General features: G+C 34.7%; 1 pseudogene; it reads left to right on the top strand.

Annotated features, from left to right (window-relative positions):
- The first annotated feature begins 70,959 nt into the window (after nt 1-70,959).
- LOC117015414 (cytochrome c 2-like) lies at nt 70,960-71,277 on the top strand (annotated as a pseudogene).
- The last annotated feature ends 812 nt before the right edge of the window (nt 71,278-72,089 follow it).

Here is a 72,089-nt window from a genome sequence, read left to right as displayed (position 1 = left end):
TGATGGTGCATGACTTATGATGCTAAGTGGTAATACTGGAAATGGTAGCATCTGCCTCTCTTGCTCTCTCTTGGATCACTCAGTCTTTGATAAGCCAGCTACTGTGTCATGAGGGCATATAGTATTCCTATGAAGAGGCCCATATTGCAGGGAAACGATCTTTCCGACAATAGCTATGTGAGTGAGCTGTGTTATAAGCAGATCCTCCATCTCCTGTCAAGACAGCAGATTTCTGTAACCCTCATCAGGTCTCTTAAGAAAGGCTATGAGATATAACCACTTAGGTATATTGTTCATGAATCCCTAACTCATAGAAACTGTGAGGTACTGAGTATTTATTTAGTCATTCATACTTGGGAATAATTTGTCTTATATTAATAGGTAACTAATACACTTCTCACAATTAATGTGCTAAGTGCTAGTTTAGTGTATATTTGAATAACCTTCTAACAATCAGATGACTCCAGCACAAGAGTCTAGGTGATTGCCTTCCACCATAAAGGCCAAAAAAAAGGACAGACATTCATTTTTCCAGAACCTTCTAACACCCAACATTGCAGCCTGGACACCTATATGTGACGAAACTCATGCACTTTTCCCTCAGACTTTGAGTCAGAAGTTAGTTGTTTAAAAAATCAAAGGTAATGGAAAACAAACTTTAGTGATAGCTGCAGAGACCACCACAGCCTCAGGTGTCCTGGTGTGCCAGTGGCAGCAAAGCCAGCAGCAATACCCAGTGGCTAATGCCTGCAGCAGTCAAAAATGACAGTTTCCAGTGTTCAGCTGTGAAAACAGAAGTGTCTTCACCCAACTGACTCAGTGGTGAGGTTGGGCTGTGGTTTTTACTTTTACTTTTCCATTATTGCTGCCAGTGTTCCAAGACTGATCATCTAGAATTCCAGCAAATCTATCAGATATTTATCAGGTAAGGTAACTGCAGCTGCTTTAATAAATCACTCAAAACTTCAGTGGCTTAAAACATGAAGCTCATTTCTCATCAACTCAGTGACCATAGAAAATATTCTGGTCAGTGGACGGCTCAGGCGATTTCCATCTTAATGCCCTACCACCCACTGGGACGTTGTCAGCATCTGCAGTTAGAGGAAGAAAAATGAGAATGAAGAAGTCAGCCCATTTTTAAAGCCATTCCATGGAAATGACATACATTACTTATGCCCACATTTCCTGATGAGACCCAGACACCAGACCCACCTGGATTCACAGGTGAAGGAAGAGGTAGTTCATAGCTTGCAGTCAGTTCTCAGCAACACTCTAGTCAACAGACTAAGTACAAAAGTCTGTTTATAGCTGTCCATCTCTGTCACATTGAGCTACAAGTATGAATATGTTACAATTTGTTGGTTTGTTTTGCTTAAATCAGTCAGAGGTAGCTTGCTTGCAACTGGAAAGCCTGCTTAATATAGCTGTGTTCTCAGTTACTTGATCAAAATCAACCTACAATTTGGCCAGTTAGTATAAATCAAGCTGAATTAACTCTTTCTTGCATTGTTAAATTTTCTGTGTTTTGAATAACAGGCTGTTTATCACTAAATAGTTCATGAAACCCACTCTTATCTGTAATGCTACGAAAAAGTTGCAAGCCTCTGCTTACAGCCTACATATTTAGAAACAAGGAAGGGCTCTAGTTATAAACCTTTTCACTTATGGCAACATTATATTCTAATAAAACCTAGAAGCATCTTATTTCTTTTACCTCCGTTAATCGACACATCAATAGCCGACACTACCACTAAGCACACTTTTTTTTCAGAAATAATTTCAGATAATGGAAAAACATTTTCCATTAGGGATTAATAATAGTTAAGGACTATTTAACAATATATTATTTATTAAATTTCTTTAGTAATTAAATAACTAGTCACAACATTGTAAATAATTATATCACAAAATTATAGTCACATGTTTTATTGCTATCGAGAATTTCTACAAATTATGAATACAACTTAAAATTGCTGTGTTCGTAATTTGTAGAAATTATGTATTGTTGGTCCTCAAATTTATTTTCTTGAAAAATAAATCACTGTTAAGAGAATAAAAAGACAAGACACAGACTGGGCGAAAATATTTGCAAATACGAAGCTGATAAAGTACTGGGATCCAAAATATATAAAGATCTTTTAAAACTCAAGAATAAGAAAACAATCCAATTAAGAAGTAGTCAACAGTTTTGAACAGACATCCCACCAAAGAACACATACAGATGGCAAATAAACACATGAAAAGATGCTCAACAAAATGTGGCACCAGGGAATTATAAATTAAAACAACGGGGGTTGGCTGGATGGCTTAGCTGGTTAGAGCGTGAGTTCTGAACAACAGGGTTGCCCGTTTGATTCCCGTTTGATTCCCGTTTGATGGGCCAGTGAGCGGGGCCCTCCACAACTAGATTCAAGGACAATGACTTGGAGTTGATGGGCCATGGAGAAACACACTATTCCCGAATAATATTTATTAAAAATATGTAAAAACAATGGATACCATACACATCTATTAGAATGACTAAAATGCAAAATATTGATAATACCAAATGCAGGCCTGGATGTAGAAAAACAGAAACTCTCATTCATTGCTGATGGGAATGCAAAATGGCACAGTGATTTGGAAGACAGTTTGGCAGTTTCTTACAAAACTAAACATACTCTTGATCCAGCAATTGGACTGTTCAGTATTTATCCAAAAGAGTTCAAAACATATGTCTAAACAAAAATCTGCACACAGTGTTTATAGCAATTTGTTGATAATAGCCCAAACTTGGAAGCAACCAAGATGTCTTTTGGTACGTGAATGGATGAATAAACTGTGCTGTATCCAGATAATGGAATATTATTCAGCACTAAAAAGAAATGAGCTATCAAGTCATGAAAAGACATGGAGAAAACTTAAATGCATAATGCTAAATGAAAGAAGCCTCAATGAAAAGACTCAATGAGTATATACTGTGTGATTCCAACTATATGCCATCCTAAAAAAGGCAAAATTATAGAGACAGTAGAAAGATCAGTGATTGTCAGTGTTGTGGAGGGAGAGATACAGAGGGATGAATAGGTGGAGCACAGGGATTTTTAGGGCATGAAGCTATTCTGTATGTTAAAGCAATACATGCCATTATAAATTTGTCAAAAGTCACAGAAGGTACAACACAAAAAGTTAAACTTACTATAAACAATGAATTTTTAGTTAGTGTATCATACTGGTTTATCAATTGTAATAAATGTACCACACTAATGCAAGATGTTGAAAATAGGGGAATTGGTGCATGTACGGATGAGGAGTTATATGGAAACTCTGATGTTTTGTTCACTTTTTCTGTAAACCTAAAACTGTTCTAAAAATTAAAGTGTATTAATTAAAAAATAAATAATTAAATTTAAGTAAGTAACAGGGTAACAAGTTCTGGGAAAGATCTTCACTATGCTTTATTTGTATGTAATTCATTTATCTAAAAAAAGAAAGGAAAGCTGTTATATTTCACTCTGAAACTAGATAGTTCTAAATATCTTGTAAAGTTCAGAGGTGATGGATAAAAAATCCCATCAAGCAGTCCAAATGATATTTCTGTCTATCACCAACTCATGCAATTTGCTTACTGACCTCTTAATTGGCCCGTATTTCATGTGTCCCTATTTTTTACAACTGCTTGATCCCTGGTTTATGTGTCTGGCTCATTTTCTAAGCTTCCCCACATCCTCCTTTAGTTTGGTTTTACTAACATTGACTACTAACTAGAATAACATTGAGTTTGTTCTAAGTTCCCATTGTTCTGTGTATCTTAGCTCTTAGTTCCTATTTCCCAGGGTGGGGGGTTGGGGGGGATGGAAATCCTGACACAGTGGGAACGTTATATTGTTCAGACTCCTGAAAAGTATTGTGACTTAATTATCTGATTTATTGACACTGGAAAAAGTCAAATGTGTTTTATACAATAAATGTATATTGAAAGAGTAAGAACAAATAATGATGAGTGTTATATTATATTATATTACATTGTAATATTGTATATTAGAAATATACTGGCAAGCAACTATATATGGGCTGTAGTATTGGATAGAACGAATGTAAGAATAAATAAGAGATGACCAGTTTCCTTAAGGTACTTCACAGTATAGTAGGGGAGACAGAAATGTAAACAGATAATTATGACAGTATGGTCTGTACAGTGTTGAATCTTTTAGCATAATGTGTCATCTCCAAATAGTATTAAAATATTATAAAGCTTTTGTTAAAATGCCACTGGAGGTAATTCTTAAACTTGAAACTAAAAGAAATCAAATAGAAAAGGACTCTATTGTCATCTAGTGGCAAAACTCATGCCTTCAAAATGGTTGAGTTACCTTGGATATCATCTATCTGTGAGAAGCTATTTTGGGGAGAAAAAGCAATTCAACACAATTTTTTGCAAGTTTTCTTCAGATCTTAATACATGAAGGAAAACTAATGCTCTAAAAATGAAGATAATATCAGTGTTCTTTCAGGAGCATTTTTTTTTTCACTCTCTCATCACAGATAGAAATGACTTCAATTTAAGAAACTGTCCCAGATTAAAGGAGGCTAAATAGACATGATGACTAAATGCAGTTTGTGACCTTGGATTGGATACTAGAAAAGTTAATGATATTTAAATAAGTCCTGTTGCTTATTTAAGAGTATTGTATCAGTATTAATTTCCTGGTTTAGATAATCATACTATGGTTATGTAAGACTTTTAAATTTTGGGAGGCTGAGTGAGTCAAGCACATAAGAATCTTGTGATTATTTTTGCAACATTTTATAAATCTGCATTTATTTTGAAATAAAGAATTTTTAATATTAAATAATAAAAATGTAATAAAAATTATAAAACTGGTTTAATAATGTATTTTACGTTACCCCAATCTAATAATATATCCTATAAATATTTAAGTATTCCAGTTTACCTATACTTATATTTCTCTCTAAATTAAACATTTTACAAGGTCAGTGTGAAAAAATGTAAGACAATATTTATAGTTTTTGATTTTTAATTTATGATGGAAAACTACTATTATTCAAGTCCAGCCATGATGGCAGTCTTTTTACAAGGAACCACAATTAATTTACCATTTTCTTCGTATTGTTAACGCCAATAAAACATGCTAGACTCTCAATCCAACAATGATATCTTCTAATGGTGATTTTAGTTTTCTATACTAGCATTGTACCCTAACATTTCATGAACTCAAAGAGCTATTAACTTTAAATCACCTTAATGGACTCCTTAGGAATCTTGGGGAAAAAAGATATCAACAAGGTCCATCAAACTGGACACAAAAACATAGGCAATGACCTGGAACTTCTCCAGTTTCTAATGGTAATATGCTGATGACTGACATGTTGTCTGGGACCACTATATGAGATGCACAATCTGTAGGAAATCTCTGACTTTCATCTTCTTCATTGGACAGGTGAAAGGATGAACAAAAATTAAAAGGCATATATTTGATAGTACAAGTATAGGAAGGGAGGTAATTATACTTGCTTAACACCAATCTCATAAAACATATTAATATTATGAAATCTTCCTCACTAAAAATAATGTTTTAGCCATCTGAATGCAAATACATTGCAAGATGGAAAATCCACTTTAGTCATTTACATTGACTTTTAAAAGTTAAAAAGTCTAATTCAAAATATCAATTAGGTAGCTATTTGTTCAATATCCAAGACTTTGTTGAATATAAAAGAGATGATGTTTTTGATTAAAGATGACAGTGGAATTTTGTCATTCCTTCTATTAAGAAGTGACATCAATTTCCCTTATTTCTCTTTGGCTCTACTTATTTCTTGCTTTAACCAACAGAAGCTGCTGGAAGTGATGCTATGTAACTTCCAAAGCTGTGCCTAAAGAGATTTGTGATTTCTACTTTACATAATCGGGACACTCCATTTTAGAATCCAACCTGTCATTTTTATGAAAAATGCAAGCTATAGGTAGAGGACCCCTTTACTAATAGGAAGAGAGACACTGCTGTCTTTAAAGCTATAGAAAAAGGCCTCACTCATGAAAACTACAGCACCTTGATCAACAGCCACAACTGAGTTCCCAGCCAACACCCATTACTAAACTGTCAGATGTGCAAGTCAGCCATCTTATGTATCTCAAGCTCAAAGTAGCTTCTAGGTGATAGCCCCAGTCAATGCAACATAGAACAGAATGTTCATCTAAATATGCTCAGACAAGCCACAAAACCAAGAACTACAGTAAATGGCTGTTGTTGGTTTAAGTTTTGAGGTTTATTATACAGCAATAGATAACCAAAATAGAAGGTATGTTCTGTTTTAACCTCCTCATCCCAGTATACAACTTCTGTGATCACAAAGGCAGCTCCCAATTTAATTGCCTCTATTATAATACAATGTCATGTTTTATTTCACCTCATTCTTAAAGCATTTTTCATATGCTTTTGATAACAGTTTTCTAATTTAAAATGCATTCTTCAAATTACGTTTATTTCAGTTCAAAATTATTTGTTGAATTTTGTGCTTACCACTCAATTTAGTGAAATAAGAAACAATAAAATATTACGACATAGCCCTTGTCATTAAGAGACTCCTTGCTATTATAGAGACATAAGGTATACTGTATATTTATTTAAAAACAATTACAAAGCAGTAAGAAAGAGATTATCAGTAAGTGCAAGAAGGAATTCAGAAATTTAAGTGGGATTGAAATGTTTCTGGAAGGCTTTGGGGATGAAGAAAATAAATGTTAAATCTTCAAAAATATGGAGAACTTGAAGAGTAAAAAGAAGAGAAGTGAGGGTGATGCAGATTGTGAAAGAACCATGTGCAAATGTAGGAGAATGGTCGTGGCCATTGGCAGGCAATGAGGAGATGAAGTTCCCTAAAGCAGAGAACAAAGGTGAAAAGACAGTAGGAGAACATAAACAAAAAGGCAACTGATTTATGTATGCAATTTGATTTGTTTCAAAAGTCTTTGTTCATAATTAAATATCTTTTTTGAACCTCACCAAAGAGAAATGTGGCTCTTGGCCATAACCACAAATTTTCTTGCATGGAAGCAAGCATGCCAGATTTGCCTTTAAAATTCAGGAAGCAAAATTTCATCATTTCACACAAGTCTGAGTTTGCAATGGCATAGATTCCTGACGGCAGAAATAGAGGTTGCTAGTTAGAAATATATAAAAAGTGAAGCATATAAATGATGATGAAATGCAAATTTGCTGAAATAGTATTACAAAGTTTTCTCCTTCCTTTTCAACTTCATTTTTTATATCCTTGACTGAAGACTACTTATCCTCCATCTGGAGAAATCATCCTCTGGTACTGTGTGGCAAAGCAAAAGGAATACTCATGAGCACTGAGCAAGGACATAGACACTTACAAGCCAACCAGATTACCACCAGCGTTCAGAAATATGAAAGATGGTTCAATTAAATCGTGCTTCCATGCATTTAGTTATGATATTACGATCATTCTGAATCCTGGCAAAAAATTCTAGCTATTCCAGGAAAACACAATTAGTATCTGAATAGGTATATTCTTTTTCTTGCACCATATGTATTGATTTATATCGAGTAAGCGACAAGGAAAATAGTTTATTACATAATCAGAGATTTGACTTAAAAAAACAATGGATGCTTACTCTATATTTGCTATTTAGCACTCTTAACAATTTCAAAAGTAAGAAAGAAGACTCCATGTTATTTCAGTCAAAGCTGCAAGTGTTCTTATTTTCTCAATAATAAATGATCACATTAATCATCTTTTTATCCATTATTCATTTACACCTATTGCTACTGTGGTAGGCACTGGGGTACAAAAATTAGATGTGATCTGTATGCATTTTACCAATTAATATTATTTTTAATCATTTAGCTCCATCTGGAAACAGTTAAGAGGCATTAACACACCTCACTTTTGATGCAAAAATGCAAGCACACAATTTCTTAGGTTGTCTGAACCCTGAAAAAATCATATTCATATGGCTCTTATATCTAGAGATTTGCTTCATATATATTTACCCTTTAAAGCACAATTACTGAGTACTTATTTACCAAACATAGAGCTAAATACTGAAGACATAAATAGGAATACGTTCCTATACTCAAGAAAATTTTATGGTCTAGTAAAAAGAATTCAGTCGTGCAAATAAATACAGGCAATAGGATATCAAAGTGCAAAAAAACAAAGCTTTGCACAGAAAAAAAAGTGGCCATTGCTACTCAGGAAGAGACAGAAGATGCTTTGTAAAAAATTGATACTTGATCTGAGATTTGAAAGCTAAAAATATATTCAGCAGGCAAAAAAGCACAACAGAATGGTTGAAACCCAAAACATGTTACTATCAGAGTAATTTGCAATTGCTTTTATAAGATGTAATATTTGAAAAATCATTGTTCATGTACATCAACATGAATGTATACATATGTACAAATGTCTGTATCATTGAGTGTCAGGTTATCCTTCCAAATAGGAAGGAAACCAGAAACCAGAAGACACTAGTGTTCTTGTTTGTGGATGTCACTAAAAATATTGAGTTTAATAATTTTAAAAAATATTTATAGATTCACAAATATGACTCATTAAGTCAGATATGCCTTGCTAACTTATTATTTTCCTTTAGGATTCTTATGTAATATTACCCCTAGTTTTTTTTTTAATTAAAATTTATTAGGGTGACAATGGATAGTAAAATTCCATAGGTTTCAAGTGTACAATTCTGTAATACATCATCTATATACCTTAATTATAGATATATACATATATAGATATATACCTTAATTATGTGATATATACATCATCTATATATCACATTTTGTGTCCATCACCCAGTCAGTTCTCCTTCCATTACCATATATTGGATCCTCTTTACCCTCATCTACGATCCTCCTCACCCCTTACCCTCTGGTAACCACTTAGCTATTGCCTGTGTCTATGAGTTTTGTTTCTTTATTTGCTTGTCTTGTTCCTTTGTTGCTTTCAGTTTTATATCATATCAGTGAAGTCATATGATTCTCCACTTTTTCTGTCTGACTTATTTTGTTTAACATGATAGTGCCATTTATGACAACATGGATGGATCTTGAGATTATTATTACTCCTAGTTTTTAAGAGTAATTGCATTCTTTGACATAAACCTCCACCATTTTAATATCTGTAAAATAGTGATAAGGACATCCACTTCCCAAAATTATTGAGAAAATTATTAGGAAGAATACTGTCAGATCTGAATATTTATGGATCTGATTTTAAAGAGAGAAATATGCATGGAAACTGTGTATATTATATAGAACTCCACTATTGACCTGGGAATGAAAGAAGGGGCTGTAAGAAACAACAACAAAAAACACCTAGCAATGAAGAAGATTCCTCTCTATTTATTTAAAACTATAATTAGAGAATTAGAAACAGCAATTATATTACCAGATGTCTATATACCAATGCACAGCCTATATGTGCTAAATATGAAATTATACAAAATGTTAAAATAGTATCATAGGTGCTTAGGCACTTTTTAAGACCAACCAAAAGCAACAAATAATGCCTAATTAAAAATAAACATATTCATTAGCAAAAGGTAGTTCTAGTATTGTATGAAAAGAAAGTATACTCTGTGAAAATCATGAGCAAGATAATTAAGGTACAATGGCACACATTTGGATGAAATTAAAGTGAAATTAGAAATTACATTTTTGTAAAAATGTGCTATGCAATAAATAAATAAAATTTTAAAATATTCTCTAAAGTTATATATATATATATATGTATATACATATATATGCAAAAAAAATATGCCATAAAGAGAAAGAGGAGTAGTGTGTATAAGATTTACGATGATAGCTACTTCAGATGAACTAGAAATAATCTGTATCTAATTATATGACATTCAATCTAATTATATGACATTCAAATCCTCCTATTGTTCTGTCTCATTGGTGAATATATCATATTTTATTTCATTCCAAATCCCTTTGCCAATTTATCTTATATGTTGCTTGTTAGTTGATATGAAAATGTGTTTATTTAATAGATGAGTTAAGCTTATTTGCACATATTGATATGATTGATACGAGTATGCTTGTCCTCTGTTCTGTACTAATCATTTTATATCACATTTTATTATGTGGTTTATTTATTTACTCACTCTTTATTTCTCTATTTAGGAAGTTTTTTTTTTTTTTTAATTTAACTACTTACTTTTGTATGAATAGCTCTGTATAAAGTCAATAATATTTTTTTTTCTCATTATTTATTGTCACCCTAGTATAAGCAATAAGGAAATTAGCTTTTACTCAGTAAATTTCTCTCCCTTCTCTTTCCATGGCACCTGATATAAAATAATAAATTTTACTCTCAATTGATAGCTATAAAGCAATCAAAAATTTATTCTATCTTTCCTGTGAGCACCTCACTTTCTTCTTATTTTTGATGGTTATAATCCTCCTATATCATCAGACATATGGTTATGACATACTTTACTTTATAACCATTAATATAACCTCTTATCTCTTCTATAACCATTATTTAGTCTTGGTTCTGAAAGAAAATGTACTTTTATGTTCATCATCAGTACTTAACGTTTATGTCTATTCTGTCATTTGGTAATCTAATCTAATTCTTTAACAGATTCCTCAGGAAGTATGCATGGAAATAATATTTCCTAAGGAAGTTATTGTGGAAATCTACTTGCATATTTATAACAGTGTGCAGTCTTTATATTTGAAAGTTGGATACAAAATTGTTGGCTCACATTTTCTTTCCTAGGTATTAAAGGTGCTATTCATTGTCCTCTGGTACAAAGTTATATTATTAAAATACCTGGTAATACTCTGATTTCCCTCACTTATAAATGACTTTTCCTAGAGGCCCAAAGGATATTTTACTGTTATTACATGTAGTAGTTTTATCAGAATGGCTGTGTTTAATGTTCCATATACATTTTCCCAGATATACAGTATACTGTTTCAATATTTCATTCTGGAACAATTTTTATGAGAAAGTATTTAAATTCAATTTTTAAATTTGAAACAAATTCAGGAATTTATTTTAAATGTACATTTATTTTTTAAATATTTTAAAAAATAAATTAATTTTTTTTTAATTCAGTACTTTTTTCTGTGCTATTGACTTCATCTACTTCTTTGAGGATTACTAACAGAGCTAATTTTTGTACTTGTAATGATAAATTAGTGTAAATTGATCCAACAAGAAATATGAAATGTAGGATGATTCCAAATAATAAGGCCTAGAAACTGCCTAGCAAATCTGACTTCTCTTCCCTCCTTTCTACTGAAACTTTGTACAAAACTCCCTACCGACTTTCTTACCCCAATATCTAGTGGTTTCTTTTGAATGATCATTTTACATCATTTCAGCTCTGATGAATTGCTTATGTTGACTCCTTCTTTCTCAGGCTCTGTTCTAATTTGCATTCTTTGATTGCTCTTTTTTGATTCTTTTTTTTTTATTGCTCAATTATTCTTTTTACTTCCTTTCTCTAGCTCTTAAATGATTGATCCCTTAGGGTTCAGTCTTGATTCATTTTTCTTTTTTGTTACATATATCTCACTGGGATGTCATCTGCTCTTAAGTCTTTAGCTGAATTCTATCTGTTGAAGATTTTCTAACTTCTATCTTCTGCTCCACTATGTATTTTCTACTGCTTATTGAGTATTGTTTTCTGGGTAATACCACAAACCTAACATGTTCATAATAAATCTCGTTATCTGTCTCAGATTTCAAACCTGCTTTTCTTATTCTATTTGCATCAGAATTTTGCAATTATCTTATGAATTATCATTTGGCTTCACTTTTCCACTTTTATTCACATCTAGTTTCTTTCTGCATTACCTTAAAAATGCTTCCTAAATACATTTATTAAAATCTACACTACCACTGTCTTTAATTGAAGCTTTTTCAGATTGCCTACCTCCTAACTGGTGTCCCTGCTACATGTCTGTTTCCTCCAAACTTTATGAGATCATCAGAACAACACTTTACGCCACATAATTCACATATCTTTCCCCTTCTTTAAAACTTGATGGCTCCCATTGCATATAGCAGTGATTATCAATATATTTTAATAGTGGCTCTTTATCATTGTGTCTGATACGAAGTTCATAGATAAAAGCAGTTTCTCTGGCCAAAGCAGGAATGGGAGCGCTGGAGGGCCCAGAGTTTGCCCACTGAATGTTTTTATTCTCTACAACCCAGGGCACCTTTGATGAAAAATTCAACATATAGGGTCTGCAATTGCCTGGTCAAAAATCTCAAACTTTTTAGCATGTTATTAAAGATCCTTCACAAACTGGTTTTACCTATTTACTTTATTTTTATGTTTTTACAATTTCCATACCATTTATCCTGAATATTTGCAATCCAACCTACTACACAGTTCACTGAATAAAGTAAGCATTTCGTGACTATTTTCTTATTCATTATCCTCTTCCTTTTTCCTCTTTCTATGCTTAATAACTGAAGCCCTGCCTTCAAAGGCCAGTGTAAATATTCCTTCTTCTTTGAAGCCATCCCTCAAGATAAAACTAATTTTCCTTCAATGCACTAATCTCTGAGAGCATTACGCTTAAACTTTTCCTACAGCACTGATTATGTTTTATTATCATGTATCTATGTGCATATCCCTTTAGGAAAATGTAAATTCTTCAAGTATAGGGTCCATGTCTTAGTCTTATCTATGTATTCCCAATGCCTCACACAGCGCCCAGAATTTAAAAGCTATTTGATAAGTGTGGGCATAAGAACTGACAATAACTGTGTAGAATAAAATATAAAATCATTAGTTATTCATGGTCTATTACACTTTACACTGAATTTAATTTTCTACTCTATTTCATACATTCTGATATTCAGACTCAGTAGTCATCTTGTCATAAGCCCGAGGATCCCTTTCATATTAATTTTGTGGCATATTGTATTTTTCAAAGATGGCTGAAACGATATCCTTCACCCTCTTCTGGAACAGAAGGTGGCAAACTACCATATCAGTCTAGATTTATACTAACTTTTTTTTTTTTTTTTACTGCCCATGAGCTATGAATGTTTTTTACATTTTTAAACAATTATAAAGTAATAAAGGATATGTGACATACTTATAACTTATATTTATGCTTCTAGTTCTTGTAAAAACAGATTGAGTCTTTTTCATTCACTGCTGACCCAGCAGTTTCTGACAGCTTTGACCTCAGAAAACCCTTTTGATCGTGGAGACCTTATAAAAGTGTCTATACTTAAGAGATCCTCTAACTCTGCTGAAAAGTCAGTCTCTGGATTGTTTCCCATTAAAGAAGTATAACAGCTTAGATTTCAGCCTGTTCCCTCTCTGCAGGCATGGAGTCTTTATTAGGAATTCTTCCTAGCACATAAGACAGGACTTCATCAAACCGCATCCTGCTGGGTACAAAGAACGTTCTTAGGTTCCCAGAGAGGAGTATCTTTTGCAATGACTCCTCTGTCCTTTTTCTCATTTATAGGTCACTTTCAACTTATTCTTTATAATACATGGATATTAATCATTCAGCTTCTTTGATGACCATATACTCTTAATCAGAACAGCTGCAGCATGATTCTGCTCCTCAGTTGTCTGCTAACTGCACTATTCCTTTTGACTAGACACCATTCCTTATCACCATGAGTCTATTTAACATTTTATAATGTTTTTATATTTGAATTTGGCAGTTTTATTTTTCTACCTTTATGATTTTTATGACTAAAAGTAACATATACCCAGGATAAAAACAATTGAGAAATGCAGGAAATTATAATAAAAATATCTAAAAAGCAACTATAAAAGTTAACATTTATATACAGCTTACTCTGAAGTACTGTGCAAATTGATTTACACATATTAATGCCTACATATTCATATCTTACCTAATCTCACAATATCTAATTACGTAGTCACAGATATGGTTAAAGAAAGACAAACTGTTTGCTTAAAAATCACATGGCTAGTGAGTGGCTGAACAGGGGATTGAATCTAGATCTTCCGAATACAAAACCCCAAATCTCTCTTCTATCTACTATTTTAAAATAACCATGTTTATATTTTAGTGTTTTTCCCTCATGTAATAAACACATGTGGCTCTAAAAACAGTTTTTTATATAATCGGGATCATTTTGTACACATTTGTACTTTGATCTTATCCCTTAGCATTATATTATAACAACCTTCTCTTTTGATTAAAGTTTAAAGTAGTCGAAATCTGTGTTTTCTGGGTTATACAGTATTAAGAACAATTTTTGAAAACTTCAGTGTCTAACAACTCTTCATTTCTCATACCTGTTACATCAGGTTTGCGGGTCAATTGGTACGCTGCTGGGCTCTGCTTTGGATGAGCTAGTCTTGACTTCATATGTCTCTCACTCCAGAATCCTAACTGGAGGAGGAGCTTCTACCTGGGAAAATTGCTAATGGAGAACAACCAGAGCAAGCGAACTGTAGTCAAGTCATTTGGCTACAGTTAAACTTGTGTTCAGATGTGAACAAAGTCACAACTGTTCATAGCAAATTGGCAAAAGTGTACCACGTGTCCAAGCTCCAAGTCAGAGGTACAGAAAGCATGGCAAGTGTGGGAGGGAATGAATGATTATAGGTCAGGAATACAACCTACCATGTTATTCATCTCCATCCTGCAGCAAAATATACACTAACTCCCTTCACGAAACACTCAAATGTCTTTTCTAGAAACAAAAATAGGCTCAAAGCCCAAGCAAGACCTTGTGATCTAAATTAGATGCTGTTAGAGCCTCTCTTGAATCGAAGAGCTTCCAATTAAAAAGACAAGCATTCTGCCCCCCTACATACTCAAAGGACAATGAGGAAACAGTGACAGGATAATCAAAATGAATATTCACACAGAAGCAGATAAAAATACATTCATAGTAATCACTGGTTCTTAACAATTCTTAAATCCCACTGTGCAAATGTGAGATTGCTCCTAACCTAGGGAATTCTTCTTGACTAGGTCTCGGTTCTGTCTCATGGAATTAATAACGCTCCATTATACTGCAGAGCACTCAGCTCTGTAGGGATATTTGGGGATATTCCCTCTGGCTATAGCTTAAGAAAGTGTTGGGGTGTGCCCTTCTTGCCATTGAACAAATTTTTTTACCTATAAAGAATTGAGGGACTAAAGGAAATTCTATGTCTAGAATTTGTAGTCTTTTTAATCAAGATACATGGCACTTCAGAATTCATCTCTCTCTAAAACGTTGCTAGTTTTTGTCTGTTTGGTTCTAGTCAGCTCTAGGTGACAATAGCCAAATGCCAGTTTGCCAATTCGTCCTGAAGTACAACTCTCTCGAAGTCTTTCTAGACTTAATTTATGTTCTTTGAGTTTATCAGGCTTCTATGAGACCACGACAGCGTGCTCTCATATTTTAAAAGAATTGTCCAAATGAAAGGATTTACTGAGGTCCATTTAATAAAATCAGATTTAAGGAAACTTTTGACATATATGCCTTTAATTTAATCTTTGTCTCCAGGTTATGTTTCTATGACCATACCTTTGATTTGATTTTTCCTTTAGGTTTGACCTTAATTTGAGAATCTTTTAACAGTGATGAAGAATAAATCCATTTTGAACTCTGCAAGTCTCTAAGTTTCCGTATTTTTCCTTCTTTCTTACTTGGAAACCACTTTTTTCTGAGCTCATTTCTCACTTGAAGTACCTTTCCACACGGAGCAAATAATGACCCATTCAGGTTGCCATTGTTTTGCTCAAAACTTAAAAAAAAATTTTTTTTTTTAACTATTTTATCCTCCAGCCTACCGTGCAGACTTTGAGAAAGTATTAAGGATGACTCATATACGTGCAAAACTTAATCAGTTCCATGGGAGGTTGTATTTCAATTTTCATGAACACGCTAAAGAACTAGAGGAATATTAAGATGTGTCATCACTGACCCACTTTAAGTTTTTCACAAATAGTCTGTTCCATTTATATAGCAGAAGCATCTGCTGGGTGACTAACATAAAAGCAGATTTAACTCAAAGAGTAGCAGGAACTTCGCTTACTGTTTATTACCACAGCTGCAGTATGAAGCCAGAGATGCAGGGCCTCTACCCCACAGACACAAAGAGAAGTCCAAAAGGCACTAGCCAAGCTGATAAGAGTTATGTTAAAAGGGTCCTCAGGTGCAGGTCTCTTTCTGCATATCTTCCCACAACAGAAAGGCCCTTCACTGCCAAAACCAATGCAATCATTTGTCATGCAAATGATACATTTCTGAATGCCAGAGAATGAAAAGACAATGACACCTGGAATCACAGTGCATTCACCAAACGCCCATTATAAAATGAGATCATGTTGGAAAATATGCAGGTGTGATCTCCAACAGCTTTATTCAAGGAAATGAAATTTTGGGCATGGAGCCACAGGTGTTTGTTTCAGCCTTTCTCTCTTGTTCTCTTTTTAACTACCTAGTGGCATATTAGGCTGACTAGACGATACTTTCAAGGGTTTATTGCCTTATAAATTATACTTTGTGGAACAATAAATTGAAATAGAATGGAATTTTGAGCATGCAAATATTGTAGAAGGATGTTACTTACAAAATGACTAATTTATTCACTTTCATGTTGTTAAAATAAATTCTCATATGGTCAGCTCAGTTGCAGTGACCTCCCATTTCTTAGAAAGATTTAACAAAAATCAGACTAACCCTAACTACATGAGCTTATTCTCTATGCAGTATTTTTTTTCTCGCTATTCTATCTGGTATGTGTAAGCCCACTTTAAACTAGGTATCCATAGCCAATTATTTCACCAGTCTGCTGCCTTCAGCCCTTGGCCAAGTCCCCAGAAATCCTTCACGCTGTTCCTATACCCATCATACCAATTTCTCTGAATATTCTGTTTTTGGAAGGAAAAAAATCCAACAAATGCGTCAACATTTAACCCAATTTTAACTCCATAAAAATCTGACCATAACTATTTGCTCCAGGAAACTCCCTGTTTTCTCCCTAATGCACAGGATGCAGGAGCAGAGATGCTCACCACTCAGGGCTGTTATCAGTCCAGCTATTCAGCAAAGTCAGGCTCTCTCCAGTGGGGGCCTCTCTGAGCCCTCAGACTGCTGCTAAAGCTTCACCCTGGTCCATGTCATCCCAGAACAAGGACATGGGAGAGGAGAGAGTGGTGTCGAGAAGAACATGATTCTCCTTGGTATTGTACTCTTTTAGAGGGGCTCCCAAAGTATTTCAGGGCTAGGTAAAACTTCTCTTTCAGTTTTTTATTTACAGTCCCTTCTCTCCCTGGGAATCAGATATAGGCCCAAGACTCTAATAGCAGTCAGCATTCTTCTCAAGATCCTTCTCTGAGGACTTTGATTTTGTCATAAGGTTAAGATCAAGATCTTCATCCCTGACTTCTTCCCTTAGTACAAGTACCTTCAAGAAATTGTCCTTATCCCCTTGAAAATATGCTTTTCTTGAGCAATCCTACCAGTTTGCCAGTTCTATTCAAAATCCAACATCAATTCAGAAATCAACAAATATTTATTGAATCTCTATCATTGACTAGATACTTCAAATAAGTTTTTAACTATTCACAAAGATTTATCTGCTGATTTTTATTTGCTAAAAAAGTATTGGTTGTTAGAAACAGAATCCAAAAATAAGAATTTATTTAATTACTTTTTAGCCAAAAAAAAAATCAATATAAAGATGAAATGTTTGCTCCAAATATTACGTCTTAGCTCACTTGTAATTTTGTGCATGTATGCCAGTACATATTGTTGACATTTTCTGAGTGTTAGCTTGTGTCAAAGCTTCTCTTAACCTCCCCGATCTTCCAACTTGCCCTTCTCCAAGGAGTGGGGCACCACACAGTACACTTATATACGTACCCTCTACACAGATTCTCTCAACAACATCATCAAACCTCCAATTAATTCAACTCCATCTTATTGCAAGTGGTGACCGATGAACCTTGACTTTCAGAACTGGTTTCAAAATTTCTTTAAACATCTTTCATAGCTAACTTGAAATTTCAATTCAGTATGTGATGGTACTTCACACCTACTGAATTGGCTTTTGAAGGATCTGTTAAAAAATCTGAGACAAAAGGGAAAATTTTGTTACATGCTATTACAGTCCCTTTTTTCATCCTCCACCCTATGTGTATAACTCAGGTTAGGCATTTGCTACAGGGTAAGCTAATGTGGGGCAAAGTTCAGCCTTCTTTTTGTAGCACACGAACTTAGAATCCACTGAGGAACGAACAGAGATTGACTAAATTTCTCACTAATTCTTTCTTACCATTTCTCTCCGTTGTAACACTTTCATGGAATAATATTTAAGATGCTATTCTCTCATCAGTCAAATGAAATTTCCACTTCTTAGTTACCCACTTCCCCCTTTTTTTTTTTTTGATTAATAATGAAAAACAGTATAGATCTTGGTATACAGGGTAAAGGAGAAGAGGCAAAGGAAAGAAAAGCCAGATATCAATGGTATTAAAATACTATGGATTAAAAGCAAACTTGTAAACCATTCAGACAATGGCTTAGCATTTTTATTCACTAGCTTAAAAAATATATATCTTTTTTTAGGTTCTTTTCACATCAATTTCCCTTTTCCAACTCATCACCTCACTATGAAAGAATTATTGTAGACGAAAGCCTTTAAAACGATCTCATCCAAATACAGCATGAATTTTCTGCTTCAGGAGCCTTTACATTTTTATCTAAAATCTTTATAATATTCTCAACTCCCCACCTTTCAAATTAGTAAAACTAGCCAAAAAATAAAAAAATATATATATACACCAGAGAAAACAACATTTCACAGAACCCAGCTGGTATGCAATGTTTCAAAAATCCATCTATTCTTTAAATGAAGTGATTGTGCTGTGAAGACATTTATTAAACTCAGCATAAAGAAATAATCTATGAAAATTATTCTCTTCCCTAAAATATTTCAAAAGTAGATCAGAATGAAAATCATATCCCAGGGCTCAGTATTTGGAATGCACGTGGAGCTGGAGGCCTAGACATCTTTAAAATATCACTCAGCATGAAATCTTCTGTAAAGATAAAGCTAAGTCTCTAAAGCATTAATTCAGGTATTTAGGTTGGATAAACTTCCAAAAGAGCAGATAGTTATTCTCAGATTATTATGGAGTTAAAAATCGAGTTAACTGCAGACGTATTTCTTAGATTTTTTTTCTTCCCAGAGACGTATCATTCTGACAGCAATCTAGTTAATGGTACACTAGCGGATTAAAAAAGAAAAAAAAGAAGAAGAAGAAGAAGAAGAGGAAACGTACATCCACGGAGAAAAAAATATCATAAAACAGCAATTCACTTTTAGATAGCACTTTTAGATAGCAGTACAATATAGAAAGAATTTTCACATTTTTAATCTTGCATTCTCAAAGTTTCCAGAGTTCATATTATTATCTTTACTTCACAAACAAAAAGAATACGACTCAAACAGGTAAGATTTTCCCAATATTACATAATTACTGAATGACTAGCTGGGACTCCAACCCAGATTTCAGCTCTTTTTGTACCAATTCAAAGGCTTTTTTTTTGTTTGTTTTCCTAATCTATAGCCACCTTAGATAGAATTCTCATTACCAGATTAGGAAAGAAGCTAAACAAACGTAATGCATTTGTTCAACAATGAAATTATCAACTGACTACCACGTAAGGGTAACAAAGAAAGATATATCATTGTAAAAACCTTTAAAACCTTTTAAATGGGCAAACAGATTAATGGGAGCCCTTTAAATGGAAAGCAAGCATTTGCTAGTGATCCTTCTAGAGTTATCTTAATCTGTAGGGGTCTGATCCTTCTCTTGAATTGGGCCTTACAACTTTGCAAATTGTGATTTACTGAGCTTTAATTTTACCAATAGTATCCCCTACAGTATGCATATGAGTGCACAATATATTTCAAAACTAAAAACTGTAAGTATATTGGAGCATTTTAAGTGTTTCAGAAAATTGGTCAATTTTTGTATCACCTGGGGGGGCCTGTAGATTTATTATTTTGATGATGAATGAAAATGTCTCAATAAACAATATATCCTCAGGCATTGGCAAATAACACAACATTACAACTGTATTAGTGATTCTTAAAAGTGAGTGAATAATTTGGGGAAAAATATCCTAGTATATGCCAAATGAAGGAATCATCCAGGGAATGTGTGAGGCAAGGCAGCCCTCAGAAGAATATGTGGTCTGAAGGAAGCTCACTGACCATCATGATAACCACCCAGAGAACCCAGGTAATGACCTGGGGGTAAGGGAGAAGTGAAAATGGAGGGATTTATTTCAGGTTGGGTTAATTCAAGGACTAGTACGACTGATGAGAATACTAGGTTTACTGAAATAGAGACATTAATCTGACAATTAAAAAAAAAAAAATCACTTACTTTCCCTAAGTATTTTGTAGGTTGAATTGTGTTTCCCAAAAAGATATAATGAAGTTTTAACCCCTGCTACCTGTTAATGTGACCTGATATGGAAATAGAGTCATTGCAAATGTAATTAGTTAAAGTGAGATCATACTGGAGTATGGTGGGTCATTAATTCAGTATGAATGATGTCTTTATAATTTGGACAGGAACATAGAAGAAGACAGCCATGTGACCTTGGAGGCAGAGATTGGAGTGATGCGTCTACAAGTCAAAGAAAGTCTAGAGCCACCAGAGTTGGAAGGAGCAAGAAAGGATCCTCCTCTAGAGATTTTGGAGGGAGCATCCTTCTGTTACCACGTTGATTTCAGACTTCTGGCCTCCAGACTATGAGAGAATAAATTTCTGTTGTCTTAAGCCACCTTGTTTGCTGTAATTTGTACAGCAACACTAGGAAACTAATGCAAAGTCCCTTATAAGTATGGTACTAAAGTAGCAAAGACTATTTGAAGTAGCTTCTTTAATCTACTTACCTTGGTGATCATAATGATTGGATAATGTGTGGCATCATGTTATTAGTAGGGAAAAGAAAATATCAAACTCTTGTAGTATGGTTGTTGTAAAATCTATATAAAAATTTGGCTAATGATGGTAACAATGATTGTAGCAAGTCATGTGCCTCAAGCATGATTTTTAATCTCCTTCACAGCTATAGGTGGAAGGCAATATTGTCCTCATTTTATAGTTGAGAAAAATGAGGCACAAGAAGATTAGGATTTCTCACAAGGTAAAAAGCCAAAATTCAAATTCAGGTCTATGTGATTCCATGCAATGTTCTTTGCATACTGCCTTTAGTTTTTCTTATAAATCTACATAATAACAAACAATTTGACAGATTTTTATTAATTGAATTGATTGCATATTTGGGTATTTAAAGTTGCATCAATAGTTTAGTGGTTACCACAGAGTAAGCGAGGAAGGGGGATGGTAGAAGAGGGTAAAGAGGGTCAAGTATATGGTGATGGAAGGAGAACTTACTCTGGGTGGTGAACAAACAATGCGATGTATAGATGATGTATCACAGAACTGTACACTTAAAATCTATGTAATTTTACTCACCATTGTCACCCCAATAAACTTAAAAAAAAGTTGCATCCTATAACAAATCAATGGAAATGGACTTGCCCAAATATCACTGCATTTATCTGAATTTTTTAGTTCTGTCAATCAGCATAAGATAATTACCGGAGAACATTGTTCTTTCCTATTCACTAGTCCTCCATATGTCTAGGGCATGTCTTACATGTCCCCAAAATCAAATGATTCTGACGACTCTTTAGGGAAATGCGATAAAATATTACTACGATGAAAATGGACTTTGCTATGTTCCAGTCCTCGTGTTCCACTTTCAGTGCCACCTCTTAGAAGCTGTGTAACTGTGGCTGTTTCCTTGCACCCTCAGAGCCCCAGTTGCATCATGATAAAGTGAGAGTCATAATACTTCATACCATTAATATACAAGTTAGCTGCTTAATATAAAGGCAGGCACATATGCTAAGTTATTATTATAATGATGCCTTCGATAATGTACTTTACTTAGAACTAAGAAAAGACGTTGATTATATAAAATTGACCACAAATGCATTGAGTTACATAATTTAAAAGAGCAGCTTCCCAGTTTCTATCATCAAAAGGAATTTTTAAAAAGACACAGAAATCAAAGAAAGTATTTTCTTTCCTGTATTATTTAAAGAATTTCCTGCGAATCAAAATATAAAATACTTTTGAAAAGCTAATGTTCACAATGAGAAGGAATCTGTAAAGGTTCAAATTCAAATTTAGAAAAAAAATGACTTATATAAGCAGATTTAGCATCAACCTGTTTCCAAATTCCTTCCGATAATGCGTAATTGTCATACATTTCCCATCCAAACTATTTTTGCATCACAATGGGAACCAAATGGTAAAAATAAAAGGTATTTACTGGGATTTGATTTTTATTATTACAAATGTCGTCTATCCAAATGATTGAATACTCCCCACAAATGTTTTGAAAGTACAATGATGATGGTATTAAGGTATTAAGGGGACAAAATATTTATATATTTATGTATACATATACTTTTTAAATGCTATCTACTTTCAGATTAGTTACTTCTTAAATTTTGTTTTTGTCATCATTAGTATTAAAGACAGTGAGGCAGCGGAGTGTAGTGGTTGACAGCATGGACTCCGGAATCAGAGCTTTGGATATTATCCCATCTCCACTGCTTACCAGTTGTTAGAAGTTGGGAAGCCATATGCCCATACTTTCCTTCAGTTCCCTCATATGCAAAATATAAATATGAATAGTACTAATCTTATAGAGTAACTGAAGGAATTACATGGATGCCCATAAAATGTTTTAAGACAGTGCCTAGCCCACAGATAAGCATGCATTTAATGTTTGCAATTATTATTATTATTATTATTAAATCTTGTAGTGTGTCTTACAAAGAGATATTAATCGAATAGCTATTAAAAATAAAGAATAAAAATAGCTACCATGTACTAAACCCTTATTCTGAGCCAGACTCTATAATGTGTACTTTTCATGGGTATGTTATGCCATAGACACTATTGTTATCCCAATTTTACAGATGATGCAACTTAGGCGTACCTAGAGGACTTCATGCTTGCACACTCTAGCAACCAGAAGAGCCAAGATTGTTTTTACCACCCCTCAACTGTGTATCAAACACCGAGAAAGGCACTTTGAATAAAAAAAACCTTGTATCAGGCCTCTTGTCCCCAAACACAGTTAGGCTTTTCACTATGAACATGGTTCTAAAATTGAATTCTGTAACAGAAGAGCCTGGAATAGTGACTTTAGTAAAATCACTTGTGAAAGTGATTTAGCAAGGGAGTACTTTTAGGAGAAGGGGTGAGAGGAATGCAAGGTACGACAGGGAAAGAAAAATAAGCAAGGGTATGGCCTCAGCTGGAGAACAGCTTCATACTGTAGTATCAGTGGCAGCACCCCGTTGTTCCCACTTGAGGCAAGGAGGCCATCCCTTTGTACTTTCAGTCAGTCAGTCAGTCAGTCAGTCAGTGGCCTCTAACAGCCCCAGGAGTTGGGGGTCAGGCAGGGCATGAACTCCTGAACAAGGCAGCTCCCATTTTTCATAGCCAATGCTCTGTATAAGGGACAACTGTGAGCCCTTAGAAACCACCAGCCCCAACATCTGAGGAAAGGCACATTGGCCCAGCAAAGAGGCACTGACAGCATATACTGTCATCCACCCTTTGATACAAGGTCTCTCTTCAAGGAGACTCAACCTCTTCTTTAGTCAGAGTTCTATGACTGAGCACAGGCTCAATTCTAGAAACTAGGCAAAGGATTTTGACTCTTCATTGGGCAGCTGATTTCTGCATTCTGTGTACTCATTGTATATATAATATACATTGTTCTATATCATTTTATATAAGAGATTTGGGCATCCACAGATTTTGCCATCTATGAGGAGTTTTGGAACAAATCTCCCACAGATACAAAAGGAATGACAAGGTTAGGGGAAGCGAAAAGTTAAACACAGATTTTTTTTACTACCTGGGGCCCTGCTCCCCTAACTCCCATGTTGGTTAAGAGCCAACTGTTATTTATATTTTCAGCACGTTTTTCTGGCTACTTATGTATTTTGACCTGGGAACATCATATTCTACTAGCATTTCCATAAATCATAGTAAGCCATGGCAACTATTCTGACCTTGCTGCCCATTTTGATAACTGCACCCACATTATTTTCTGGCATTCAAGTGCTACCCCCTGGCTTATGCTATTCTGGCTTCCTGTCATCCCACTGATACAAGGGAGCATGTGTCTGTAACAGCATCTCCTCCCATCAAAGCTATGGAGAAAGGACAACTTCAGCTGAATTCTCAGCGATGCTGGTATCCTCCTTCCAAGAGCATTTCTTTTCATCTTGGGAAATAGTCACCTTGGGGAGTCCAAACTCTTATGGTAGACTCCATCTAGTAGGCCCAATTCTTTGAGTTTTTATCCTTTACTCCAATCTGTCACAGATTTCTAACTTCTCTGCTTCACTCAGTGTGGGCCATTTAATTTTCCAGGATTGTAAGAGCCAATCAAATGGTATATTAGAAATACTTTACAAGCCTTTTGCCAGGGTGTTATATCCTGTATCATAAGAGAATGCTCTCATATCAAAAAACTCCATTTTTCAGCTTATAGTCTGTCCTCTTTGATCCAGCACCCTCAGAATACACTCCTGTGTGGTTTCTTTTTCCTGCTGATACAGGCTAGCCAGGTTTTGCAGCCTGTTTGGCATATAACCCATCTCTTCCCTTAGAAGGCCAAGCTCTTTTAGTCAGGTTTTGCTTAATGCTGGTCTGATTAACACGGTTCATACTAAGTATAATAAGTAAGGATCAGCATTCCCATAAAAACATAAATGCTATTTACTCAAATGATTATTTTTACTCAAACATTTCTTTAGCTAGGAAAATGGTTTCACTTGAAAATGTTTCACATTATTCTCTAATTATAAATGGCAAGGAAGGCAGGTGTTGTCAGATCCCGAGAAAGACAACCATTGTTTCATAATGTATTTGCCTTATAGGAGGCCTCGAGGCCTCTCCATGGGGGGAGGCAGAGTGAGTTAGTATTAAGAGACTAAGTGGTGAACCTGAAGGTTCCAGGTTCACAAATGCATCAACATAGATCAACCTAGACATCCCAATCTGAAGTCTCACTACCCGCTCCTTTCTTATTAAGGCTCTGGTTTGGCATAGGATACTTGCCAAGACTAAAATTCCTCTTTACATATTCCCCAATCTCACAACTTAGTCCTGGGCCTGGTCTGCAGTTCTATCTGCCCTCTGGCTATGAGCAGGAAGAGTGTCTAAAACGCTGCCCAGGTAGCTTTCCAACCCTCCCACGGGGTTGATTATAGATGTGAGTCTCTAAGTTTCCTTCTTCAATATCTCAATGGCAGTTAGCAACAACCGTCAAATTTCACAGTCCTTATTGCACTGACTAGAAAATCCCCTTCCATTAGCAGCCTGTACTAGTTAATTGGTGAAAGTCTGAGCAGTCACTGTTACAGCACGCCAGGACTTATGTTATTGGGGTTTTTATTGCCATCCTCCTAGCAAGTGACCCACCCATACAGCCTGGTTCCAATAATAATTTTGGGTATCATCCTAGGTCAAGATTCCAAAAAGCACAGTCTTAGATGGCCATTATTGTAGAGGTAATGTATTACAGAAATGCTGTCCAGAAGAGAGCGAAGTTTCCACTAGGAGCCAGGAGGGGCAGGAGGGGAGTTGTCTTTGTATCCGAGTCAGTCTGTCATTGAAATGTTACTGTGGAGTAAACTCCTTGGAGAGACATCTCCAGTTTAGGTGAGGGCAATGCTCTGAGTCAATACTCAATGGCTGGATGAAGGCGCACTGATCTAGTGAAAGGGAACTTGGGGGCATATGGCATCAACAATGTCATGTTTCTGAGACAGAATTTAAATCAGTGCTTCCAAAACGTAATGCCCATGTGCTAATTTGGGACCTTTTCCCTTGCTTGCTTGATACTAATTTTGCTCTATTCATCAACTTCCATCCCCACTGCCACCACCATCTATATGTTTTTGCTACATTTTATTCAGTGTCTTTCTGCATATTCAACTCAATTATAAGCTCCTGTAGTGCAAGGGATTGTATCTTGTTTATTTTTATATTTAAGAAATTAAATTATCTGTCTGGGGAAATCTATAGCTTCAAGTATGGATTTTGACACCTCCAGATTTTTCTTTATTTCATTATCAGAGTTGTGACTGAGGCCAGCCTTTCTGCCATCAGTCTACACAACCAAAAATGAAGTCTTCTGTGTGTTGTTCTCTGCTCCATATGAAGAGTTCTCAGTCACTACAGTCATTCTTGATCCGGCTCTCTGAGAACACAAAATTTAAAAAAAAGCAAATGGATCTCTTGCTAGATTATCAATATTAATGAACTGACTCTTTCATTCATAAATATAAACTTCCATTTATATCTTTAGCAAAACCAAGCTCACAACAAGAACAGCATCTGAAAGAGCAACAGGCTATTGCATCAATTGCAGAAGAAATGCAAGAAGGAAGACTTGCCCAGGCACATCACTCAAGACTTGTGAATTTTTCAGAAGGCATTGATAGTTTAAAGTGAGTGATATAAAGGGGAATCTCTTTACACATTTATGCTCCAACAGTGACTCCAGACCTTCGTCTTTTGAACATGCAACAGCAACAAAGAACTGTAATGGAGGGTAACACATGCAAGTTCATAGTCCACCACCATCAAGGCAATACATTTGAATACTGACACTCACCCCACCTGCAGAAGCATGGACACATGAGGGAAGAGTCTGGGGGTCGGGAAAAGAAGACAAATTTGCCTGTTAATCCTGGTAGTTGAGGGCTTTAATATTATACCTTCAGAAGCTACATTATTTTTCCTCCCAAATTGGAAACAACTCAGTTACCTATATGTGTTATAATTTAAAACAAGCCAGTCATTTATTAGATTAGTAAATCTGAGAGAGAGTAAATGCAAACTACTACGCAAATTTGGTCTGAAAAATTCTAGTAACAAAATGTATGAGTTTAACAGTGCACAGGTTAATGTAAAGAAGTTCTACAATATTTCAGAAGATTGTAGTCTGAAACTACCCCTGTCGTGCGGGGTGTCAGGTGGGGTCTCTGGTCCCACTCCCCACATAAGAACGCAGGACATGGTGAGGCCAAAAAGGAACACCCACGGAGCCATAGGTAGGGGAGTCACACCACTATACTCTCACTGGAGGCCGGGTTGGAGACACAGGAACCAGGAGCAACACAATTCTCAACCCTCACTGTGCCGCTTGCAGACTCAGCTACCATCTTCTTGCTAGCTCCCCCCTTTTTTCTTTTTGCTACTAGCCTAGCCACGGCAGTTATATTCATGGCTAATGGCTCACTGGTTACAGCTGACGGCCAACTAGCCACAGCTGCTGGCCATTTGATCACAGTCGATGGCCATTTACTACCTGAGCCAGCACCTTTCTATGTGAGGCCGAGAGCCTGGAAACTGCTTTTTGGGGCTCTGTCCCCACAACCCCACAATTGCTTTCAATGTCATGTTAGAAATGTGACTCTTTGTTCTTAACATATGTGATCAGACTACTAATACCTGTGCATAAAGAAAATTCTTTACTAAGAAATAACACAGGAATCATCAGTAACGTGTTCTACATTATGTGATTATATTCTTGTTTGCTTAATGTTTAATAGGCTCCAGGTAAAGGAGATAATGAAAATGCTTCAATAGTTTCCACACTTACATTTAGGGGATACTATATTTCAAATTAGATTGCACATTAATGACCTCTATAGAAACATTACATCAGAAGGACATGTTAGCTTTTTAAACTCACATTTTTATGGTCGGTCAAGAAGATACTTGTGTGCATTTCCTCATTCTCAAATTTCCTTCTCTTTATACTACATCTTGCAAAATCCATTTGTTTCTTTAAAATGAACTCAAACTTCATCTTCTTTGTGAAATTTTCTCTGCTCCCACCAACTCATTCTCAAATAGGATTAATCAGATTTTGTTCATTGTCTTTATTCCACTTGCATTATTTTTTAAAATAATTTTATTAAATTTATTGAGGTGATGTTGGTTAGTAAAATTATATAGGTTTCAAGTATATAATTGTATATGTCATCTATACATTGCATTGTGTGTTCCCCACCCAAAGTCAGTTCTTCCATCACCATATTTGACCCCCGTTACCTTCTTCTACCACCCACTCTACCCTCATACCCTCAACCTAAACGGTTGCATGTGTCTATGAGTTTTTGTTTCTCTTGTTTGTTTGTTGCTTTCAGTTTTATATCCCATATACGAGTGAAATCATGGTTCTTGACTTTTTCTGTCTGACCTATTTTGCTTAGCATGATACTCTCAAGATCAATTCATATTGTCACAAATGGCAATATTTCATCTTTTCTTATAGCTGAGTAATATTTCATTGTGTATATGCTGTGTGTCTGCTTTATCTAATCATCTACGGAAGGACACATTGGTTGTTTCCATGTTTTGGCCACTGTGAATAATGTTGCAATGAATATAAGGGTACAAATATCTTTACAGATAAATCTTTTCAGATTTTTTTGGTGTGCGTACCCAGAAGAAAGATTGTTGGGTAGTATGGTAATTCTATTCTTAATTTTTTGAGGAATCTGCATACTATTTTTCATAGTACTAATTTACATTCCACGAGCAGTATATGAGGGTTCCTTTTTCTCCACAGCCTCTCTGACACTTGTTATTATTTGTCTTGTTGATAATAGCCATTCTAACAGTTGTGAGGGTATCTCATTGTGTTTTGGATTTGCATTTCCCTAATAGCTAGTGAAGTTGAGCATATTTTCATATATCTGTGGGCCATTTGTATGTCTTCTTGGGAGAACTGTCTGTTCAGGTCCTTTGCCCATTTTTTAACAGGACTTTTTGTTTTTTTTGTTGTTGAGTTATATGAGTTCTTTATGTGTTTTGGATATTAGCCCCTTATCTGATGTGTTGTTTGCAAATATCTTCTCCCATTTGATTGGTTGTCCCTTTGTTTTGCTGACAGTTTCTTTTGCTGCACAGAAGCCTGTTAGTTTGATATAGTCTCATTCATTTATTTTTGTTTTCACTTCCCTTGCCTTTGAGGTCAAATTCATAAAATCCCTCTGAACCCAAGATCCCTAAGCTTAGTACCTATGCTTTCTTCCATGCAACTTATTACTTCAGGTCTTATTTTTAGGTCTTTAACTCATTTTGAGTTTATTTTGGAATATAGTGACAGATAGCTTTCTAGTTTCATTCTTTTGCATGTGGCTTTCCAATTTTCTCAGTAATATTTATTGAAGAGGCTTTCTTTTCTCCATTGTATGTTTTTGGCTCCATTGTCAAAAATTATTTGCCCATATATATGTGGGTCTATTTCTGGATTCTCAATTCTGTTCCACTGGTCTGTGTGTATGTTTTTCTCAATATCATGCTGTTTTTATTAATGCTGTTTTGTAGTAAAATTGAAGTCAGGAAGTGTGATACCGCCAGCATTGTTCTTTTTTCTTAGGATTGCTTTGGCTATTTGGAATCTTTTGGATTCCATACCAATCTGATGACCTGTTCTATTTCTTTTAAAAATGCCTTTGGCATTTTGATGGGGTGTGCATTAAATCTGTATATTGCTTTGGGTAGTATGGTCATTTTAACTATGTGGATTTTTCTAATCCATGAACACAGTATATCTTTCCGTTTATTTGTGTCTTCTTCAAGTTCTTTTAACAATGTCTTATAGTTTTCAGTGTATAGGTCCTTCACATATTTTGCTAAGTTTATTCCTGGTATTTTATTCTTTTTGCTGGAATTGCAAAAGAAATTTTTTTTTCATTTCTTTTTCTTCAATTTTGTTGTTAGTAAATAAGAGCACAATGGATTTTTGTACACTGATTTTGTATCCTGTACCTTTACTGTATTTATTTATTGTTTCTATTTTTTTTTTTTTTTGGTGGAGTCTTTAGGGTTTTCTATATACAGAATCAAGTCATCTGCAAAAAGTGACAATTTAACTCCTTCATTCCAAATTTCAATGTATTTTATTTCTTTCTCTTGCCTAATTGCTCTAGCTAGAAATTCTAATACTATGTTGAATAACAATAGTGAAAGGGGACATGTCTATTTTTTTCCTGATTTTAGAGGAAAAGCTTTCAGTTTTGCACCATTTAGTATGATATTAGCCCAGAGTTTGTCATATGTGGCCCTTATTATGTTGAGGACTTTCCTTCTATACCCATAAATGGATGTTTTAGCTTGTCAAATGTTTTTTCTGCATTTACTGATATAATCATATAATTTTTATCCTTTATTATATTTATATTTATTGTATTTATATTTATTGATCAATTTGTGTATGTTGCATCATCCTTATGCCCCAGAATGAAACCTATTTGATTATGATGCATAATCTTTTTCACGTATTATTGTATTTGATTTTTTAGTATTTTGTTTATGATTTTTGTATCTGTATTCATCAGAGATATTGGTCTGTGGTTTTCTTTTTTGTGTGTTATCCTTACCAGGTTTTGGTATCAGGGTAATGTTGGCCTCATAAAATGAGTTAGAATGTACTGCCTCTTCTTCAATTTTTTAGAAGAGTTTGAGGAGGACAGGTATTAAATCTTTTTGAATGTTTGGTAGAATAAAACTGTCTGTTCGTGGACTTTTGCTTTTGGGAAAGTTTTGGAAGATTGTTTCAATTTCCTTTCTGTTGATTAGTCTACTTAGATTTTCCAGATTTTTGTGATTCAATCTAGGGAAGTTATATGTTTCTAAGAACGTATCCATTTCTTCTAGGTCATTTAATTTGATGGCAGACAGTCATTCATTCATAGTATTCCTGTATGATCCTTCGTATTTCTGTGGTATTGTCATAGCTTCTCCACTTTCATTTATGATTTTGCTTATTTATGTATTTTCTTTTTACCTTAGTGAGTCTAGCCACGGGTTTGTCAATTTTATTAATCTTTTCAAAGCACCAGCTCTGTGTTGTATTAATTTTTCCTATTGTCTTTTTGTTCACTATTTCATTTAATTCTGCTCTAATTTTTATCGTTTCCTTCCTTCTGCTGAACTGGGGTTTCTTTTACTTTTCTTTTCTTTCTTTCTTTTTTTTTTTTTTTCCCCAGTTCTTTAAGATACAACGTTATGTTATTTACCTGGGATTTTTCTTGTTTTTTGAGATAGGCCTGTAATTATATAAAGTTTCCTCTTATTACTGCTTTTGCAGTATCGCAATAATTTTGGTATGTTGTGTTTTCATTTTCATTTGTTTCTATGCATCTTTTGATATCTCCTTTTATTTCTTTTTGACCCTGTTGTTCTTTCGTAGTATATTGTTTAATCTCCACATATTTGTTGTTTTCCCTGCTTTCTTTTTGCAGTTGATATACAATTTCAGAGCATTTTGTTGGAGCATATGGTTGTTATGATTTTAATTTTAAATTTGTTGAGGCTAGTTTTGTGTCCCAACATATGGTATATCCTTGGGAATGTTCCATGTGCACTAGAAAAGAATGTACAGTCTGGTGTTCTGGGAAGAAAGGCTCTGTAAATGTTGATTATGTCCATTTGTCAAATGTGTCTTTTAAAGCTGGTATTTCCTTATTGGTTTTCTGTTTGGATGATCTATCCATAGCTGTCAATGGTGTATTTAGGTCCCCTACTATAACTGTGTTTTTGTCAGTTTCCTCCTTTAGTTGCTTTATATAATTTGGTGTTCCCTGATTGGGAGCATGTATATTAATAAGTGTTATATCTTCTTTTTATATTGTCCCCTTTATGATTGTGAAATGTTCATCTTTGTCCTGGATTACCTTTTTTTTATCTTGAAGTCTATTTCATCAGATATAAGTATGGCAACACCCACTTTTCTCTGGATGCCATTTGTTTGGAATATCATTTTCCACCCCTTTTCTTTGAGTCTATATTTATACTTGCAGCTGAGATGTGTCTCTTTGAGGCAGCATATGGGGGTTGACTTTTGTTTTTTGTTTTTTGATCCAATGTGCTACTCTGTGCCTTTTTATTGATGAGTTCCGTCCATTTACATTTCGGATGATACTTGGTATATGAGAATTTCCTCTAGGCATTTTATCATTTGTTTTCTGGTAGCTCAGTGTCTCCATTGTTTCTTTGTTTTTGTGTTTCTGGGTGTTATTTTAGCTTACTGGTATTCGATGATTTTTCCCTATGTTTCCTCTTTTTTTATGCTTTGTGTCTCAATTCTGGATTTCTTTTTTGAGCGGTTATCAGTAAGCTTATGTAAAAGAAAGTTTCTTATATACAGTAGTCCTTTTTCTTTAGCATACTTCTTACTTCCATTCCCCTTTGCAAATTCAGACCTTTATCCCCCTCCTCTTTTATGTTTTTGTTGTCCCAAATTATCCTTATTTATGCTGTGAATTCATTTCCAAGTTACAGTAGTAAATTGTCTTCTTTTTCTTTTTTCATGATTTTGTCTCCTTTAACCTTTGTGTTATATTTAAATGTATAGTGCCCTATTTTGTGTAGGGGTTGCCATTTTTTGCTTCTGTCCGTCTATTAGCCATCTTACTCATAGTTTTGTATTCTTTTTTCTTTTTGTTTCAGATAGAATACCCCCTTCAGTATTTCCTGTAATGCAGGCCTTGTGGTGGAAAATTTTAACCTGACCCTTTAACCTGACACTCACTGCTGCAGTTTCTTCTAAGGCTCATTGCTATTTCTGGGAGGGTGTGGGGAGGCAAGCTCTGAGAGGGTGGGGAGAGGCAGCTGGGCTCCATGGTTTTGTTTTCTGCCTGGTAGTGAGGGCTTCCAGACCACAGCCGTCTCACTTCTGTATTCAGTTTCTCCCCAGATCACTGGCTTCACCATACTGTATGCTGATCCCTCAGGTAAGCTTGCTGGGGCCACAGAGAGTACACATGCAGTCTCAGTCCTCCCCTCTCCTGGTGAAAGGATTTGATCTCAACTTACGGTGAGATCAAATCTGCATCTGTGACACTTGTCTGTGGTCTTCTCTCTTCCCTCTTCCCCTGTTCACCCTGATTAGTCCACCTTCATATGTTTTGATGTGCAGATTTCCCAGATGTGTTTGTTTATTTCACAGGGACTCCTTTGTTGAATTATAGATGTTCAACTTGTAACTTCAAGGAGAGAGATCAGGAGGATCCTTCATGCTGCCATGTTTCTGACATCCTCATTATTTTATTATAGTACCTAAAGCATTATGTTGCAAATATCATTTACTAATTTAATATCTACATAAGTTGGTGATTTCCTTGAAGATGGGTATCTTTTCTTGTTCTGTTTACCAGCAACTTGCACAGTGCCAAAAACTTATTGGAGAGTGTTCAATAATTATTTTTTTAAATAAATGAATAGATTTTATCAGAAATTACTCGAGGAATGTCTAACATGCTCTCTACTGCTTTATTTCCAAGGTTCAGTTGTGATTAGTACTCAGAAAGGCAAAGTCTTTTTTTTTTCTTTAAATTAAAGTTTATTGGGGTGACAATTGTTCGTAAAGTTACACAGATTTCAGGTGTACAATTCAGTAATACATTATCTGTATCTTACCGTGTGTGTTTACTACCCAGAATCAGTTCTCTTTCCATCACCATATATTATACCCCGTTTACGTTCTTCTAGAGCCCCTCTCCCCCTCCCACCTTACCCTCTGATAACTTCTAAACTATTGTCTATGTCTACAAGTTTTTGTTCTTTCAGTTGTTTGTATTGTTCTTTTGTTGTTTTCAGTTTATATACCACATATCAGTGAAATTATATGGTTCCCTACTTTTTCTGTCTGATTTATTTTGCCTAGCATTATAATCTTAAGATCCATCCATGTTTTCACAAATGGTCCTATTTCATCTTTTCTTACTGCCAAATGGCATTCCATTGTGTATATATACCACAACTTCTTTATCCATTCGTCTGTTGAAGGACATTTTGATTATTTTCATGTCTTGTCCACCATAAATAAAGCTGCAATGAACATTGGAGCACACTTGTCTTTATGGATAAATGTTTGCAGGTATTTTTGGATAGATACCCAGGAGAGGAATTGCTAGGTCATATACTAATTCTATTCATAATTTTTTGAGGAACCTCCACACTGCCAAAAAGGCAAAGTCTTGATACACGCTAGAACACATGTGCCATATGCCCTTCTTTTCTGTTTTCTCAATTTAGAAAGTCCTAAATTTCCTTTAGCACCTTCTCAGACTGCTCATTTAAACAATATGTACAGACCAACTAAAAATCACCATGACTGCTGATTACTGCTGGGAGAAAATCACCATGACTACTGGGGGAAATAAAGGGAATGAATAAATATATTGTCTTCTATTGGATTTAAACCAATAGAAGTAACCTCTTAGTTAAAATTCAGAAGAATGGTTCTTTCTGAAGTAGACACCATCCATGCCAATTTTATCTCTCCTCAGTTTTTAACCAAAAATGTTATTAGAAAAATGACTTTCAGCCAATTAGAACATTTCAAATGGTAAGTTTTGGTCTCATGTTTATAGATCCTTGAAACAATTGTCAACATTGATGTTTCAAAATTTCACACATTTCAAGCTTCACAAATCTTGCATTTAGCTTTCTCATTAGCTTGAAAGTCTGTAGTATCTAATGATTGCCCAAGGATGTTGTGTAGAATATTTTTTTATGAAGCATCATCTGTATGATAAGTAAACTTTATAACTACTAGGAAAGATTTAGCAACTAAGGAAGAAAAGATAGGCTGTCCATAGGGTTGAGCTCTACATTATTGCAGTCAATTGTAGTTGATAAGTTTTTGTTGCTCTGAAATTGTCAACACACTTAATTCTTCAAATGACAAAGGTTCTTCTTAAATCTGTACTATAAAAATTTTATGCCCTAGAAATTTTTATTTCTATTTTAAATGTTCAAGTTGTCATCAAAATCATCTTTATTATACATGTTTTCTTGACAATTTACTTGTTATAAATGTCTATTGCACTGACAAACTTGGCAGGGAATAGTGTATGTTTATTCTCACTTATTTATGAATTTGTAAAGAGATGTGATGACAATAAAGGTAAAAAATATTATGACTTGCAACCCATCAGATGTCGAGGTTTTTGTTGTTGTTGTAATTCCATGTACCAACGTCTGAACTAAATCCAAAGTTCAAAAAGAAATACATTATGATTCTATCACACTATGAACACAAAACTGACTTGGAATTAGTCAATATCCCAAGAGTTATAGAAAGGTGTTACTTTTTTTTTAGTATGAGTTTAGAAACAGTATGAGTTGTGAGTGTATATAGAGAAAGATAAGTCAATATAAGACAGGTTTTTTGTGTGTTTTTTTTGTTTTATGTGTGTTTTGTTTTGTTTTTTATACAACAACACCTTAAAGAGATGGAAAGAAATTTTGGAAATAGAAGAGTTTGAATGTTTACTGCCTTATATAGTTGTGTGAAGTGAAATAAAGATAAACATAGAGAAATGATACATATTCACATCTCGTTTCAAAAATGTAAATTTATTATAATTGTCATATTACCTCAGGATGTTCAGTCTTCATCATTATATGGAAGTAGCCTGTAATGACAATCATATTATTGTAGATTATGGTCAGAGCAATCTATATTTTAAGAACATTCATTTATTTATTCGTGCATCAATTCATACAGCATGTATTTATGCAATTAGCTGTTCTAGGGATATCTACTCTCTTATAAAATATTCAGTTGTGGCTAATATTCTAGAATCTCTTTACTCCAGTTTTTTACATTTTTAGTTGATCATTACAAATGGTCCATGAAAAATAATGACAAAGAAAATATTGTCTATATCAAGTATCATCAATCAGCCTTTCATTTGCTTAATGTTTATTCAAGAATTGCGCATGTATGAAATTTGTTTATCTTAAAGAGAGGTTAGAAATTTATTTTATTCATACCCTCAGTAATACACTCAGTCATCAAAATAATACCTGCTATTTTGATCTTTTATTTCAATTTTTTTAAATCTAAATAAAATTGGGTGAATCATATGGCAAACGTAACACATTTCACACATATTTGACATTTAAGTGTTTTTCATATTTAAGCATCCTTCCTGTGTGATACTGGCATAAAGAAAGACAAATAAATCAATAAAACAGAAAAGAGAGATCAGAAATCAATCTATATTTACCCAATCTATCTATCATCTATCTATCTATCTATCTATCTATCTATCTATCTACTATCTATCTATCTATCTATCTATCTATCTATCTATCTATCTATCTATCTATATCATCCATCTATTTATAAAAGTTGAAAGCAAAACAATGCGGAAAGTGAAGTGTTTGAAGGGGGAAAAAAAAGTGACTCTTGACCCCTATCTCACATTATACATAGAAAGTAATTTGAGATTAATATAAACATAAAGACCCAAGTAATCCCAACCTTTTCTACTTAATTTTTGTCATCTAATACACTATGTATTTTATCTATGTATCAAATTGTACCATTTAAGATCTGTTTATTACCTGTTTCCTTCATCTATAAGAGGTTGAGGTTTTGTCTACTTTTGCTTTCTTATACGAAGGTGTGATCAAACAATATGGTGAATATTTAAGTAAAAAAAAATTATTACAGTAAAAGACACATTGTTATTAATGCCCCTCAAAATACTCTCCCTCGTTTCGAGCACACTTATTTCATTGTTCTTGTCACTTTCTGAAGCAATTCTCGAAGTCCTGTTTTGTGAGTGTCTTTAGTTGCACTGTTGTTGCTGCCTTAATGTCTTGAATATATTCAAAACATTTACCTTTTATGGTCATTTTGACTTTCGGGAAGAGTGAGAAGTCTCATGGTGCCAGATCCAGTGAATAAGGTGGATGAGGAGTCACTCTAATGTTTTTAGTTGACAGAAATTGCCATACCAGAAGCAATGTGTGACATGGAGCATTGTCATGATGGAGGATGATGTAAAGACATTCACGAAAGAGGACTTCCAGAACTGCTTCAGAAAGTGGCAACAACGAAGGGATAAGTGTGTTCAAAGCGAGGGGTGTATTTTGAGGAGGATTAATGGCAATGTGTCTTTTACTGTAATAATTTTTTTCACTTAAACATTCACCATATCTTTTGAACACAATTTGTACATATAAGATACTCAATAATAATTATTGAATGAATGAATACTTTAGGGTATTTACCTCTGTACCAGGAGGTAATATGGACTACAGTATGGTACAAAAGTTCTTATCAAATTCTCTGAAGAATTATGAACCTTTCAGCTTCATCATAAAATCAAATTCTTACGTATTAATAACACCCACTCCTATGTATTATGTTCTTCCTATAGGGACAATGTGAGACATTTTGCATTGATTATCTTATTTTTCTTTCTTTAAATAATACACCATAAAATAATATCAGATTAAGAAAGTAGAGCTCCCAGTAGCTAAATAAGGGCTCACAGTCACACAAGTAAATGATCGAGCATGGACTTAATCTAGCTCTGGTTGAAACAAAACTCAGTTGTTTTGTTCACTATGTGAAACCTAACATACATACTGTACTTAAATACACCATGTAACACATTAGGTGATATGAAATCTTAAGGCATTTTATTCTTAATTCTAAAGTACATCTAAGATACTATAAAAGTCACGGGATTATCTAGAATTAATTCTACCTGTGAGCATATCATTCCCTATTTATTCCAGATTAAGTCAACAAGTTTACTCATAATGCTGAATTTGAGAAATGAAAGAAGTTTCTCAACAGCAAAGCTTCTTTTTATCCAATAATAGAGAAATACTAAATGTATTGGAACAGAAAATAGTTCTTCATTTCATAAAAACTTAAAATCAAATAAGTCTATAATGAACATGGTTCAGTTTACTTAATTTAGTTGAAAATTTTGAATGAATACTTACTTAATCAGCTCGCAATAGTCATTTTAGAGCAAATTCTGTTTTGGGAAAAAGACGATGAACAATTCCGCAAAAAGATATTTGTGTCAGTAATGAAATAATCAAATAACATCATAGAAAGAAAAATAGCCAGCATGGGCTTCCAGCATCTTCAGAACTAAATAATTGTTCTATCAGTGACCATATTTTCAGAGGGAGTAGTAGAAAATAAAGTGAAGGAGCAGTTACTTTGAATTTGTATGAGTTAGACAAGAAGGGTATGAGAGAGCACTGGATGTTTGAAGCTTAGAGATCATAAATGTAAAGTTGTAAACAGAAGTTTTGAAGAAGTTTCAAAACATTTTTTTGTTCTAACTTAAAGAAAAACTCAAATTTAAAGCCTAACCAGTCTAACACAGTCTCGCATCCTTGACACTATAAACATTTTGGTCCAGATAATTTGCTGTGGAGTACATTGTGAGATGTTTAGTCATATTCCTACTCTCTCTCTCTCGATTAGATGCCAGTGACACCCCTCCCCAAGTTATGACAACCAAAAATGTCTGCAGATATTACTGATATCTCCTGATGGGCAAAGTCGTCCCAGGTTTAGAACCACTGATCTAATATGTTGGTTTGTATTTCTAAAATTTAAGTGGTTTGGAACTAAATTTCATACACCAGTTATTTAGGAATACTTAAATTTATCTCTTTAAAGTACCTCTGGTAAAAAAAAAAGTTGAGTTTTCTTTGCCTGCTGATACTAATGTTGCTGGATGTGTGCTGCATAACTTGTCATATTTATATGCTAAGATTTTATATTTATCAGAAAATAAAACTAGTTTATTAATATTGTACCCAGCATCGTCCTTTGTAGAACTGTGTCATCCATCCTTTCAGCTAACTTGAAATGAATCATTCTCTTACTGATCACTATTTTTTATTGAAATGATTAGATATAAAATGTTTTCTTCAAATAAATATTAATATGTTAGCCTTACACCTGAAACTAAAGACAAGTCATGCAGCTTAATATACAATACAATTATTTACTGTCAGCCAAGTAAGTTTTGCTGTGTGGTGCTGAAATGAAAGGCTGGAGACTTGGTGATGCATGTGAGAGGCCAAGCCTACTGTAGTTTCCTCATTCATGTAGGTAGTCAATAAACATTTAATGAGTATTTACTGTTATGCATTGTTCCTGAGGAAACAAATAATGGTCCAATAGCCAAAATCCCCCATGCAGTTTATGACCTAGTTGAGGGAGCAAATAATAAGCATATAAACAAATATAGGAAAAACATAATACTAAGTTGATAAGTTATCTGTAGGGAATAAATCAGGGCAAGGACTAGAGATATTTACCTGGGATAATCAAGGCAATCCTCTGTCTATAGATGATACTATGAACAGAACTCTGGATAAAATAAAGGAATGCAGAATTGGGAGAAGAGAATTCCAAGCAAAGAAGAAATTTTTTAAAAAAGAAGAAGAAATGAAGTGCAAATTCTGAAGTCAGAATCAGCTTAGCCTATTGAAAGAGCAACAAGAAAATGAGTGTGACCAAGAAGTGCATAAACCAGAAACTCGTAGGGGACAAGGTTGGAGGGCTGGTCATGATTTGGGTTATGCAGAGCCACTTACGTGAGGTCAAGTTTGGCTTTTACTCTGAGTGGATAAGAAGATACAGCAGGATCTGAGCAGAGGAATGTGTGATCTGATTTATATTTATACATGATCCTTCTGGCTGCTGCGTAGAAAAGAATCTGTTGGTGGAAAGAATTGAAACAGTGAGAATCATTAGGAAGACATTGCAATTGCATAACTGCAGGAAATGGGTATAGTTTGGATAAGGACAGAACACTGGGGGTGATGAAAAATGAGCAAATTGAGGAAATATTTTAAAGATGGAACCAACAGGACTTGTTGAAGAACTGAATATGCAATGTGCTTGAAAGTATTCAAGAACAACTTAAAGGATTTGGGATTGAATGACAATATGAAAATAAGTGCCATTTTCCAAGATGGGAAAAACTGAAGAAGGAACACACGTGGGATGGGAGTGCAAGGAGATCAAACGTCTTTTCCAACACGTTAAGTTTCAGATGACTTTTAAATATTAAACTGTATTATGCTATTTAAAGAGCTAATCAGATATGTTTTCTTTCCTTTTCAATTACCATTTAGTTATTAGTTTTTATACCTATTCTTGTAATAGTGGGGTATTAGTTACATTGGCTTTCCTATTTATCCCCAATTTATTTATTCCTTGTCTTCTAGCTGTGCCATAAAAAAAAAAAATTAAGAGTTTTTATAGGTATTTATTACAATTAGTGATTTTTTTCTTTAAATACAACATTATCTAAGCCTAGTAACTCTAACAATAAAGTTCATGAAAAAAGCAAAATATGAGTAAATTAAATTTTCAAGGTCTGCCTTTCTCAGGCATCTTGTAAATACTGGCAAATATTATTTTAAAGACACAAACATTTAATGTTAAAGTAGAACTTTCAATTTTAAAAAAGTTGCTTCATTCTAACACTTAGGTTATATGCAGGATCTCCTCTTAAATGTATGTAGTTTGACATAAGAATTTAAGATTTTTTGCCTAAATATTTAAAGAAGCAATAAATCTAAGTTTGAGAATATTTGGTATGTAAATTTACTGGAAAAGAAAATAAAAACTTCAACACATAACTTCATAGTGAAAGTACAAGCTATAGATTTTTACTATTATTCACTGGTATTCCACATTTGTATCTTTTGATCTTTTAATTGAAAATTGAACCAAAATCAGAGTGGTCTGCATTTTACCACAGGTCTATGTAAAACTCTTTTTGTGGGTCATCCTTTTTAAAATGATACCTGCATTGCAAACATTATTTCAGCAAAGGAAGGCAGTAGTTTTTTTGGGTTTTTTTCATCCATTGATGCCTTAGGAATAATGATCTGTTTCTGAGCAGATCCTGACCACATGTTAAGTAAACTACATTGAGAAATGGAAAAGATCAGAACCTGGGCTATTCTTGAGTCAGAAGTGACTGTAGTGGGAAGTCTGAAGGCAGTTTTATGATCTGCTATGCTCAGGGAGAGGAGGCTAGGAAAAGCAGAGAGGGTAAGGGAAATTCAGGGTAAGTGTCGTATTGCAGTATTTGGTCTGAGGTCTGTCCTTATCTTCTACACTGTGTTAGCTTCTTTTTAAAGGATCATTATATACAGTTTGAAAACACTATTTCCAGGCTGGTTATTGTACTTAGGAATTCGCTAACATAGTCATGAAACAGAGACAATAAAAATATAAACGAGGCAAAGTTCTCAATGAGTCAGATAAGTGAATTTCATCATATTCTTAGCAAGAAAAGTGGATTGTATTATTTTATTATGCTAAAAGAAACATTAGTGATTCCTGGGGCTTAGTAATAGGACATAATGTGTTTTACCTCTAGGTCATTTGATAATTTTAAGTCACCTGTGGAGACAAAAAGTGTTTTAAACCATTTTCTATCTCTATGACAGCAGGATTGGAGGAAAGATGATTAAGAGCAGCGTTTATGTATGAAAAACATAAATAAATATAAAAGAGCAATTCATATTCATCTCTCAAGAAACAGCTGACAAAATATGTTTTTATTATAACATTTAAAATTATGAAAATTAACTAAATCCATTAAATCCTTATGTACTTGGTAAATTTTGAATTTGGCCTTTAATATAGGACTCTGAAAATAGTGAACAGCTATTGGTGGTCAAATAACACTTGGAAAAATAGCATATTTACTAAATCTTATGTTAAAACATACTAAAGGATGGCAAATTTACTCAAAGTTAACCTTTGAATTAAGAAACCTTTAAAAAAACAGATCCAAAAAAATTCAGTACACTTTTTCTTATATAATTGAATTTGAAATCTAACTCTAGTCATTTCTTAAACCAGAGGTCACAATGTAACATAATTCAGGTTAGGGGAAAGTTAGCCAATCTAATTTTTTTCAGTTGTATACAGGAATTCTTTCATTGAGTTTCAGGAGTCTTTTTGGATTTAATCTCAGCTCTGGCGGGTTAGGGAGCATTTATGAAACTCTGATGGTGATGGTAGTGGTGGTGGTGGAGCTAGTCGTTTATCATCACTATTACTATCTTTTAATTACATATCATTCTTGTTGGCCCCAGATGTCAGCTTATACCTCCTTGAAGTCCCTCAAGACACTCATGTCTCATAATTTTTCTCTAATTGGTCAGGTCTTCGCATGTCTGACTTCTTCACCAAGACGGCAACATTTTTCAGATAGGCCAGTTTTTCTTCAGCACTTCTTAGCCCCTGCAGATTTGACAAGAGAAACTCACATCCCCTTCCCTTCCTTTCCAGAGCATTGAGATTCAGCAACTGAAGAATGGTGGCCAATGAGAATGTCAAGGCTTCTGGAAAATTCCTCATGCTCAGTGACTTCCTACTTAGCTAAAACCCAGGTACAGTTTACATACCAGCCGATAAGCTTTTTTGTTGTAATGTAAGTGCTCAACATTAAGATTTTGATCACCAAGGTATCCATTTCAAAGACATCCATCTCAAATAGAATAAACCAATTGCCAGCTGTAGGAGTATAACATTACTTCTAGCTAAATAAGTAAATAAAGGACAAAGATGCCCCACCCATAAAGTTCTCCGGTTAGAAAGCTCTGGGAAACCTAGATAACTGACAACTTGTGGCCCTACACCCTCAATCCCGCTCTGTCTCTTTTTTTAAATTGACCAATAAAGAGTGAACCCATGAAACCATAGACCCCCCATCCTCAACCCAGAAAAGGAAACCAGAACCAAGGTACACTCTTTCTCTCTCCACCTGTGATCTCATTGTCTGGACCAAGTCACGCCGTATACAATGCAGGACTTGTGAGTGACAAACATTGATTTTTCTAATTCCCTGGAGGTTGTCATTGAGGTACATCTTAAATCATAATAAGAGACACAAGGGCCAGTTCAGCCGCAACATTGGCTCCAGTAGGAAAAATGTCTGTGGGGCTTTCACCAGTAATAAACATGGTGAGCTATGGGATGCGAGCTATTATTCAGTGATTATCTGTTTGGCTGTGTATAAAAAAGAAAAATCACCTGAGTTATTTTAAAACATGCTCATACTCAAGTCAAGTTACATCCCAGACTATTAAATAAGAATAAATGGAGTGAGACATAATCATTTTTTAAAAATCTTCTCGGTAATTCCAACGTGTAGCCAAGATTGAGAAGCACTCATTGAATGTATTAGTAAATGATCAGCCAAAACAAGGTTCCAGCTGAGAAATAAAAGGAGAGTCATTTTCAGGTACCCTATTGTGATGGCTAATTTTACCTGTTTACTTGCCGGGGCTAAGGGATGCCGACAGCTGGTTAAAACATTATTTCTGGTGTGCCTGTAAGGATGCTACTGGAAGAGATTAGCATTTGAATCAGTAGACTAAGAAGATGTGTCCTCACCAATGCAGGTGGACCAACCAACCGAGAGCCAGGATAGAACAAAGATGCAGGGGAAGGGCAAAGTTGTTCTCTCTACCTGAACTGGAACGTCACTCTTCTTCTGCTGTTGGACATCAGCACTCCTTGTTCTAAGGCTTTCAGATTTGATCTGCATTACACCCCCAGCTTTCTTGCAGATGGTAAGTCATGGAACATCTCAGCCACTGTAACTGCATGAGCCAGTTCCCATAATGAATTAATACTCTATTGGCTTGGTTCTCTGGGGAACCCTGACTAATATACCTCTGAATCTTACATGTGGCCTTCTAAACCAGGTGTTTATTTCCTGGACATTATTTCCATGTCATCTTTTTGATAGCAGTAATCACCTAACATAAATTAATTTTCAGATTAAAGCACCCATTTTGAAGAACTGGTTTTATTAAACTTTTAGGTGATAAACTCCTTTCAATATTTATCATTGAATCAAATTAAACATCATTTTCAATGCATACAAGTTTACTTTTTTACTGAGCCACTATAATCCACTTAAATTTTTCATTGTTATGGTTCTAACTGGAAAAAAAAATCTGCATTTCACTTTTGGCCCCATATAATTCACCATTTCACAACTAACTGCAAACTCATAGCCCGAAATCCAGGTATCAACAGAGCCATGGTCTCCCTAGAAGCTCTGGAGGAGAATCCATTTCTTCCCTTTTACACTTTTTATGAGTGCCAGCACACCTTGTCATTCCTTGACTAAGACCTACATCACTCTAATCTCTGTCACCATCTTCACATTGCTTTCTCTGATAGATGTGTCTAAAATCCCTCGGTTTCCTTTTTCAAGATGCTTGTGATGGCATTTAGGGCCTACCCAAATAATCCAGGATGAGCACTTCCTCTCAAGATCATTGATTTAATTAAATCTTGTTTCAGATAAGTTAATACAGTACTTCCCCCTTATCTGTGATTTAGCTTTTCATAGTTTCAGTTACCCGTGGTCATCTGTGCTTCAAAAATATTAAACAGAAAATTCCAGAAATAATTCATAAGTTTTAAATTTTGCACTATACTGAGTAGCATGATGAAATCTCACCATTCCTTTCAGTCCTGCCCAGGATAGGAATCATCCCTTTGCTCAGCATATCCATGCTGTATACACTACCCACACATTAGTCACGTAGTCACCATCTCAGTCATCAGATTAACTGTCACAGTATCACAGTTCTTGTGTTCAAGTAACCCTTATTTTATTTAATAATGGCCCCAAAGTGCAAGGGTAGTCACGCTGGCAATTTAGAATGTCAAAGAGAAGCTGTAACGTGCTTCCTTTAAGTGAAAAGGTGGGTACAGTACAATGGGATATTCTGAGAGAGACCACATTCACATAACTTTTATTATAGTAGATTATTATAATTGTTCTATTTTATTATTAGTTGTTGTTAATCTCTTATTGTACATGCTTTTATAAATTAAACTTTATCATGAGTATATATGTATGGGAAAAATGGTATATGTAGTGTTTGGTACTATCTGCAGTTCCAGGCATCCATTGGGGGTCTTGAAATGTATCCCCTGCATGTAAGGGAGAACTAATATAGTCATCTTTTGCCAAATAAGGTAGTATTCTGGGAATTAAGAAGGGAATATATATTTGGAGAGTCATTTTTTTTTCAGTCTAACAGTCTATTCTCTGGTGCGCCAGGATTCATATTCGCCTCACATACAAAACACATTAACCCAATTTGAATATCCCCCCAAATATTCACCCACTACAACATTAGGTCCAAAATCTCAACTCATAAACCTCCTCTAAGTATCGTAAACTCAAAAGTCCCAAATCTCATCATCTAAATCAAGTTTTTTATGAGACTCTGGGTATATATAATTCATCCTGGAATAAACTTCCTGTCCATCTGTGGAACTGTGAAACTAGAAAACAAGTTATCTGCATTCTCAATACAATGGTAGTATAGACATAAAATAGTAGTTACAGCTATTCTCATTCCAAAAGAGAGAAAATTGAAGGAATACAGGAAGCGTTGGTCCAACACAAGTTCAGAATCCAACAGGGCAAATTGCAATAGGTTTCAAGACCTGAGAATAATTCTCTGGCTTGAGAGACACCCTCTGGGCTCCTGGCTCCACCTTGGCCCCTGCAACTCTCCTCTGCACTGACTGCTTGGGTCTCTGATTGTATTCATAGCCCTTTCTTCTAGAACCATTATTCAATCCTCAGAGTAATCCTTCTTTTTTCTTGAAAGGTACCACATGTTTGTCACTGAATCATTTTGTTAGCCTACTTCCTGCCTGTAGAATTCTAAGAGTCCAACAACTTTCTTTAATTCTGTACAGTCTCTGTCCCTTTTAGTCTAACCTGGGTATAATGCTGCTAGTATAACATTCTCAGAAGGCATGTGGGTCTTCAGTATATGTCATAGGGATTTATACCATTGGACAAGAGGGTCACCCACATATCTTTCCTAGATAACCCATCTGCATTCCTGACTTCTGCTAAAATGTTTGAGTGTACCCCTGAGTTGTATGCCTACTGTCTTCAGCAATGATTGTCCAGCCACACCCTTATCCTTTTCTCCAGAGCAACTTTTAGTAGTGAAAAAAAAATCTCCTAATTTTATCACCTTTTGAAACCTGATAGGCTGAGAATTTCTTAAGTTATCAAGTTCTGTTTCTTTTTTTTTTCTTTTTGCTCACGTCACTTTTTGCTTATCTCTTTCCTCTAGGATTTTACTATAAGCGACAAGAAGAAATCAAGCTGCACTTTGAACATTTGGTTGGAAACATCCTTAGTCAAATATGTAAGTTCATTATTTACAATGTCTGCCTTCCATGCATCTTTAGGACACGATTCAGCAAAGTATTTTGCCACTATATGGTAAGGACCTCCTTTCTTCCAGTTTCCAATAACATATTCCTTATGTCTTTCTGAACTCTTAGCAGAATCACCTTTATCATGCATATTTCCACTAACATTCTGTTTAATACCATATATGTATTATCTAAGGTGATAGAAGTTTTCTCTGTGATGTTCCTCACTTCCTTCTGAGCTCTCACCAGAAGCGCCTTCAATATTCATATTTTTACCAACAATCTGGTTAAGGCAATCTAGACTTTTTAAATCATGTTTCTCAAAGTTCTTCCAGCCTCTATTCATTATCAAATTGCAAAATCACTTCCCCATTTTTAAGTATTTGTTCTAGAAACACCCCACTTCCCAGTATCAAATTCTGTAATAATTTCTTAGGGCTGGCATAACAAATTATCACAAACCTGATGGATTAAAACAAAACAAATTTATTCTCTCACAGTTCTGGAGGTAAGAAGTCTGGAAGCAAGGTGTTGGCAGAGCTGCACTGTCTCCAGAGGCTCTGGAAGAGATAACACTATTTGTCTCCTGTAGCTTCTGGTGGCTGCCCAGTATTCCTTGGCAAGTGGCTGCATCACTACAAGCTCTGCTTCAGTATTCAATTGCCTTTCCTTCTGTATGTGTCTAATCTCCCTCTGCCTGTCTCTTATATGGATACTAGCCTTGGAATTCAGGATCTATCCAGATAATACGAGATTATCTCCTCATTGCAAGATCCTTAACTTAATCACATTTGCAAGATATGTTTTTTTCTAAATCAGTTAACATTCACAAGTTCCAGGAATTTGACTGGATATCCTTTGTGGGACCATTTTTCAGCCTTCTACTACATTCATGAAAAATATTGGTCTGTCATTTTCTTTTCTTTTTTTTTTTTTTTTTTACTTATTTTGGTGTCAGAGTGATTAATTAATTAATTTAATTAATCATTAAATTAATTGGAAAATGTTTCCTCTTCTGTTTTCTGTAACACATTGTATTGAATTGGTGTTAACATTCTTTAAATATTGGTTAAAATTCTGCAGTGAAACTATCTGAGCTGCAGGGTTATTTAATTTTTTTTGAAGTTAAAAATTATGAATGCAATTTCAAATTAGATGAGTTGTAGTAGTTTGTGTTTTTTTAGAAATTAATGAATTTCATCTAAGTATCAAATTTATGTGTCTTGAGACCTTTTTGTAGGATTTTCTTATGAGTTTTTTATGTGTTCCAGGCCTATGGCAATATCCACTGTCTCATTATGATATTCGAAATTTGTATCTTCTATTTTGTTTTCTTGGTGGTCTTGCTAGAGGTCTTCAAATTTTATAGATTTTTTTAAAAAAACTAAATCAGTATTTCATTAATTTTCCCTATTGTTTTACATTTTAAATTCATTGATTTTTTTAAAAAAGACATTATTCTCTTCCTTCTGCTTGCTTTGTGTTTATTTTGTTCTTTTTCTGGATGAAAAAGGTAAGAGTTGAAATGTAGATTTGATTTTTTTCTTCTTTTCTAATGTATTCATTAGTACTATAATTTTCCCTATCAATAATGCTTTAGCAGTGTACAACAAATTTTTACGTTGTATTTTCATTTTCTTTCAGTTCAGTGTATAGTGTTATTTCCCTTGTGATTACCTTAAGTATCTATAAATCATTTAGAAACGTTTTACTTTGTTTCCAAGTATCTGGTTATTTTACTATTATCTTGATATTAATGATTTCTAATCTTATTCCACTGTTGTCAGGGTATACACTCTGTGATCACAATTCTTTTTAAGTTTATTAAGGTTTCTTTTACGTCCCAGGATGTAATTTATCTTGGCACATGGTTCACAGGCACTTGAAAATAATGTACATTCTACTGTTGTTGGTTAGAGCGTTCTGTAAATGTTAGTTGTATGCTCTTGGTCGATGATGTCAAAACCTTCTATGTTATTGCCTATTTAAAGGCGACTAGTTCCTGGAAGGGATGAAAATCCTAACTCTACTTGACTCTTTTTGACAATGCTTTGGCCAAGAGAAGGCAAAGCTCCTTGTAAAAGCTTGGTGAGTGTGGAAGTCTGGGTTCTCCACTTGGCCCTTGCTCATGTGGGTGATGGTGGGGCAATATATGTTTTTGTCTGTTTAGCTACAATAGAGCCATTATATTTTAAAAGTTTCTGTTTTGCTAGGCTTATCCTTTCTTTGTCCTTTGGCTAGAGACAGGAAGCCTTTGCCAGGGTTATTTTTCTGTTTGCACCCATTGATGTTTCTGGATTGCCATCTTCTCCAACATCCTCTCTGGGGTATATGATGCAAAAAGATAATCCAGGGAACTCATCATTATGTTGTTTTCTGTGTCCTAAAATCCCCAACCAGTCTCCCTTCTTCCTTCCATTTCTTCAGTCATCTTACATCTGTTTTATATATAACTTCCATAGTTTTTATTTCTTAGATTTAGCCAGACCACTCACTTTGGCAAATAAAATAGCAAAAATGATATATGCCAGTTCAAAGATGAAGCTAATAGAGCAATCAAGTAATTACACCACTGCATTTTTTTTTTTTTTTGTGCCATGAGAAGGCAATATCTACGTAGGGACTGCAGCCACTCTCATTCATGCTACTGTAATGAATGAGAAAGAAACTTTTTTCTTGTTGTAAGCTGAGAATTGGGATTGTTTGTTATCACATCAAAGTCTAGCAAAACTATTATGTCCATGTTAAATGGATGACATTTTCACATCCACAAGCTATCTTTATAATAACTCATTCATGGAATTTTGTTGGTGTTTTATGTGGAGCTTGAAAATATATACTTTCTTAAAAACGGTATTTTATATATTATGAGGAAAAAGATTTATTTTTCAGTCTCCACTCTTTGATACCAATCTCATTTCCCAGTATTTTTCAAAGATTGACATCAGTACTTCTAAATGCAGTTTGTCTCCTACAAGAAGGGAAAAGGAGAAGGAAGTAAGAAAGAATGGCACTGTATTTGGTGCTTCTACACTTTAGAGATGCAATTAATTTCTACTAACACATTGAATTAAACATTTCCTAGACGAGTAAATAATGACTTTATATTTTATGTATTTGATAAAGGAAATAGTCCCCACAAACCCTCAAATTAATCAATTAAAATTCTTGGAAGTAAAAAATTTATGTGAGGTATTTATGTTCTTGCATTGTAAATAAATGTCCTTCATGAGTATGAAATATGAAAATAGTCCTTGTTATTTCATTTTTATGCAAAAAGTCCATTTTCTAAAATAAAGGAAATACGTATAAATTATACAATTAAAATAGAGAGTAAACTTTTAATAGAAAGGATAATGTTACAGGCCATGAATAAAATTTTGAGGCTGTAAATTTTGTTGACATGACCAAACAAGTGTTATTTTTGCAATCCAACAGGTCAACATTGTTATTTTTGTTCAATACTTTCTATAATACTTAACCCTCAAAGACATACAAAAAGAAGTCGAATCTGAGATCCCATGGATTGTCATACAAAATGAGAACATGTTTGTGCTCAAGAAACACTAGAATTATCCAAGACTGTTTAAATTGAATTTATGTTATGTCACTTCCTTTGTTTACGAGTCAATGGAGCTGTATTTGGCAAAGTCTCCATTTTTGATATTATCTATAAGAAAAAGAACAGCAATACACATTGCAAAGTGATGATCACTCCTGAAAGTATCATTCAAAAATTTTGTGCAATTTCCTCATTGTCTACAGATTCATTTGTACAGATAACTTGATAAGACTTTGTTACTTTTAACTAATAACTTTGCCACTTTTAACTAGATTCTTTCACAATAAGGTTTTCAAATATTTTATTGCTCATGATATCCACTTCCAAAATAGCCCTTTGGCCAAGAGCTCTCATCATTTTTCAGAAGTTTCCAAACTGATTAAAGAGCTTTAAATCAAAAGGTTTATCTCATTTTCCCATTAAATTATATTTAAAAGTATATTCAAGATTATTCAGAGATTAAGCCTTCTTTTTGTTGTTCTAAACAAAGTAAAAATTCTTACCCAAGGATGAAGCAACTTACCAGGTTAACTGTTGAAAATACAGTGATTTTTTTCATGTAAGAAACATCTTGATATTCTGCTCCCAATTTTTAACAAAACCTTTTTAACAGCACCTAAATTAAAGTGTAAAAGAGAACTTTTGTGTAAATAAATAAGATTTCTTTCAGGAATGGCACCAGTTTCTGATGTTACTACTTGCTAAAACCAACTTAAAAGCAAAGAGTCACAATAAGTTGTGGATCATATTCACCGAAGTATAAAAATAAAACACTTATCAAATATTAGAGTGTTTCAACTTCTATGAAGAATACCAAACTTTCTAATTACTATTTTGGGGGGTTTGGTCTTTTTGTTTTTGTTAATGGAGAAACACACAATTTGAAGATACTGGCCATGTTTGATATAGAAAGGAGCTCACAAAATAAGGATTATTCTTTAACAGAGTCAGAACACAAATAACAGATGACAGACATGACTGACATGTTCTAAGATGTCAGTAGACTCATCCAATTTTATATTGAAAGGATGTATTATACTATTTCATAGCATGCTTCAAAATTCTATAAAAACTTTTAAAGGTTTTTGAGGGGATAATAAATTTTTTACAGAGGAACCACTTTAAATCTCTTTTTTTTATTAGTTTCAGGTGTACAAAACAATGTAATAGACATTTATCATTTATATCCTTCACACAGTGATAAACCCCCCATCAATTACACCCTCTCTGACATCAACTACAGCCATTACATTTCCACTGTCTCTTTTCCTAATGCTGAACTCCGCTTCTTATAAATATACATGTAAAATTGTTATATATATATATGTATATATACATATATATATATATGTATATATGTATATATATATATATAAAATTGTAGTTGACATTCATTATTCTTCAGCTTCAGCTTCAGATGTACACTACAGTGATCAGGCATCAACATCATCCCTGAGGTGGTCTCCCTAATGGGACAAGTGTACATCAGATACCCTACAAAATATTTACAACATTATTGATTACATTCCCCAAATTGACTTTTGTATCCCCGTGACAATCTTGTGGTTCCCAATTGTGCTTTCTAATCCCCTCACTTTCCCCCTTATCCCCATTCCCCTTCCCATGTACTAACCCTCAGTTTTTCCTCTACATCTCTGAGACTGTTTCTGATTAGTTCATTTATTTATTCTTTTCTTTAGATTCCACATATAAGTGAGATCATATGGTATTTGTCTTTCTCTGTCTGACTTATTTCACTTAACATAATGTTCTCTAGATCCATCCACATTGTTGCAAATCGTAAGATTTCATTCTTCTTTATGACTGCGTAATACTCCATTGTATAAATGTACCACAGTTTCTTAATCCAGTCGTATACAGATGGGCATTTCAGTTGTTTCCATGTCTTGGCTATGGTGTGTACTGCTGCAATAAACATAGGGGTGTATAAATTTTTTCAAATTAGAGTTTTGAATTTCTCCAGATAGATACCTAGGAGTGGAATTGCTGGGTCATAGGTAGTTCCATTTACAGTTTTTTCAGATACCTCCATACTGTTTTCCTTAGTGGCTGCACAGTCTGCCATTCCACCAACAGTGCACAAGGTTCCCTTTTCTCCACATCCTTGCCAGCACTTATTGTTTGTTGATTTATTGATGATAGCCATTTTGACTGGGGTGAGGTGGAATCTCATTGTGGTTTTTATTTGCATTTCTCTAATGATTAGTGAGGTTGTGCATTTATTCATATGTCTGTTTGCCATCTGTATGTCCTTTTAAGAAAAATGTCTCTTCATGTCCTCTGCCCATTTTTTAATTGGGTTGTTTGTTTTTTTGGAGTTGAGTTGAGTGAGTTTTTATAAATTTGGGATATTAACCCCTTCAGATATATCATTGGCAAATATGTTCTTTCATTCAGTAGGATTCCTTTTTGTTTTATTGATGGCTTCCTTTGCTGTGCAAAACTGTTTAGTTTGATTAATCCCACGTTTATTTTTTCTCTTACTTCCCTCGCCCGAGAGGATATATCAGTAAAAATCTTACTCCTGGTAATGACTATAAACTTTCTTCCAATATTTTCTTCTAGGAGTTTTATGGTTTTGGATCTTACATTTAAGTCTTTAATCCATTTTGAATTTATTCCTGTATATAATATAAGGAGGTGGCCTGGCTTCATATTTTTGCATGTGTCTGTCCAGGTTTCCCAGCACCATTTATTGAATAGACTGTCTTTACCCCGCCATAAATTCTTGCTTCCATTGTCATAGATTAAATCACCATTTAGGCCGGATTTCTTTCTGGGCTCTCTGTTCTGTTCCATTGATCTATGTGTCTGTTTTTATGCCAGTACCATGCTGTTTTGATTACTGTTGACTCGTAGTAAAATTTGATGTCAGGTATCGTTATACCTCCCACTTTGTTCTTATTTCTCAAGATTGCCAAGGCTATCTGGGGTCTTTTATGTTTTCATATAAATTTTAGGATTATATGTTCTATTTCTGTGAAAAATGTTCTTGGTAGCTTGATAGGAATTGCCGTGAATCTGTATATTGCCTTAGGCAGTATAGACATTTTAACGATACTAATTCTTCCTATCAATGTGCATGTTATGTATTTCCATCTATTTGTACCTTCTTTAATTTCTCTCTTCAGTGTCTTATAATTTTCTGAGTATAGATCTTTCACTTCTTTGGTTAAATTTATTCCTAGGTATTTTATAGTCTTTGAAGCAATTGTAAGTGGGATTGTTTTCTTAATTTATCTTCTGATATTATTGATATATAAAAATGCAACTGATTTCTGAATATTAATTTTGTATCCTGCTACTTTACTAAATTCATTTATCAGTTCTAATAGATTTTTGGGGGAGTCTTTAGGGTTCTCTATGTATATAGTATCATGTCATCTGCTTATAATGACAGTTTTACTCCCTCCTTACCAAAGTGGATGCCTTTTATTTCTTTTTCTTGTCTGATTACTGTGGCTAGAATTTCCAGCACTATGTTGAATAGAAGTGGAGAAAGTGGGCAACCTTGCCTTGTTCCTGATCTTAAGGGGAGTGGTTTTAGCATTTCCCCATTGAGTATTATGTTAGCTGTGGGTTTATCATATATGGCCTTTATTATGTTGAGATATGGTCCTCTATTTCCACTTTCTTAAGAATTTTTATCATAAATGGCTGTTGGATTTTGTTAAATGCTTTTTTTGCATCTATTGATATGATTATATGATTTTTATTTTTCTTTTTGTTAATGTGGTGTATCACATTAATTGATTTGAGGATGTTGAATCACCCTTGCATACCAGGGATGAATCCCACTTGATCATGGTGTATGATCCTTTTAATGTAATGTTGAATCCTGTTCGCTAATATTTTGTTGAGGATTTTTTCATCTATGTTCATCAGGAATATCGGCCTGTAGTTTTCTTTTTTTGTAACGTCTTTGTCTGATTTTGGAATCAGGGTGTTAGTGGCCTTGTAAAAACTGTTTGGGAGACTTCCCTTCTTCTGGATTTTTTGGAATAGCTTGAGGAGAATAGGTGATAATTCTTTTTTGAATGTTTTGTAAAATTCACCTATAAAGCCATCTGGTTCTGGGCTTTTGTTGTTGGGAGCTAGTTGATTAATGATTCAATTTCCCTGGTGGTAATCAGTGTATTCAGGTTTTCTGTTTCTTCTTGAGTTAGCCTGGGAAGGTTGTATGCTTCTAGAATATTGTCTGTTTCCTCTAGATTGTCTAATTTGTTGGCATATAGTTGTACATAGTAATTTTTTAAATTTTTTTGTATTTCTGTGGTGTCTGTTGTAACTTCTCTTCCATTTCTGATTTTATTAATTTGGGTCCTCTTTGTCTTTTATTAGATGAGTCTGGCTAAAGGTTTGTGGATTTTGTTTATCTTTTCTAAAAACCAACTGTTGGATTCATTGATCTTTTGCATTGTTTTTCTGGTCTCTATTTCATTTATTTCCTCTCAGATCTTTATTATCTCCTTCCTTATACTATTTTTGGGCTGATTCTGCTGTTCTTTTTCCAGATCCCTTACGTGTGAAGATAAACTGTTGATTAGTGATTCTTCTTGTTTCTTCAGGTAGGCCTGCATTGCTATGAATTTCCTTCTTAAGACTGCTTTCACTGCATCCCACAGATTTTGGTGTTGTCGTGTTTTCATTTCATTTGTCTCAAGATATCTTTTGATTTCTTCCTTGAACTCACAGTTGACCCATTCATTATTTAGTAATGTATAGTCAGGCTCCACGAATTTGTGTGTCTTCCAGTTTTTTTTTCTTTTTTCCTTTGGCCACCCTCATTTTTTTTTTTTAAAGTTTATTGGGGTGACAATTGTTAGTAAAATTACATAGATTTCAGGTGTACAATTCTGTATTACATCATCTATAAATCCCATTGTGTGTTCACCACCCAGAGTCAGTTCTCCTTCCATCACCATATATTTGTTCCCCCTTACCCTCATCTCCCACCTCCATCCCCCCTTACTCTCTGGTAACAACTAAACTATTGTCTGTGTCTATGAGTTTTTGTTTCTCATTTGTTTGTCTTGTTCTTTTGTTGTTTTTGGTTTATATACCACATATCAGTGAAATCATATGGTTCTCTGCTTTTTCTGTCTCACTTATTTCGCTTAGCATTATATTCTCAAGATCCAACCATGTTATCACAAAGGGTCTTATTTCATCTTTCCTTACTACCGAATAGTATTCCATTGTGCATATATGCCACAACTTCTTTATCCATTCATCTATCGAAGGACATTTTGGTTGTTTCCATGTCTTGGCCACCGTAAATAAAGCTGCAATGAACATTGAAGCACACGTGTCTTTATGTATAAATGTTTTCAGAGTTTTGGGTAGATACCCAGGAGAGGGATTGCTGGGTCATATGGTAATTCTATTCATAATTTTTTGAGGAACCACCACACTGCCTTCCATAATGGCTGCACCAGTCTGCATTCCCACCAACAGTGTATGAGGGTTCCTTTTTCTCCACAGCCTCTCCAACACTTGTTACTATTTGTCTTGTTGATGATAGCCATTCTGCCTGGGGTGAGGTGATATCTCATTGTGGTTTTTATTTGCATTTCTCTGATGATTAGTGATGAGCATTTTTTCATATGTCTATTTGCCATTTGTATGTCCTCTTTGGAGAAATGTCTTTTCAAGTCGTCTGCCCATTTTTCAATTGGGTTGTTTGTTTTTTTGTTGTTGAGTTGCATGAGCTCCTTGTATATTTAGCTCCTTTTATATTTTGGATATTTGCCCCTTATTGGAGGCACTGTTTGCAAAAATCTTCTCCCATTCAGTTGGTTGCCTCTTTATTTTGTCGATGGTTTCTTTTGCTGTGCTGAAGCTTTTAAGTTTCATATAGTCCCATTCGTTTATTTTAGCTTTTACATCCCTTGCCTTTGGAGTCAAATTCATAAAATGCTCTTTGAACCCAAGGTCCATAAGTTTAGTACCTGTATTTTCTTCTATGCAGTTTATTGTTTCAGGTCTTATGCTTAAGTCTTTGATCCATTTTGAGTTAATTTTGGTACATGGTGACATATAGCAGTCCAGTTTCATTTTTTGCACGTGGCTATCCAATTCTACTAGCACCATTTATTGAAGAGGCTGTCTTTTCTCCATTGTATGTTTTTTGCTTCTTTGTCAAAAATTATCTGTCCATATTTATGTGGTTTTATTTCTGGGTTCTCAATTCTATTCCATTGGTCTATGTGTCTGTGTTTCTGCCAATATCATGCTGTTTTGATTATTGTAGCCCTGTAGTACAAGCTAAAGTCAGGGAGTGTGATACCTCCAGTATTGTTCTTTTTCCTTAAGATTGCTTTGGCTATGTGGGGTCTTTTGTGGTTCCAAACAAAACTGAAGATTTTTTGTTCTACTTCTTTAAAAAATGCCATTGGGATTTTGATGGGGATTGCATTAAATCTGTATATTGCTTTGGGTAATATGGCCATTTTAACTATGTTGATTCTTCTAATCCATGAGCACGGAATGTCTTTCCATTTCTTTGTGTCTTCTTCACTTTCTTTTAAAAATCTCTTATAGTTTTCAGCATATAGGTCTTTCACATCCTTGGTGAAGTTTATTCTTAGGTATTTTATTTTTTTTGCTGCAATTGCAAAGGGAATTGTTTTTTGCATTTCTTTTTCTGAGATTTCATTGTTAGTATATAGGAATGCAATGGACTTTTGTACGTTGATTTTGTAGCCGGCAACTTTGCTGTATTCATTGATTGTTTCTAAGAGCTTTATGGTGGAGTCTTTAGGGTTTTCTATATATAGCATCATGTCATCTGCAAAGAGTGACAATTTAACTTCTTCATTCCCAATTAGGATGCCTTTTACTTTTTTCTCTTGCCTGATTGCTCTGACAAGGACTTCCAACACTATGTTGAAAAGCAGAGGTGATAAGGGACAGCCCTGTTGTGTTCCTGAACGTAGAGCAAAGGGCTTCAGTTTTCAACCATTAATTATGAGATTAGCTGAGGGTTAGTCATATATGGCTTTTATTATGTTAAGGTATTTTCCTTCTATATCTATTTTATTAAGTATTTTAATCAGAAATGGATGTTGTATCTTGTCAAATGCTTTTTCTGCATCAATTGATACAATCATATGATTTTTGTCCTTAATTTTGTCTATGTGATGTATCATATTGATGGATTTGCAGATGTTGAACCATCCTTGTGCTCTGGGGATGAACTCCACTTGGTCGTGATGAATAATCTTTTTGATGCATTGTTGTATTCGATTTGCTAGAATTTTGTTTAGGATTTTTGCATCTGTATTCATCAGAGATATTGGTCTGTAGTTTTCTTTTTTTGTGTTGTCCTTACCAGGTTTTGGTATCAGGGTAATGTTGGCCTCATAAAATGAGTTAGGGAGTACTGTCTCTCCTTCAATTTTTTGGAAGAGTTTGAGCAAGATTAGTATCAGATCCTTTTTGAAGGTTTGGTAGAATTCACCAGTGAAGCCATCTGGTATCGGACTTTTGCTTTTGGGAAGGTTTTGGATGACTGATTCAATTTTGTTACTGGTGATCGGTCTGTTTAGATTTTCCACTTCTTCATGGTTCAGACTAGGAAGGCTATATGTTTCTAAGAACTTGTCCATTTCTTCTGGGTTATTGAATTTGGTGGCATATAATCCTTCATAGTATTTTTGGATGATCCTTTGTAATTCTGTGTCATCTGTGATAACTTCCCCTTTTTCATTTCTGATTTTGTTTATTAGTGTCTTCTCTCTTTTTATCTTAGTGAGCCTAGCCAAGGGTTTGTCAATTTTGTTAATCTTTTCAAAGAATTATGACATTAATTATCACACAAAGAATTGTCACATTAATTTTTTCTATTGTCTTTTTATTCTCTATTTCATTTAGTTCTGCTCTGATATTTGTTATTTCCTTTCTTCTGCTGACCTTGGGTTTCATTTGTTCTTATTTTTCTAGTTCTTTAAGATGTAACATGAGGTTATTCATTTGGGATTTTTCTTGTTTCTTGAGATAGGCCTGTAATGATATAAATTTCCCTCTTAAAACTGCTTTTGCAGCATCCCAAAAATTTTGGTAGGATGTATTTTCATTGTCATTTGTTTCTATGTATCTTTTGATCTCTCCTCTAATTTCTTCTTTGACCCAGTTGTTCTTTAAAAGTATGTTGTTTACTCTCCATGTATTTGTTTTTTCCTGCATTCTTTTTGCAGTTGATATCCAATTTCAAAGCCTTGTGATCAGAGAATATGCTTGGTATGATTTCAATCTTCCTAGATTTGCTGAGGCTGATTTTATGTCCCAATATATGGTTTATCCTTGAGAATGTTCCATGTACACTAGAAAATAATGTATAGTCTGATGTTTTAGGATGAAGTGTTCTATATATGTCAATTATGTCCATTTCATCTAATGTGTCATTTAGGGCTGCTATTTCGTTATTTATTTTCTGTTTGGATGATCTATCCATAGCTGTCAATGATGTATTTGAGTCCCCCAGTATAGTTGTGTTTTGGTCAATTTCTCCCTTTAGTTCTGTTAGTAGTTGCTCGGTATATTTCGGTGCTCCCTGATTAGGGACATAAATATTGATTACTGTTATGTCTTCTTGTTGTATAGTCCCCTTTATCACTATGAAATGTCCATCTTTGTCTCTTGTTATCTTTTTCACCCTGAAGTCTGTTTCATCTGATATGAGGATGGCTACACCTGATTTTCTCTGGGTACCATTTGCTTGGAGTGTCAATTTCCACCCTTTCACTTTGAGTCTATGTTTATCCTTGTAGCTGAGATGTGTCTCTTGGAGAGAGCATATGGTTGGGTTTAGTTTTTTGATCCAATCTGCTACTCTGTGCCTTTTTATTGGTGAGTTCATTCCGTTTACATTTAGGGTGATTATTGATATGTGAGGATTTCCTGTCTTTCTATTTTTAGTTTTCTAGTAAGGCTGTGTCTCCATTGTTTCTTTGCCTTTTTGTTGTTGTCTATTATTTCTGTGTGGTGTTATTCCACGATGTTTCCCTCTGTTTCTTCTTTCATTACAGTATATATTTCAGTTCTGGATTTTTTTTGAGTGGTTATCCTTAAGTTTATGTAAAAGAAAATTTGATATTTAGAGTATTCCATTTTCGTCAGCACGCTTACTTTCTCCATTCCCATATTCCGGTTCAGGCCTTTACTCTCCCCCTTTTTATGCTTTGGTTGCCACAAATTGTCCCTGTTGATGGTGGTCAAATGGCCTCCTTTAGTATTTCTTGTAGCACAGGTCGTGTATTAGAAAATTCCCTCAGCTTCTGTATGTCTGGAAAGGTCTTTATTCCTCCTTCATATCTAAAGGATATCTTTCCTGGATATATTATTCTTGGCTCATAATTTCTCTCTTTCAATAGTTTGAATATTTGGTTCCACTCCGTTCTGGCTTGTAGAGTTTCTGCTAAAAGATCTGATGATAAGGCTTTCCTTTGTAGGTTACCATCTTCTTTTCCCTGGCTGCCTTGAGGATTCTTTCTTTGTCGGTGATTCTAGACAGCTTCAATACAATGTGCCTTGGAGAAGGCCTGCTGGATTGAGGTAATTAGGTGTTCTATTTGCTTCTTGGATTTGAGGATCCAGTTCTGTCTACAAGTCTGGGAAGTTTTCATCGACCATTTGTTTGAATATATTCTCTGTTCCCTTCTCTCTTTCTTCTCCTTCTGGTATGCCCATTATTCTTATATTGCTCTTTCTGATGGAGTCAGAAAGTTCTTGTAGACTTCTTTCATTTCTTTTAAGTCTCAAGTCTCTTTCTTCTTCCATCTGTGTCATTTCCAGATTTCTATCTTCGATGTCACTGATTCTTTCCTCCATCTGGTCAACTCTACTACCTAAGCTGGCTATTTCATTCTTAATTTCTTCTATTGAGTTCTTAATGTCCAGAAATTCTATTCAGTTCTTTTTTAAAATTTCAATCTCTTTCGTAAAATGCTCATGTTGTTCTTTGATTGTGTTTCTGAGTTCATTAAACTGCCTTTCTGTGTTTTCTTGCATCTCGTTGAGTTTTTTCAGAACTGCAATCTTGAATTCTCTGTCATTTAAGTCACATGTTTCCATGTCTTTGAGTTCCTTTTCTGGAGACTTTTCACTTTCTTTCTGTTGCCTTGGTTATTCATGGCAATTACTGATTTGTTATTTCTCTTCCTAGACATCTACAGGAGTGGCTTCTGCAACAGGTTGATAGGAAGAGGTCTTTCTTTTGTTTTCCAGTACTTGTTGGTAGAATGTTTTATTTTCTCTCCGACTGCAGCATTTTTTTCTCTCTCACATGATAGTGCTATGTTTTCTCTGCACTATTCCAGCTTCTCACATAATGGGGGGATTCCCTAGGAGACGGCTTCTCCTCTGTTAATAGTTCATCTGGGTCACAGGGCGCAATGTCCGTGCGGGTATGTGAAGAGCTTTTGAAGTTCCAAAGCTCTTCCTGCACAAGATTCAGAGCCTGTATGTTCCAGCAGTTCTGTTTACTCCTGCAGGAATACACCCAGATAGGTGGGGCCAGGGGTGGGGTGAGCTGTGAGTGGTGGCCCAGAGCAATGGCGGCAACCACCACCACAGCTGGTCCTGCTTCCACAGCTCCCTCCCCTTTGCCAGAGCTAGTTGGGCTGCGAATCTGTGTCTGCGGTCCACAGTTCTCAGAACAGCAAATATTCTATTCTTTTTATCTGACACTGCTACTGTTCCCCTTCTAGCACTGGGCAGGTGATGGCGGGGCGAGCTCTGGGAGGGTAAGTAGGGGGAGGCTAGTCTCAGTGCCTAAGGCTTCCATTCTCTGCTTGGCAGTGAGGGCTTAAACCACCGTTTTCAGCCTTCTTCCCTCAGTCTTTTCTCCGAGGTCTCTGCCGTGAGCGTTGGGTTCAGCTGTGTTATATGCTGTCCTCTCAGCCCTGTGGGCCATAAGCGGAGCCCTAATGTTCCATGTTCTTCCCTCTCACGCAGCTGCAGTAGTTCCGGGATGCAGCGAGCTTGGAGCACTGAGCTAGGTCTGCGTCCTGCGCCCGCGCGGCTCCATCACCACACTTCTCTCTTCCCTCCACCCCCGCTCCAGCGATTCGCCCACCTTTAAGTGAATTCAGTAGTGCGCCTTTTCGTCTTGCATATCTGCTGTGCAGGGAGTCCTTTGTGGAGTTATAGTTGTTCCATTTGTTATAAATTCCAGGGGGGATTTACAGAGGCTCACTTCACGCCGCCATTTTGATGATGTCTCCGGCCAACCTCATTTTTGTCTTCCAGTTTTTTTTTCCTATAGTTGATTTGTATTTTCATAGCACTGTAGTCAGAGAAGACAATTGATGTGATTTCAATTTTTTAAATTTATCAAGACTTATTTTGTGGCCTAACATGTGGTCTACCTTGGAAAGTGTTCCATGTGTGCTTGAGAAGAACGTGTTTTCTGAAGCTTTGGGGTGAAAATATTGATTAAATCCAACTAGTCCAATGTGTCATTTAAGGCCATTTTTTCCATATTAATTTTATGTCTGAAAGACCTGTCCCTTGTTGTCAGAGGTGTGTTGAATTCCCCTCCTATGACAGTGTTACTGTTGATCTCTGTCTTTATGTCAGTCAATATCTGTTTTATATATTTAGGTGCTCCTACGTTGGATGCATAGATTTTTCCTAGGGTTATGTATGGCCTCTTGTTGGATCGATCCCTTTATTATTATGTAATGCCCATCTTTGTCTTTTAATATATTCTTCATTTTAAAGTCTATTTTGTCAGATATAAGTATTGCAACCCCAGCTTTTTTGTCATTTCCATTTGCATGAAATATCTTACTCCAACCCCTTCACTTTCAGCCTGTGTATGTCTTTTGATCTGAGGTGAGTCTCTTGTGTACAGCATATACAAGGGTCTTGCTTTCTTATCCACTCAGCCACCCTTTTTGATTGGAGCATTTAATCCATTTACATTTAAAGTTATTATTGATAGGTACATAGTTATTGCCACTTCTTTATTTGTAGTTAGATTGTTTTCATCTTTCTTCTATTTACAGAAGCCCTTTTAATGTTTCCTGCGATGCTGGCTTGGTCGTAATAAATTCCTTTAGCTTATTCTTTCCTGGGAAGCTCTTAGCTCTCCTTCAATTTTAAGTGATAACCTTGCTGGATAAAGCAATCTAGGTTGTAGGCCTTTGTTTTTCATCATTTTGAGTACCTCTTGCCACTCCCTCCTGACCTGCAAGTTTTCTGTAGAAAAGTCATTTGATAGTCTTGTAGGAGTTCTCTTGCTGTTTTTAGGATTCTCTCTTTGTCGTTAACCTTTGCCATTTTAACTATAATGTGTCTCAGTGTGGACCTGTTTGGGTTTATCCTGGTTGGAACTCTGCACTTCCTGGGCTTGTATGTCAGTTTCCTTCACTAAGTTAGGGAAGTTTTCATGTTTTCTAGATCCCTTGCTCCCTCTCTTCACATTTTGGTATTCTTATGATGTGCATGTTGTTGCACTTGATGTTATCCTAGAGGTCTCTTAAACCATTTTAATTGTTTTTTATTCTTTTTTCTTTTTGTTGTTCCATTTGGGTGATTTCTGCTAACTTGTCTTCTAAGTCGCTGATTTGATTCTCTGTCTCATCTTACCTGTTAGTAATTCCTTCAAGTGTGTTCTTTATTTCAGTTATTGTATTCTTTAGTTTCAACTGCTTGTTTGTTACGATTTTTCTATCCTTCTTTATGTCATCACTAAGCACCTTAAACATTCTTATCCTCAGTGTTCTGAACTCTGTCTCTGATAGGTTGGTTACCTCTATTTCATTTGGTTCCAATTCTGGAGCTTTCTTCTGTTCTTTTATTCGGGACATGTTCCTTTGTTTCCCCATTCTGGCTGACTCTCTGTGTTTGCCTTGATGAATTAGGTAGATCCCCTAGGGTTCTTAGTTTTTGCTGGGTTATCTTCTGTAGCATGTGTCCTTTATATTTGACTTGCACCACTTCCTTCTTCTCCTCTGCGTGTGCTCCAAAGATGACTCTTGTGTTGTGTATGTTGTCCTGTTAAAGTTTATCTTTAATTGCTTTTGTCTTGTGAGTAGGTAGGATTGACTCCTAGGCTGACTTGTTGTGAGACTTGGCTCTGCCCACAGTGGATGTTCTGCTGCGTGAGTGTTAACCGCTTAAATGAAGCTTGGCCTCTATGGGCTCTTGTGCATGTAGAGAATTCCCTCTGGGTGTGTCACTTGTAGGTCAAACCCAGTAATACTCTGGTTTGGTCTGGAGTTGGCTTCTGGGTGTGTTGAATCTTGTGCCTCTTGAGCTGGGCACTGAAATCCATAGGGCAGGCTGGAATTCCTGGGCATGAGTTGAAGCTTCTATCCTCAGGCGGGATTTTCCTAAATCTCATTTTCTGTCTTGAGTCAGATGTGGCTGTTTGATGCAGATCAGTCTGACCATTTTCAATTACAGGGGTTTGGCACCCACTCTCTTAAGTAGAAGTGTTAGAAAAATAAATGAATAAAATACAATTTAATAAAAAATTAAAACTCAAATGAAACAGAGGGAAAGTGTCTTCTCCAGGATTCTGTTTTTCAAAACATGGGCCTCCAATAGTAAAATAAAAAGTACCTATGACACAAATGAAAGATTTGGGAAAATCACAAACTGAAATTGAATACAAGAAAATTTCCTCCCTTCTTAGAGTACTTTGCAATATTATCTCTTTTTCTATATAAGTCAGCATGAGAAACCAGCAAAGAAACAAAAGTGTTACCAGTGAGATAAGAAACATTAGTAAAAGGCAAATTCAAACCACACTAGGATATCACTTCACACCTTGTGCACTAATGTTCATAGCACCTTCACTTGTAACAGCCCCAAGCTGGAAAGAACCCAAATGGCCATTAACAGGTAAATAGAAAACCTATTATATGGTCAAACAATGAAATATTCATCAGCAAAATAAAACTATTGATACATCAACATGGATAAACCTCACAAAATTATGCTGAGTGACAGAGGTCAGACAAAAATGAATATGTACAGCCTGTATGATCCTATTTGTGCATCATTTTAGAAAATACAAACTAAACTATAGTGGAAGAAAGCAGAACAATTATTTCCTGGTGACAGGGAATGAGTCATGGATAGGGTCTAGAGGGAGTGATTATAAAAGGTTACAAGGGAACTTCTGGTGGTAATGGATATATTATTTTGAATGTGGTGATGGATGAATATGAAAGTCAAAGTTTACCAATCTCTCTCTCTCTCTCTCTCTCTCTCTCTCTCTCTCTTTTTCTCTTTATATATAGATAGGTAGGTAGATAGATAGATAGATAGATAGATAGATAGATAGATAGATAGATAGATAGTATGGCAATTATTTCAATAAAGTTGATAAAAAAACAAATAAAAGAACTAAGGTCTAAGTCATCAAAATATAGAGAACTCTTTTGAAAGCCTGAACTTTTTAATTGCACCATTTAAATTCTCTCTATCACTTTGGAATCTTGGGTTCATGCTCATTTTTTAATTGCCTAAAAATGTTCTTTACAATGTCTATTCATATGAGCTTGCAGCACACTTAAAAATAATGTGCAGACCAAATTACAGCAAGACTTCATCATTTTGTCAATATCACAACATAAAACACAAAATGCAAGCAGGTGGAAAGGTGTTAATGGTTTTTTCTAGAAAATACCTGTATAAAAATAACTTCAAAGCTTTATTATTATCAAGATTATAGAAGTACAATAGAAGTACAAACATCTATACAGCTGTGTCAGAATGCAGTACCTTGTTCATTTACATCTTAACAGTAGTGAATATACTTACGCTTTAGTTTAACCAGTCCCCAAGAATTTTCTGGCATTGTTTTCTTTTTTTTTTTTTTCACTTAATGTATGGACATATACATTTAGACTTTTATGTTAAAATCTACAAATTTCTCACATAAAGCAAACTGCAGTAGCAATTTCCTGAATGAAATTATAAAGAATACAAGTTGTATGAGTCTCCTGAAATGCATAGCTGAGAGTTATTGGAACATTGTACTGAAAGCCATTCTGATGATCAGTCTGGGTGATTCTATTTTTTTAATGCCGGGTAACTGTGATATTTCAGGAATTGTAAGCAGCACTTAGTACTCAATGTCAAGATTCTTTCCCCAATGCCATTTTACTGGGCATGAAAAAAATAAAAAAATCAAAAACTCTGCCTGCTGAACATAAAAATAGTTCTTATAAGTTTTTGAAACTTGAGTTAAAAACATTTTCCCTGGACATATTTTTTAACATCAAAAATGTGTTTACTCATTATCAACCGTGCTTATTATGTGCCAGGATTTGTTCTAGGTGCTATCTAGATATTAATTCTCTCAATCCTCATAAAAATACTATGAGATAGATAATAGTGTTGTTCCGATTTTGACAGATGCAAAAACTTTGGCTCAGGGAAGTTAATGGAAGAGATTGTTATGGGTTAAATTGTGTCTCCCACTCCCAATGCATATGTTAAAGTCTGAGCCCCCAATACCTTAGAACATGAAGTTATTTGGAAATAGGGTTGTTGCAGAATTAATGTTATTTTAATATAAGGTCATACTGGACTATGGTGGATAACTAGTACCATTATAAAATAGGATATTTGGAGAAAGACACACACACACACACACACACACACACACACACACACACGGAGGACACTATGTGATGATGAAGGCCATGATCTGGATGGTGCAGCAGAAGTCAAGGAATGCCAAAGATTGCTGACAAACCACCAGAAACTAAGAGAGAGACATGGAACAGTCTTCTTCACAGCTTGCGAAAGGAACCAGCTCTTTCAACACCTTAATTTCAGACTTCTAGTTCCAAGAACTGTAAAACAACAATTATTTTTGTCTAAGCCTACCAGTTCCTGGTACTTTGTTATGACAGTTCTTGCAAACTTACACAGGGGATGGGATCCAGATATCTGACTTCAGAGTATCCACTGTGCTACATATTCCCACAATGCATTTAATTAGGTTCTAATTTCATGTCAGAAAGGAAAAAGTCTTAGTTCTAAGAATAGAACATGAAAACAAATCAGAAGGTGAAAATTCTACAGACAAGAAGTACGCTAGTGCCAATGGTAAGAGTCTAAGCCTTCCGAACAAAGGTCTAGTTGGAAGTCTTGTATGTATCAGTGATGGAGTAGGATAAAGGAGGGGAAGGAGAACCTAGTGAAAAGTAAGGAAGATTGCACACTACAAGAGAGGCAAAATCAATTTACAAAAACTCCATTTGCTTTTCAAATGTGCCTAAAGTTTGGCTGTGCCTAAATCCTGGTATGATGGGAAGTCCAAGACACAGGTGAAAAAACAATATTAATTGCAAAACCAAGAGGGTGGAGAGAATTACAGCAAATTGCCCATCACAGAATAGCTTTCATAAATAACCTCAAGTGTGGCTGATTTAAAATTTCACACCAATCTACCTGAAATTCAAGGACTTCCTCAATAACCTTACATCCAGCAAATAAGTTGCTCAGAGAAACTCTGGTGTGTCAAAAAAGAAAAAAAGAAAGAAAGAAAAACAAGAAAGAAAGAAAAAAGAAAATCTGTTTTATCATTTAGTGTTGCCAAAGAAAACTCTAAATCTAATGTCATTCCTTTGTTGTTTTTGTTTGTTTTGTTTTGGTAGAGTAGCTATTATATTTGTATTGGAAGCATTATGTTGTTGTTTTATTTTGTTTTGCCAGACAAGCCAATATCTGATCTAAATATTTTATAGCACAATGGTGACAGGTACTTGGATAATGAACCTACTCTGGTTCCACCATATTGAGTTCAGGAATGTTCTTGTATCAGTTAGTATTACAGTGGAGAGTTTTAGGATGATGATTAAGGTTACTAATCATGAACTATAACGATGTCAATGTTTAAGCCCTAGATGATGAAGTTCACAGGGCCCAAGTCAGATGGTCTCCAACCCATCTCTAAATAAACATACCTGATGGACTACCCCAGCCTTACATAACTATCTATGTAAGGCTTGGTCTGACAAGAGACAGTTATGTTCCTAATAGTTGTTTTGTGACCTTCACATACCAAGACTTTATCATTTGAAACTATGCATTTGTTGGTAAGAATGTTGGAGGGCTGGGAGCTCTTCCCTCTCAGAGAATGTTGCTGCTCTCCATGCTGTGTATCCTGATTGCAAAATACAATCCTTCCTTTCAGACCCCAAATTAAGTAAAATCTTTTTCTCACTTTTCCATCCATCTGAATTCAATGTTGACATTTATCCATATAGTTTTAATACACCTCTTATCCGAGATAGAGTAAAATTTCACCAGGTTTTATCATCTACCTACTATCTATTATCTATCTATCTATCTATCTATCTATCTATCTATCTATCTATCTATCTTCTATCTACGTCTTTTATTTTGCTTGGTACTCAGTGGAATAATTCAATTTGAAAATACATATTTTTCTTTAGCTTTGGGAAAACTTCAACATTATTTCTTTGAGTATTACCACTATATCTCTTTCTGGATTGCTCTTAGACTGGATCTATTTCTCTGTGGATATTTTGGATACATGCTTTATATTTTAGGTTTTTAAAATATTTTCCATCCTTTTGACATTTTTACAATGGGAGAAAAGGTCTATGTCCAGATTGACACACTTTTAAAAATTTCTAGCGACTCATTACATTCTTCAAAGCTTATTCCATGGATTGGTTTTCCCACAGTGCTAGTTGTTTTACTGTTGTCATTTTTATCATGGCTGCCAAGAGCAAATATATTTTGGAATATGACTAGCTTAATAAAGTTACTTCTGTTTTTTACTGTAGAAATTATCAAAACCATTACTATGGCAAAGAAGAGAAAGAGAGGTATTTTCTATTCCGTCCTTGACTAAAAAAAAAAATCAAACCTTAGACACAAGGCTGGCAATGGTTTAATTGTGAATAAAGAGGAATAGTATCTATACTAACTAATTATTCAGTCTTAAATTATAGCTTTGTTGCAAATCCCCTAATTACTTGTAGTATCTTCTCCCACAGCAAGAAAAAGGATTATCACTGAGTGTAATTTAAAAGCAGTATCTCAAAGCAGACCAAAAAAGAGTCATTATGACCAGCTAAGGTTAGTTAAATTAAGCAACTTCCATGTAATTGCCTACAGAGCAAAATTTTAGATTTCATGATATTATAATTACCAACACACGGCTATTTGTTTGACCTTCTATTTCTAGTTTTATACAATAAAAAGTTTATAAATTGCCTTATCTGCTCAATGAAAACTCTTAAGTATACCTATGTGCAAGTTTTTTTAAAAAAGCATATCTCAGTGCTTTAAGTAAGTATTTTTAGTAGCTCTGAAAATTGAAGAATTAGCATCTGTATTTCAATAGTCTAAGAGAAATGAACAATGACTTTTTATGAAGTTAAATTTTCTAGATAGAAAAGCATATATGTGAAAATAGCTGCAAATATGAAATAAATTAAATTCCTATTTACAATTGCCTAATATGTAAATAAATGAGTTCTTCAAAATTAAACTATAATAAACAAATCCTTCAATATGTGCAATATGAAACATGATGAATTAGAGCTAATATTTATTTATGATCGAGTTTTCTGTATTGAACACATAGGGAAAAATGAGCTTGTTTCTTTTAAGACTATTATCATATCAATACAAATTACTCATAGAAGCAATGGTGGAAATGCATGATTAATGAAAATTTGTTTCAAATATTTCCATAAAATGATTACATTAAGTGAATAGAATGTGGATGGTGGGAGTGTTTTAGACATACAAAACAATGAAAGAAATAAGAAAAAGATCATGAGCAAAATAACAGGCATCCATCACTCAGCTAGTAAAGTTTTGACTAAAAGCAACAACAAAAAAATGAAGATGAGAATAATTTAACATGTCCCACTTTGCTTTGCCCTATGGGTTCCCTAAGTCCTTGGGGTCATTTTATTTATATTTATCGGAAAATTGAACCTCTAAATATATATTTAACCAAAGGGTGGGGGCATGTGAGTACAGATGACAAACCCACTATAATGGTCAGAAAGCACTAACTAGAAGACAATGAGGTTTTTTCTTTCCCAAACTTTACCAGATACCACATATCTTTTACTTTATCTTTAATTTAGAGTGTGGATGAAGAGATCTTTGCTGAGTATCTGCTCAAACTAGCACTTAATGCTCCCTGTACCACTGAAGTCTAGCCGAACTCCTAAACATTTTCAAAGCTGTGAGCTATCACAATAGAGGAAACACATATCTATTGTCATGTATGAAGTGCAGTAATAAGAGTGTAAAGGCAACCTCCTATGGATATTCAAGATGGTGCTGGCTTTCCGCTCATGGCCAGGTAGCATTCATCTCCTTGGAATCAACAGGTTCTGAAGGAACTTTTAGACAGTTATCAATATTCAAATGTATTTCCCATTGATTCAAAATTACAGTCATTGATTTAAAATTGATCATAATTTAGTTCGTATTGTAGTCATGCTCACAAACTACTATAACCAAATAATAAAATGTTCTCTCTCTCTCTCTCTCTCTCTCTCTCTCTCTCATTTTTAAATTTTTGTTGGTGATGTTGTTTTGGAATTCTACAGTGTTACCATTGTTACCAGTGATAGGGAAAATGATGTATTCCAGCATATTATTATTTTATTATTATTATTATTATTATTATTATTATTATTATTATTATTATTATTAGGGAATACTGGGGAACAGTGTGTTTTTCCAGGATGTCAAGTGGTTGTTTTCTCAGTTTAGTTGTGGGGGGCACAGCTCAGCTCTAAGTCAAGTCATTTTCAGTCTAGTTGTGGAGGGTGCATCTCACTGGCCCATGTAGGAATCAAACCAGCAACCTTGTTGTTAAGAGATCACACTCTAACCAACTGAATCATCCAGCTGCCTCAATCAGCATATTGTTTTAATGTGATATTCTCTAAACCTAAGCTTTGCAAGGGCATCCATGCATAAGCTTGGACAATTTAGTACTGCAAAGTAAATAGGGATCTCCAAAAGAAACCAAAAAGTTTTCTTATAAAAATAGGGTATACATTTGGAGATAAAGCCTTTATTATCAAAGTATTGAAAGAAATTTATCTCTAATGAGGTAAATGAAGTGAAAAGCACTCAATTTATTCAGAAAATTTGGCTGCAAATCCCAAATCAGCTAGCTGCTGGATATGAGTCTTTGGCAAATCATTAACCTCTCTGTGGTTAAGTTTACCTGCCAATGTGGATAATGTGCTTGCCTGACTTACTTCTCAGAGAAGTTAGGATAATCAATGGAGGAAATGAATGCAAAATCATTTAGTAAATTCTAAAGAAATATGGGCTATAAGTTGTTTTGAATTTTGATTAATGCTTTTGATGTATCAACTATACTGTTTTCTTGTGCAAAACGTCTGAGATACATATTTTTTAAATGACATGACAAGTGAGATAGATCTCCATATTTAGCCCAGAGAATGTCTCAATAAATCAAATGATAAATGTAAAATGATGGAATCTATTTCAGTGTGATAACAATTTCCTTTAGACTGTTGGTTTTTTAAAACAATTTACTACTCTTTTCGTACAAGATGGAGTTGAGACTTTGGGAGCATCTCCCTAATTACATAAGCATACCAGGTTTGTGAGGGTGATGTAGTCATAATACATAATTTTCATTTAATTTTGTTTTGTTTAGGGAAAATTCTTAAGAGTCATGTTACTTTTCTTTTAAAAATCTAAAAATTGTGGGGGAAGTAAGAAATAAGACGTCGATTACATATCATCTCATTAACTGTACTTTAAGCATTTAACAGAAATTAGCAAATCTTTAAACTAATTTGCCTTAACCATTCCTACCCAATGAAGAAAAGCGCTTCCAATAAATAAAACTAATTTTCAGTATGAATAAACATTTAAAGTTTTAAGACAAATTGGCATATTAAAACATTATTTGAAATGACATTGCAAACACTATTTTAGCTAAACCACAAAACCTCATATTTGAAATACTTATGGACATTTTGTCATAATATAGAAAAAAATCAGAAAATAATCATGGTAATCTTGTTGAAAGTAAATTCTGAAATATCAAATAATAATAATAAAAAGAATGCAGGGAGATGGCCTTTGGACAGGAGTCAGCCATCGTCCCAGAGTGCCAGCATTCTGAATAAACCTGCTTTTCTTCCCACCAACCTCACCTCTCGTGTGGCCAGCAGCCTGACCTTTAGCAGGAAAAAATGAAGGATGCTGAGGCAGGCAAGACGATCTTTACTCAAAAATGTGCTCAGTGCCAGACAATGGGAAAAGGTGGAAAACACAAGACTGGTCCAAATCTCTGAGGCCTTTTTGGCCGACAGACAAGACAAGTACCAGGATTTTCTTATTCCAATGCAAACACAAACAAAGGTGTTATCTGGGGAGAGGAAACTTTCAGGGGATATTTGGAGAACACAAAGAAATATATCCCTGGAACTAAAGTGATCTTTGCTGGTCTTAAAAAGAAGAGTGAGAGAGAAGATCTTATTTAATGTTTGAAACAGGCAACATCTTCATGAAATGCTCTTGCAACTTAAAAAAAATATATGTTAGTTATAAGTCAAAGTTTTCCAATTTCAAATATTGCATGTTTAAAGAAGACATATTTGATCTTTCTTGATTAGCCTGTGGTAAGTTTAACATTTTAAAATAAAATATATTTTTGATTGTGAGAAAACATGAATGCAATATCAGACCTTATTTCTTTGTTATACTATTAATCTCCAATGTGGACATTTTATGCTGCCACTCATGGAAATTATTATTTAATGCAATATATTTGATCATCTAACCTTATTTTTAAAGTATTTATTGATATGTAAACAATATTGCTTTGTGGGTAATTAATAAAAATATTAAAAATTGTGACTTGTTTCATATGACACATCAAATGAATATTTAGGTGATTAAAGAGGAATAATCAGAAGTACTTTATGAAAATACATTTAATTCAAAAGAATTTATAAACCTACAGGAATGCATTTCATGCTTTAACAGTAGATATTATCTGAAGCTCTATCTTTACCAGAGTGTATCAAGGTATCATTTTGTTATAACTGGAAGAAAGAGAAAAAAAAAAGAAAGAAATCAACTAAAAAGGCATTTATAGCAAGATTCTTAGAACATAAGCTGAATACTAAAATTTTTTCCCTAAATTTTGTTTATTATTATTTAGAAATAGTAAGGCTTGCTTTCGAATGGTCCAACAGAAGTATTTTATGAAACGACTCTTTCTGACACAGTAACATTTTATACCTGACCTTATTAAAAAAAAAAAGCAAGTAAAAATATAGCTCCTGAACTTCTGATTTTGTTTCAGTATGGACCAAAT

This window comes from Rhinolophus ferrumequinum, chromosome 22 (assembly GCF_004115265.2).
Source record: "Rhinolophus ferrumequinum isolate MPI-CBG mRhiFer1 chromosome 22, mRhiFer1_v1.p, whole genome shotgun sequence".
In the NCBI taxonomy this organism is placed as follows: domain Eukaryota; kingdom Metazoa; phylum Chordata; class Mammalia; order Chiroptera; family Rhinolophidae; genus Rhinolophus; species Rhinolophus ferrumequinum.
Note: the sequence above shows the minus strand (reverse complement) of the source record. Positions and strands in the feature narration are given on the sequence as shown.